At 40.7% G+C, this 72,089-nt stretch overlaps 2 protein-coding genes across 2 annotated transcripts; both read right to left on the bottom strand.

Moving 5' to 3' along the window:
* Positions 1-5,627: 5,627 nt before the first annotated feature.
* On the bottom strand, positions 5,628-11,394 carry skor1a (SKI family transcriptional corepressor 1a). Its single transcript, XM_030766594.1, has 8 exons — positions 9,652-11,394; positions 8,897-8,987; positions 8,632-8,724; positions 8,414-8,485; positions 6,950-7,024; positions 6,761-6,835; positions 6,246-6,311; positions 5,628-5,725 (listed from the first exon to the last, which is right to left on the bottom strand). The coding sequence occupies exons 1-8, from the start codon at positions 11,392-11,394 to the stop codon at positions 5,628-5,630; spliced, it is 2,313 nt and encodes a 770-aa protein (XP_030622454.1).
* Positions 11,395-21,205: 9,811 nt separating this feature from the next.
* map2k5 (mitogen-activated protein kinase kinase 5) lies at positions 21,206-69,753 on the bottom strand. Its single transcript, XM_030765714.1, has 22 exons — positions 69,333-69,753; positions 68,410-68,458; positions 66,170-66,237; positions 61,408-61,477; positions 60,282-60,322; positions 58,687-58,754; positions 58,354-58,402; positions 56,626-56,690; positions 51,352-51,391; positions 49,663-49,731; positions 48,533-48,614; positions 48,228-48,289; positions 46,632-46,680; positions 46,455-46,528; positions 45,284-45,334; positions 43,862-43,933; positions 40,932-40,961; positions 35,094-35,120; positions 34,689-34,721; positions 30,574-30,635; positions 28,715-28,760; positions 21,206-22,142 (listed from the first exon to the last, which is right to left on the bottom strand). Exons 1-22 carry the CDS (start codon positions 69,462-69,464, stop codon positions 22,032-22,034), a joined length of 1,350 nt encoding a protein of 449 aa, XP_030621574.1. The 5' UTR covers positions 69,465-69,753; the 3' UTR covers positions 21,206-22,031.
* Positions 69,754-72,089: the final 2,336 nt, after the last annotated feature.

The following is a 72,089-nucleotide window of genomic DNA, read 5'->3' as shown; positions in this document are numbered from 1 at the left end:
GTAATTTAAAATATCACACATCGTTTCTCCATACATCTCGGACAACATCTTTTCTACCTCGCCAGTCTAAATTCTCCTCCCATTCACCATCCGTTATCCTAATGGACCTTCCCGTGCAGTCTGCCTTATGCTGATACTCTGTACCAAACTCACCTTATCCGTGCTACTGCACCACACGCATTACTAACTTGTCTTTTTCCATTTTAGACATTTTATCTCCGATCTGCTTCACACAGGCCAATACCTAATACAAACCTAACAAGCACTATGCTAAATTCATATAAATATTACCAATTATCATCTCTCCATATTCCCGATATACACACCATTTAATGTCCCCTCTGCATGCACATACTCCTACACTAGCTACATCCTAGGTACCTCAGGCTGTTCATTTCAAAGTAATATGTCCCTGGCTTAGGTGTCACTGTGTCCACAACAGCTGCAGGGAATGAAAGAGCCATTGCAAGTCACTCAGGGGGAAACTCAAATGGTTTAGACCATACATCCACGCATATGCATGCATAAACTTATAAACTCTTACTCCAGGGCTTGTGTGTGTATTTCTTTCCCATTAACGTGGACTCAGATTGGTCTCTGACTGCTAAGTTTTTTTTCTGCAGACCCTAGAACAGGTTTCAACTTTGAAGGTTCCAGCCTGCTTATTTTCTGAGTGCTTTTAACTGTCTGTGGTCTCAGACTGGGACAAGCATGAGACAGCTTGCCTTAATCTGACCTGCTGAAATTAGAACCGTTACAAGTCCAAAAGTTGTCCGAGCAGAGGCCTTCCAAGTCGTAGCCCAGTCACAGAAGATGTATGTTGAACAAACCACCAACTGTTGTCAATCTCAGCACTGCCTGACTCAACTGGCATTTTCCTGTGTGTTCAGTGCATGGACCTACGGATAAGCTGAGTCAGCACTGCTGAAAACAAAAGGTTTGGCTTTTTAGAAGTTACCTCAAGTTCTGGACTGATGCCTTAGTAACTCATCTCTAGAGGAAACATACAAGACTAATCTACATCACTTTTCACTGTCTACATGCATTTAAACTAGCCAGATGATCCACAAAATCGTGTTAAGGATGAAGAACAAACTGTTCACAGGGTATAAAATTATAGGTAAACCCACAGTACACTAAGGTAACACCTCATGTTACACTTCAAGCCCTTTATTATCATTACAACTAGTGTCTGTGCCAGTCTTCAAAGAGCCTACTTACTATAGACACAGATCCAAATGAGAATCAAGGACAAACAGTAGGTCAGCATGAAGGACACTGAATAGCACAGAACATTGACAAAGCTTATTTTAACACAGGTTACCTTTTAGATATAGGCCTAGGTTATGCAAAGACCACACATACAAAGATTGTCAAATGATAACGGCCGCAGTTTCAGAAATCATTTCTGACAGCAATTAGCAGTTTGATGCAAAAAAGCAAAAGTAAACTCTGTCAAAAAAAAAAGCTTACAAGGACACCTGTTCAGGGACAGGCTAGTATGAGAATAAGGATTTAAAATGTGAACTTCAGAAAGAAAAGAGCTTGAGTTGGTTATATTTTAAGCAGAAAGTATAAATAATGTGCTATTTCAAATATGTCAAGGGAAGTGACCACAAAATAGTTGTGTATGCTTAGATATAAACGATTTCAGAAACCAGCCCTCTAAAAAGTTCAAGATGTTCATCCCCTGTAAATTTGCAGCCAGCTAACATCACTCTCTACATCAAAGGTATTCGGCATAATAGTCTTGTCTAAACAGTATAAGTCCCTGAAAGCTTTAGGTGTTAACGGATTCATGAAAAACACATTTGGTCATCAGTAGCTATCAACTAATGTTAATTCTCCATTAAATGAGCTGTTACAGTGAGCTTGACAGGGCATCAACACTACCAGATTCCCACTACCCGACGGAGCTTTCTGGATTGTATTGGCCATCATCTTGAAACCACGACGAGACAAGTCAAATAGTTTAGTGCAGAACACTCTACTCTACTTTTCTAAATACAAAGGGAGAGATGTGCTGTCTGACAAAGTACCGTCTGAAAGATAATCACACAAGACAAGTACTACAGTGCCGACAGGAAGACATCTCTCAGTATCAACAATAACATGTCTCAGCTCCACAGCTACACAGCTACTGCCACTGGCTCCAGCAATAGCTTCGCAGTAAAAATGCACTTCAAATGCAACTTTTGCCACAACATGACAGATAATTCCACACTTAATTAATGTCTTAGTGGTATAAGTGAGTACTGCATGTACTTCTAGATACGAAGTAACAGCTCTGAGCAGTCTATCTTTACACAGATTGAGCGCAGCATTTTACCTTCAGTTCCGCACTCTCCGCCATCTTGTAGTTCCTACTTAGCGCAAGCGTGACGTACCTTGGTCATGTGGGTTTCACGCAAAGCACACTTTCGTCAACGCGCACATGAAATTTTGTTTTCTTGAGAAGCGTGAGATCGCGTCACCCCTCTGTATGTAGTAAAGATCACACTGCCATATCACTATAGCCAAACCAAAAACCTCTCCGTGGTGGAATGAAAGGCGTGTGTTTGCCTCTACATGCAATGTGTACGTCTCTGGTAAGGATAGGAAAAACTATTGTTCATTATTTATGGCAAGCATATTTGAGTCTGCCCTGTTCTCATATCAGTCACCTTCTCTCATGAGACCTATGTGTCTTTTAAAATTATGTGTAACACATGAAAGCACAACATTATGTGACAAGTAAGTTAAACAGAGTTGAGACAAAACTGATTATATTATAAAGATAATTAAACTCTTTTTGGTTGTTTGCCTGTTTTCTATCCAGTTTAATCCCAGTTACATTGTACCCAAATGTTCGCACGGAGTAACAAACCAGAGCCAAAAAAAACGTTAAATTTTTCCAATACATACTAATGTCATGTTTCTGTAGCATGTTACAGAGGATAAACAATTCCACGTGCCTCCCCTGCAGCCAATTAATTGTCTTTACACAAAGGACACAACAGCATGTGATGCATTATGCAATTACTGTACATTAGTAGCTGAACCAGCTCAATTTTCATCCAGTTAAAACCTGCCAAGCTTGTTATCAAGCAGGTTGTCTCTTCACGCGCAGATTAAATTGAATTATACCTAGAGCTAAACTTCTGATGATGGAAGTCTCACATACTTCCTTTATTTTGAAACTTCACTCCTATTGCACTTTCACTGAATGGCTTGTCCCTGATTCACGTCTACATGTAGTTTCCTATAGTCAAACCTTGGCATGTCCTCTAGCCTTTCTCTCAAGCCCCATCTATCCTTCCGCCCCTTGAAGTAGGTTAAATCTTCTTTAACAGATCAATTCCAGTTTGATCTCTTCAAACTCGCCAAGTTTAAATGGTCCAATTACCACCACTTAAGGATGGAGGTTCGTTACATATGTTCAATTCCCAGCCATTTTTCCCTTATTTTAAGCCTCAGGTGGATGATGCCCACAGTAGTTGCCCCAGAGTTCCAAGCCTCAAACCAGTTCCTGGACTTGTAAGCCTGTTATGTGACAGTGTTCTTTGTGAAGGGTACCGATGTAACTCTAAAGATGGAGACAAACTGAGATTGTGTTAATGCTTATAGTGACACCTACTGTATAACAGATGAACTGCATATCAATTTCGTCATCCGACAAGTGGTCTGGAAGTTCTGATGACAAGACCACAAAGGCACATCTCCAGTCACAGAAAGTAAAACCTTCTTATAATTCTCACCTCGGCCTTAGCTGGGTGAATCAAACAAGTCACATTTATGATAAATATATGGATGTCTAAGCTCCACAGAAAAAAATACAGCCATGTGTTTTTTTTTAGTGTAATGTTGGTGTTAGTGATGCTGATTTTTTTCTGTGTCTTTCCTGTGAGTTTCTCCTGCATTCAAGATTAATTTTAGAAACAAGTATGAAATTATTTTCATTCAGCCTGACTAACAAAGTTAAAAGGTTTATATTACATGCTGTAGTAGGACACTTGTGTGGTAAATACGAACCAAATACGTTTCTGAGGTCAAGGGTAAAGAAATGTATTTCTCAAAACTATTTCTACTGTTTGTTGAAGAAAGGGCAGGTAACAGAATTTCACATAATATTTTCTCAGCTAAGGTCATCAAAGGCTTGTGTCACGCATTCCTTTTTTTCCTCACGTTGCACTTGTAATTCCTATGATAGCCAGTAGGTGGCAGGGTTGTATTTCACAAAAGGCAGAACTAAGCGCTTAGGGTTATAATATTTGATAAGGTATGTTTTTTTGGGGGGGGGGGGGGGGGGGGGGGGTAAACCTACCGATGAGTGGTTAATTACTTATTTTAGACACATACAGTTAAAGATCTTCCATAGTATTTGATGTTACCGACTTGATTTATGAATTTACTACGGACACGTCTGCAACCCTAAAAGAGAACTGGAAGCAGCCTTTTCAGCAACAAAACACTGGAGGAATGGAAGTTTCCCCGTCAGGTTATCTGTTATATATGCCGTATACATCAGTATATATGCCAAATGAAGATATTTATATTATATGATGTTGCGTACTCTTTATACCATGTGCTTCTTATTTATTTCAGAATGAACCTCTACAGGTCCTAATTCAAACCAGAGCATTACGCTAGAGTAACCTGCTGCCTGCTGATGCTCAGGGACGGATGTTGTGTGTGTGTGTGTGTGTGTGTGTGTGTGTGTGTGTGTGTGTATGTATATATATATATATATATATTATAAGGGGACAAAAAATCTCCAGAAATCTCCAGAGTTTGGACTCTATAATAAATGCATAGGACAGAATAACATAAAAGTGGAATAAAAAATAATTGTGTAGTTATGAAAACAATGTTTCACAGAGGTTTATTATAATAATGAGGCAATTAATAACTTTATTTCTGAAAATACACTCCCAAATTGAAGTACAGACCAGTCATATGGGTATGTCCTCACGTAGGATTGATGTACTTTGTCATGGACGGTTTTTATTAATATTTCTGATATTTGGTAGATGTGGACTAAGTGCTGATATAAAATTTCTGTTACATATTAATGTTCTTGATACGTTTCATTCCTCAACAAAAGCTGAGGTTCTTCAATTAAAATGAGATGCAATTTTATGTGGTCAATAGAATTACCAATTTAAAGTGCTTGAATTTGATTATTTACAATACATTTGGGATATCTGATCAGAGAATAAATCAAGGTCAAAACAAATCCATGTAAGAACACTTCAATAATGTTAAGAATTTTTAGTTTTAAGAAATTTCACATTATACAGTTCATTGCACATCGCCACATATTATGTAGTCATAGTTTCTTCGGGGAGGTGTAAAAGCTCAGAACAAGTTAATATTAACAATCTTTTATACATATAGAACAAACACACCATTTCATCTTTACTTATGATCCATGGCTTGTTATATTCGGTGAAGGATACTCTAAATTAACATCTTCATTGTCCATTCAAGAGCAGAGCTTAAAATGTCATAGTACTTTGGAGGGTCGTATTGCTGCAGTCCACGGACACTTCGATGTTCGTCAAATTAGAGCGACGCTCACACGAGTTAAAAATAGAGAATTCCTTTGAAAAGCTTTCTGGCGATAGTGTGCCATCATCATTTTGGCCTTAGGGTGGCAGTAAAGGCGGTTTGAATGTACAGGTTCCATTGCAGTGGCGCGGAGTAAGCATTTTACACGAGAAGTGGTGTAAGGCGTCGTGAGCTTCTAGGGGAGAAAGACATTTGTTACATGATGCAAAAGTGGAGAAAACAAATCAAATTTTGGCAGTTTCGATCTTCAAGTGCAATTTCAATCTTCAGTTTACTCCACGAAGTGCAAGTCATACTATTCCCATACAAGATACGCTGAAAACACATTACTGGTCTCAGCTCATCTCAGTAATGACATATTGGTTTAGGCGGATGTTACATGCAAGGCTTTCACTCAAACAGGCAGATTTCCAGGGACATTTCAAACCAAATTGCCAAACTGGTCGTTGTTGTAAAAGGACATGACATCACTCATCAAATATAAACAAGTTTTAGCCAAGAATTCAAATTTCATTTATTGACTTAAATGCGAGCTTTCCTGATAATATGGCAGGGAAATGTGAAGTGTCAGATCAATAGCCTGTATTGGAAAAAGTAGCACTTGCATATTTGTTTGAGCTGAAGTCAGATTAAATGCTCCCTTAGACTGCAATAGAAAGAAAAACGAATTTAAATATTATAATGATAAAAATTACCTTTAAGCTTCTGCTGAATGGCATAACGTGCCTTTCTTTCTTGATCCAACTCGTTGCACAAAGTATCTAAGTGAATGAAACAATATATATGTAGACCACTTGTGTGGGTGATTTACAAGTCTAAACTATGAATGATCTTTTTCTAACTAACTATAACTCCATTACTATAAACTAATTATATCCAGTTGTTGAGTTGCTTATTCTTTCAAACTACGGGAAATATTATACTTGCTTACTGACGACGTGGTCATCGTTCTAGTTTTTAGTCTAGCTAAATCGTTAAAAATGTATGGGGTTTTTTTTTGTTTTGTTTTGTTTTTTTTGCGCTAAAAATGTACTAAATTTGGAAAATATAAATTGTAGAACTTGAAATATGCAAGTGTCACTTCGTTTTCTAAGATTTTTTTTCAAGATATGGGATCATGGTATCTGTTTTCGTATGTTTTGAAATATCATCTATTTAAAAGTTAATCATTTACCTGTTTTAACCTTTTTGAGAAATGAAAAAAGCTCACCTCTGACTATCTGTAGCTGCTGAACCATCTCCTCACGGTAAGAGAGTTCCCTCTTCATTTGATCTTGAAAATTATCTGGCGTAGTCCACAAATACAGTTTTACAAGCCATATATTCCAATTTTGCACGTAAAATGCAAGTAACAATAGGCTATTGGAAATTAATATGAGTGAGATGGCATTTTAATCACCTTTTAAACTTTGAAACTCTCGCTCCAGTTTTTTCCTTAGTTCCACTTGTTCCAGAAGCTGTTTCTGGAGCTCCTCTAGCCAAAAAAAGATGAATCTTTTTACAATTAATATCATCATCTTCTTCTTTTCACTACAGCAGCAGCAACAACAACAACAACATCAGCAGCAGTAACAGCAGCAATAGCGAGAACAACCGTAACATTCAAAACCTCTTTTACTTTCACTAATTGCTAGAGAGGGCGTTCACTTTGTTTTTAATTTTTATTTGATTTTGTCTTCTTCCGCTGTGAGATGGGGCTTGCTGTCAGCATCTTATGTTCCTAGTCTAAACATGGGGTCCCCGTGTTCTCAAGCATGATATTGCTGAATAATTAGGAGCGTAGCCTCCGGGCTTTTGGAACGAGCTGGGTAATGCATGAGATGGTCTGAGAGTAACCAGTTCAAGGACATTTCTGTATAATGCATATAATTGCATTGTATGCGCTCTCATTTGATTTTTCACGAAGATGAAATACAGACGGTTAACAAAAATCGTCGTGAGGCAGTTGTTTATTACTATCGTTTCTCTCAACAGCCTCATTGTAAAATTTAAATCCATTACTGTTTACACGCTGAAGAATCGAAGACTGGGATTTTTCATACTGGCGAATGTCTGCGATCATTGCATTATTATTATTATTATTATTATTATTATTATTGTTGTTGTTGTTGTTGTTGTTGTTGTTGTTGTTGTTGTTCATTGCAGTTATAGATCATTACAGTTACTAAGCCTAAGCTCAGCCTTAGCTTATAAATTAAGAGAACCCATAACGAAATATAGGTCTTGGTAAATCATTCTAGATATTGGCAAATAATTCACAGCGCAGTGAAAAGTGAAGTGAAACAGTGAAATGTCAGCGGTGTTAAATCGATGTCGTTTATAAACAGGGAAAGATCCGAAATGCGCAATTCAATCAAAATATGTGTTTAATAGAATTAATACATCAAGCGAACTAATTACCACATAAAATAGAATAACATGGGGAAAGTTGCGAAATTAGCATTTAAATATGAGATATAATGTATTTGTGTAGAGTAAGTGGAATTACTGTAATAACACCACCACGTCCACCAGTAATTATTATTACTATTGTTGTTATTATTATTATTACTGTTGTTGTTGTTGTTGATATTATTATTATTATTATTATTATTATTATTATTATTATATTAAATAGGCAACTATGTGATTAAAATCTTTATTTTAGATTCCCCGGCGTCCTTAACGTTATTAGCACAGGCCTGCTTGAACTCGTCTTTAGATACAAAAAGTCGTGGCCTTGAAAATGTATACTGTATATTTGCCCATCCGGTAAGGGATGAACATATACTGTTTAACAACATATAGGACCGTTTAAACACAAAAGTGAACACTCAAGGCAGCAGCAAACACAAGGTTATTATTTTACTGTTGCCTATCTTACCTTTCGCCATGTTTTCGAAGTCTTTTTCAATTAGTGGAACTCTACTGACATCACTGCGCGCTGCTCCACCGCCTGCTCAACAAATTGGATGGCATATTTATGTTTTGCAGTCACTCTGATAACCGCATTTATGACACTGACTTCATCTAAATTTAATTTCACAATTAAATAATATATATAATAATTCCCTGATTTCCGTGAGTATTATGGTTACTTACTCTGCCTCTCCTTGGAAAAGTTGATTTGGTCCGGATGGGATTTTTGAGACTCACTTTCATTTTCTGTTAAGGTATTATGCGATTTGTGTAAATCTAGAAAAAAAATCGAAAATATTATGTTAGAATATGTAATCTAATAATTCTGATGAGACGCAAGGAAAAGAAAAAGTACTCTTGAGGACAAGGATCGCCTAAATGTACACAGGTTAGAGAGTAAACGGAAAAGCTCTGTCATGTGATAGTAATGGTGCAGTTTTAGGCCTACCATTTGATTCTTGGGGGTTGCGCGGAAATTTGGGTCCTGAAGTACACACGGTGTTCAAAGGCACGATTTCGTCCTTTTCATGGGTGTACACCTGCGGAAACGAACGAGCCAACTACAATTACTTGCAGACCCTAACTATGTGCAATCCCTTCATTTTGTCACACAATGTTACGTGTGTATATCTCGTACAGATACACACATAACATCCAATTGATCTCCATCTGTTTGGGAATTAAGTTACATTTAAGTAAATTACTCAAATTTAAAACGACACTGAGGCCAGTGGAGTTTACAAAGGCTGTAATTTGCACCAAAACGACGACAGCTTTCAACTCCCTGGCGAGTGTTTTTAACAAATACTTCTCGGGTTGATCAGGGAGAATTAGGTCTGGCCATTCATACTAAGAATTCAATTAAGTGCAATTAGACATTAGTGCGACTGCCCATTTATGTCTATGAATTAATTAACATGTAAATGCGAAGACCTTGAACAAAAGTGTTACCCTGCAACGGTTAGGTGAGCGTGGCATAGTAAATGTATACTCATTTCAACGTAGATATCATATAATCAACTTCCCATTTGCTTAATATCGAAATCATGACAGACTTTTAAGTTTAATTCCTAATATATTTATAGTGTTTTTGGGGTCTGTCAACAAACTTAAGATGAAAATTGTTCAGATATTAATTTATTTAATAGGGATTTTGGGTGAGAGAAAAAAACATTTGATTTATTATCTCTAGGAATTACGCACTTCGTACATCGTCGCCGTATTTTTGCTTTCAGTCGTCTGCTTGCTCTGTTTTCCGTCATCAGGCGACCCAGCCTCGTGATAAAATGGTCTTTGAATGTCTTCAGGTTGTTGCTTCGGTCTGGGCTCTGACTCTTGGTTCTCATCTTGATTGTCTTGAGAGGATACTACTACCCCAGGACTCGCGCGATCCTCCACGGAGAGTTGGATTGACTCTTCGTCCTCCTGCATTTTGTTTGATTCCACATCCACATCTGGCTCTTCTCCGCTGTCCACCTCTGGTGAAATGGATCTATAACTGGAACTCTCGCTGATGAAGTCTGGTGATAGATAACCAGAACGGGTCCCACTGTATGTGTCCCTGTTGCCATACAGTTTTGCTATGCTCTCTGCGTCTTTCACAACTGGTCTAAAAGCAGAGACATAGCTCATCTTTCGAGGTGTGGTGGGCTGACCTTCCACTGACCTGGCTTCGTCTCCAGATTTATCCTCCTCGTTCCTAATGGACTGTGAACTAGAACAGCGCTCACTGTCAAATAGACTGTCTCTGGGTGTGTTCCCGCCTCTTTCAGTCTCTTGATGTTCCGTGTCAGTCTGGCGGGCAGCTATGAGTTCTGTGTGTGGTTTGGATTGCTGATAGGGCGGCAGTGTAAGGCCTCCGGTTGTAGGCCAAAACATGGGGAAAGAGGGGTAAATACTGTCTTTAGCTCCGGGCCAGAATACACTAGACACATTGGCTTTGTTCTGTTCACCGACGTTGTCGTCCTTCTTTTGACACAATCCAAATGCAGGGAAGCCGTAAGGATGTGGAAACAGGGGTGGTGGAATCTTCTGAAGCATTCCAAAGCTCTTACTAGGCACAGGAATTACCGGATAGTTACGCACACTACTGGTCAAACTCATCGCATTTCGGTCCTCATCACAGCGGAGGGTTTTGTGTGGAATCTCGGGGGAGTTTGCCCGCGCAATGTTGCTGGAGCCCTGCGGTTTTAGGGGAGATGATATTTCTGATACACTCAGTGGCATCGTTCTTTTTCGGCTCCCCCCATTAAACATGGCCTTTACATCTTCCCATGCATGCAAGACGTCTTCAGAGGAGCTTTTGTCAGTTAGTTTGAGATGGCGCCTCCACGAATTGAAGTTGGCCGCATCTGGCTGCGTGTACTTTGATTCGGGTGTGCGATGGGAATGGAATATGAATTTGTTTGGAGAAAAATACATATTGCAATAAGTGCATTTGATGCATTTTGCCCTGGAGCTGTTGTATCGAGCTGGTATGAAGCTCCCTCTGCTCCCCCACGCGCATTCGTGTGACACGTCAAACGCGAAATTTTCTGGAAGCTTAGGAGGGTTATGGGCCCCAAGGAAAGACTTGCAAAGCCTTTCGGCCTCGCGCTTGGTGATCATGCCACAGCGCCGCGAGGAGATGGGCATAGCCCCCGCACGCCTCAGTATCTCCAACTGGACAGGTGTGCACTGCACACACGTTATTCCGAGAGCAACGCGCCGATTGTGGATCTCGTTGTAGCTGTAGTTCTTCAACAGAGTGTTGGAAATTTGGGCCAAGCACAATCTCTCCTGACCGTCTATTACCAAGGAGACGATAGGCACGCCGTACAATATGGTCTCACTGACTTGATTGGGCTTTAGCGAGCTAGTGCTGGAGTAAGGCTGCAGTTCTTGCTTTGAGGTCGGGGGAGAGCTGGAATCTCGGCCCGCTGGCAACTGACTGGATATCGACTCCATGCTTGGAAGCCTGGGGAAAGCAGTAGTTAGATTTGGTTAATGTTCTTCTCAAGCATGCCTTCATATTAACCTATAGCTGCTACAATGTTATTAGTGAAAACCCTCCAGAAAACGCAAAGAAGACCTTATTGTTATTATCATTATTGTTGTTATTATTATTATTATTATTATTATTATTATTATTATTATTATTATTATTATCAGTCATTTAACATTTCACAGTGAATTATTTTGACAGTTTTTTTTTCACAATCAACAGACTATGAGTTACCTTGAATATTTTCTGTTGTTGAATAGTTCAAACAGTTCAAACCTTTCAAAGATTCAGATGTTTGAATTTTTTCATAAATACCTGAACGGTCAGTAATCAAAAGTAAAATTGTTTCATGGTCACTGGCATGGAATTAAATCAACTCATTCAACTGGTTTCTTGTCCAGGTTGCGGCTTAATTCGTTTCCATCTTGTGTCTCTAAACTATCGTCAGCAACACTGTGACCTGGGAGCCTGAACCATTGCTTAATGTCCTCAAATCGGCTCAGAGACCGTGCGATTACTTAAGTGCTTCTTACGGCGCTAATACGCAAAATAGCAGAAGGAATGAGTCTTTTAGATACGCCAATGAGCTTACTACCAAGGAAAAGAACTCCTAAGCTGCTTTCTGTGTAATTACACAGGCTGTGTCGTGCGACTTTGATCTGTTAATAAAACTCTGATCATTTATAATTAAAACATTGTGAGAAGTGTCAGAACATGGCATTTGATTAAAATGCATAACTGCTGAATTTCCAGTGTTTAGACCCGTTTTAATGTCCAAATCCTAATTATCCTCTTTCTACTTAAATTGTGCCACAAAATGTTAGGCTATCTGTTCGCCGATGTATTTTACTTATGTTAAAATGTATTCATCAAGACGATAACTAAAATGTTAGCTACAGATATTTTTGGTAATATCTATAAAATGACCGAGGAAATACAAAAAAAACCTCAGCTTTTTATAGAATAGCGTAGAATGAAGCTTACCTCTTATTTCAAATATAAAGCTCACTGTTGAGGGACTTTGGTTGCATGGAATTACGCTGTGCCCAGCAAAATGACAAAAATGACTGCCAGAAGTCCAAGGCGCGTGGTGAGCTCTCAAATGCTGAGAAGGTGCGCACGCTCTCCTTTCCCTCTGTCAGCCTCTTCTTCCTCCCTTTAAGCACAGAGAAAGCACATCCATCCTGCTAGACTCTCGCACGTCGTGTGTGGAGGTTAAGCAGAGTGACCACATGGAAGTCTAGAGGCCTGTGCCACTTCTTAACAGACTGAATAGCCCAACACCAGAGGAAAGATCGCCAAAAATAATGACAAGACACGCCCACAGAGCAGGAGCACACTCTTATTAACCATTTGCTTCCAGGATTGAAAGACAAAATGCTATTTTCGGAATTTTAAACAAATAAGGTTTGTGTAAATTGCGAACTTATCTCTTGTTGTTGGAATATAAACATACGATCTGGGTGTTTTAAATGCAGAGCTCTTTACGCATTACAAATACAACATGGCATTTCTTGAAGTGTGTCTTGTGTGATGTGTGTACATTTTAGATCTGATATATCATACAGAAAATGCAATGCCCCACCGATGAACAAAAAGTTTGATGAAAACTGTCAAAATGTGTGAGATTCCATCTGTTCTCTTTTGGGAGCTTGCATTTATAGAACCTTTAATGTTATTGATCTGCTATGTATTTACACGTCGTAAATCAGACAATAGGGATTCATTTCAAATTTGCATTAATAATGTGCAGGAGACAAAACAGCCGCAGGGCAAAGACTGTCGTTATAGTCTCGTGACCATCATAGTGTTGTTCCCACATGTCAAACTGTCTGTAACTGATGCACATTTGTTTAACACATAAGCCGGTGAGAGCGAATAGTGTATACAAACACTGATATATTAGCGCAATAGACTGAGGTAAGTGGTGGAACCCTATATGACCAAATTAACTATTTAAACCATGATCAATGCCCTTCAGTTAACCCCACTAAGCCTTGACGGAGGGACATCAATACTGTTCCTTGACGTTTACGCGTTCTACAGTTTAAACATGACAGTGGAAAACTATTCTTCTTTTAGAACAGCACGAGCAACACACTGTCGCAACATGACACCAGTGGCACGACACAAGCCACACTGAAAATACGCTTGAATTAATGATTCTTCTTATATCTCAAGAGAACTGTTGAGATATTTTAACGGAACCTTAGCACGAATGACACAGTGTGGAGGGGAATACAGTATGCTAGGGAGACTTTATGTAATCTGTCGTTTGATATTTTTTTTTTTCAGCTAGGAACAATTATCGTTTTGAAGAGTTCGTAACAGATTATTTGAGTTTGTTAGTTTTCCTAAAGATCACGGTTTGGCAAATATTTTCAACAATTTATGAAAATGTATTTCAATGAATTGTCCAAAAACAGATCATGGTTATTAAACTGTAATTAATCATACTGCCCGGGTTTAAGTCGAACAATTACCCAAACCAAATAGCAGTTAATAAAGTCTACAAACGCCCTCAAGCGATGCTGTTGCTAAGCGGACCTCATTATGTGAGAGTTACAATTGTGCTAAACCAACGGAGTAAGTTATGTTTTAGAATATGCCTGAAAACTGACTTTAGGTAGTTAAACTCGACATGTTTGAGGAATATGCCTCAGTTTGGCAGAGAAGAGACCTGAAACGTTTTGATCGTCATCTGGGAAGATTACAGATTGTGTTTTTATAAGACATCATTGTCAATTTCAGTTCGAACAATAAAGTTCAACCGACAAAGAGAATTTATGAAATGAGTAGGCTACTAACCAATGCAGTTTCGAATCTACAATTCTCTGAAACACACTAGATCACCTCGAAGCATTTTTCTGTTTTATTAAACAGTTAGGCTACTTATCACGGTTCAGCTGAGATCACCAACAAATTGGGAAGTTGAAAACTCTTTGTCAAGCGACGCTGGTACACCCCCTGACCGAGGGAGCATAAACTGAACTTATTGCAATATTGATGAGGAAAGAAACGTTAACCCGATCTGGCCCAGTCGTATCCTCTTTCACAATCAAGAGGCTTCGCTGTGGCTCCAACAATAATTACAATTTTATACTGTAATTATTCCTTTCCTTTTAATTATTCAGAGCTCACGTTGAATAAGGCACTGTCAACGTTTATATCGGAGAGACAGAAGCTCACGTGTCCTACTACACTCTCATTATAAAGAGCGGTGCGCAGGTACAGCCAAACAAAACCGAACGCACGCTCCTTTAGGCCTAATTATACATTTCAGCGGTAATTTTAATCAGCCATTTTACTATCGCATGATGTACAGCGGCAGGCGTTATATGTTCTAAGAGTGAATTATATGGGTCTCATCTTTAGGCGAAAAGGGGTCGAGCAGTTGAATTGAAATCTGAATGTGTCGGTAATTTGAACAAAATTCCTGATTATGAAAAAAAAAACATATAGACCCTAAATCCACATATCCCATAACAGACATTTTTTATTCATCAGACCATACTGGTTTGTTTGAATCCGCCTGTTTTAACTTTACCAACACTGCTTCACAATATCCCTCATAGCTGGCAGCGCCACGAAACCTTGTGTGACATGGTATTAATAATTAATGGATGTTTTCACATAACATTTTAATCAATATACTCAATATTATATTTCAATATGGTATGCATTAATTCTTACGACAGGTATTACGTTACACATGGCATATAGCTAATAATTACAGAAACACTATACAGCTACCAGAATGAAACGAAAATACCAGAAAAGCACACGGTTTGAGAAAATACACTTTCTTTATTAACCCCTGGATAAAATTCAACTGATCTGATAATGAGCATATAGTGTATATGCAGGGGCACCGCTAGAAGTTTTAGGCCCTGTGAAAGAATATAATATTGGGCCCCCCAAACCTTAATAGTGCCATTAATAGTGTTCTATGAGGGCCCCCTGTGAGTGCTGGGCCCTTGAAATCGTCTCCACCCCCCCCCCCCCCCCGCCCTTACGGCGCCCCCGCATATACGCATGTGTATGCACGTGAGTACATGAGGAAGTTTTTAGAGAATTTAGAGAAGTAAAAGTAAATTCTTAAGGTGGCACACACACATCCTTCTCTCTCTCTCTCTCTCTCTCTGTAATATATGTGTAATATATGTATGTATGTGTGTGTGTATATACACTCGTATCAAGATATCTAACTATGACGGACGGATTTATTTGGTTTTACATTTGACATAGTTTACGATAAAAGGAAGAAAATATATATAATACATCACAGTTCAAATTAGGAGTCGGTATCAATTGGTTAATGAGTGAAATGTGCCTTTCGTATGACTTTGTATATGAAAACTATCATTAGGTTAATAGTTTTCTTGATGAAATTCAAAATAATCGACTTCATAACAAGGAGACATACAGACCTAGCATTAACTTGTTCCTAACAGAACCATAATTAACACTGGACTCTGTGCGTTAGTCAAGATGTACACACTGGAATCAGCTTGCATCTTGACTAGTTGACACCTGTCAACAGCTTCTTGAATCATGACGCGTCGTAAAAATCTCCTAAGAACACAGTTGTCCTAAATCCCCAGAAGGCTAAATTATCAGTTACCAATAATGCATTAGAATAAACATCTCCTGCATGAGCTGAGTACAAACCAGTAATCCGCTGGAGCCTCGTGTCGGATGTTCGGCTCTGAAGTCTCAACTCAATAGGGGGCTCGGACTGATGACATTTTGAGAGACCCAAAGGTCCTTCATACAAATAAATTAAAATATGCAATTACCTCTTCATCTATTTTACAATATATTTTACAGGTAAAGAAAATAGGCGAATGATTGTTTCACGTCACCAGTTCAAACATGCACCTGCCTGAGCAACCTAATATGACGGATAAATGAACTGCATTCAAATAGCTCTACCGGTAACCCGAGCGCATCGTGTTGACAGCAAGCTTCCACTGTTTTGACAGATGGGTGAAAAAAACTGCTTTTCATGGACTTTCTGACGCGGACAGCAGAGGAGGCATCGTGATCCAGTCTTCGTTGGTTTCTTGTCATACTGCGATAGGCTATTTTCATGCACTGAGGACACAAATTGTTGTACTGACGTTTCGTAGTTTTCGTTGAGATTTAATATTTTTTCCTTTTAAGTACAAATCCTAAACATAGGATTTGTGAATATGTAGGCTACTATAATTTAATTATCTGGGAAAGTGATAAGGAACAATGTATTCTGAATTAATGTAACAGATTATGTAAATCAATAAACCCGAAATCAATCTCAGAAGGGGGTGCAGCCAACAGAAGCGTCCTCAGTTAGAAATACCAGTTCCATATGCACAGAATTTTTTTTTTTCTAAATGCGTGAACTTCAGAGAACCAAATTATTTTGCGACAGAACAGCACAGAGAAAATGTTTAAAACCAGCGGGTGAGATAAAAACAAGGTCCTGTCCTGGAGGTCAGGGGAAAGATTGGAACATAAATCAAAGCCAGGCTAATTCAGCGGGAGAGGTTTAATAAACGGATCAGGTGAAAACCAGTGTTCTACAGTAACCGTTGTATCAGCACCATATAAAACCATGACCCCAATAAATTCCACTTTAGAGGTAGATCAATCAGTTTCTTTCATATTGATCTTTGTCGACTTGACACTCCTGAGTCGCCTTCCGCAACCTTTTTGTTTCGAGTGAAAATAGCGTTTCGATTACTCTTTTTATTAGGGAAAGATTGCTACAAGAGGTTCTCCGTGGCCTGAAAATTAAGTGGTGACATTTTAATTACTGGACATTGATAAAGGGATCTTAGTAATGGCTATGTTCAGGGTTGGCACCGCTCTTCTCTTCGTCGCGCTAATCAAATTGGACTGTCTCACAAAAGATCAGAACGCACTGCAGCGCCAGAAGAGGCCTTAGTCGCGGAGGTGAATTAGAAAAGACCCAAAATATTGAATCTTTTTGGCAAATACTGGGGGGAAATCCAAGTACTACCATGGAAGTCGCATAACCTAACAAGTTTGCTCTTTCAGAGTCACGCATCTTGAACTTTTTTACAACTTAACATTATGCTTTTCAGACTTTCAGGTTCGCACTTAAACGATTTTCTAATCCACTCAGAAAATCCTGGTTATTTGTGTTATTTATTCCATTCAATATATGTGTATTCCAAGCCATGTCTTAAATTACTCTGTAGCAGGCTATCTGTGTGTAAATATTCGTTGATGGTACACCAGTTCAAAGCACACTGATGCGTAGCGCTGGAGCACACTTGTGAGCAAGAGCTCCTGATCAAGTTTCTCCCTGACACTTCGGCATCATCCTCCATGAGCCTTCCCAGTGGAAAAACGAACAGGGGACTCACATACACATACGTACATCAGGCCATTGGAATATGGTCAGCGTCCAGGGGATAATCAGATACCGCTAGCGTAATGAGATAGCACCAGAACATGGGTTAGATCACGCTAGTATAATAGGCCTAGGCATCTGAGTGTTCCGAGGAGGAACAGTTACAGTTATGTATGTATAATTACTGACTTCTTATGTATGTAGGCCCACATATAATTACGGGTCTTCCTCTAAACAAGAATAAAAGATTTCGTTAAGTATTTTTGAAGTGACTCAGACAAAATGATCCCTCAGAGCATGAACATATGAAATCAAAACCAAACCGGTCGATCAATAGCAGGAGGTATATTGATTAAACAGAGCACTGCATGTGCTAAACAGCAAGAATAGAAAGGCTGCAAGAGCACCAGAGACAGCAGTTGTCTTCATAGAGTGAGAATACAGGACCTCATAAAAATAAAACAGCTCAAACTCTTAACAGCGCGCGGCAGCAACGCAGCGTCGACTATAGGGGACATTGCCTACTGAAGGACAGCTTAGAAAACGAATGATCACATATCCCAAATACACTGTTGCGATTGTTGTAGACTCTGACAGTTTGAATTTCACGAATTTATTTTAACAGTGAAATGATCTTCGATTCGTGCAGCCATCGAGTTCCAAAGAGGGAGCGTACCTCTCAAAAATTTAGCTGCTAAAGAGAAAATGTTCAAAATGCAAATAGCCATCTTAAACTCTGGAACTTACATAAAGTGTTGTGGGCTACTAGCCAGATAAGAGCTAGAGTAAAGGAAATACAGGCCCATAACTATACGCTTTTTGGCGATTTTCGTTAGGTGGTGACAAAAGAAGTAATACCGAATGGTTTTAGGCAGATGTCGTAGTTTTTCTACCTTTTCGAGATTTACAAAGTCTCCATTCATTTAAATAGTAGTGAAGTATGCATATTTCACCCACAGTTAATATTGTCCAAAAAAAAAAAAAACCACTTCAGGATTAACCCAATTAAACAGTTACTATAAACAATGAGGTTTCAACTTGACGAAAATAAATGTTTGGAGGCAATGACAAATTTGTTAGTGTCAAATTTTAAAGTCTCTCCTAAGGAAAGAAGTGCATTTTACAATTTAGTCTTGTTTTTCTTTTGGATGCAGCAGTTCACACAATGGCGTCGCACAAAATCTATTATTCTGGAAAGTACGTAAAAGACATTTCTGGTGTAGATTTCATCAAACGTAACTCCCTCTGACATCTGAGTAGGTCTGGAGTGAAACAAAAAATATTGATTATAGTATTTGATACAGTGGATTTCCAACTTGTCAGAGCTCTCTCAGTGCCTCTGTTTAACAGAGTATGTGGTGTATGTGTCCTCTTATTCATTAGTAAGAACCACAACTGAGTAGTCCATGTCCAGAGACTGAAAAACATACAACCCAGCCAAAATATGTATAAACCTCAACCCAAACACACACCCACCCACACACACACACACACACACACACACACACACACACACACACAGAGTTATATGCAAGATATACATGCAGGAAAATAACTGCTCTATAACCCTACATGGCAAGAAACAGTCACCTACGAAGATTGTTATTCCTTTTGTTACCAATTAGACAGAGAAGAATACCTGTAAAAAGAGTAAACAACAGGAGCTTAATTATAGATGTAGACAAGCGACCAAATTACTGTCTGTGTCTGTCTGGGCTTGAAATAGGGATCAGTGAACCAAAAGACAAAAAACAAAAAAAACAAAAAACAAAACAAAACAAACAAACCAAAGGGAGAGGTTGGAAGAGACTATACAACTCATCCCACAGAGGGAATCAAGTCAGGTTACAATGGATGAGCGAGAACTATGTTTTTAAGTCAATTTTATTTATTTGGCAAAACTTAATATTGTGCAAACTTTAATTCCACAGCATTGAATGCTCAAGGGCGAATGACAGCATCTGCTGGCTTATATAGTGACCAGCATAGTCTATGAATGAGTAAACTACAGTGTATCTGAGTTTGTGGTTCCAATCCCATCTCCTGGAAGACAAGCATTTTTTGACAAAACTAATGTCATTGAGACCACGGTTATTCAACTCACATTCCTCAAGAGTTGGGTACAGGCGATATTTCATATTTCCTTCATCTGGGATTCAGATGACAGTGTAAGAACAGGCTTGAATGATGACACTGTGTCCAGTCATCTTTCATTCAACTACCAATGATTAAAAAACAAAATCGGGACCAAATTTGAGGGTGTGAGTTCAATAACCCTGATCTAAACCAAATATTTTCAGTTTTGGTCTGTGGTAACCTCTTAGAGACACAAAAGCATGCAAAAACCATATTATGCAATTTGATTTGCAATTTGGTCTCCCACTCTTCCAAATCAATTAAAGAAATCAAACAGCAGCAGCCACTGTCCTACAGGAATCACCATTAATTGCTGGTGCAACTATATGGAATTATATTACCTGCCAGATGTTCCTGCTGAAAGGCGAACCAACCAGCAAACTAAAATCAGGATAGAAAATCATTGAAGTAACATAATAGCGATAACTCCACACAACAAAATGATAAAAAAAAAATGTTTCTGCATCAATACTTAACTTTCAAAAGTAATACTGTACAAATAAAATAAAATGAACAAAATATACGCTTTACTTAAGTAACTCATACAGTAACTATGTAAAAGGCAGATGTGACCTGTAGGGGTAGCTTTAATTGACGTTATTCATTTAACTGAAGCTGTCAGTTGTGAAAGCTGAAAAAAAAAAAAAAAAGTAAATGCTAGGCCCACTTGAGTAATACAATTATGTGGTGCATGTCAAGATGAAGTGGGTGGGTTCAGTTACATTTCTGATACAAGAGAAATCAAGCCATAGGAGCTCAGTCATTATAATGACCAAACAAATGCTTCACACTGAAGCATGTCTTTACCACAGCTAGGAGACCTGGGAAAAAATGTGCTCTGTTTGAATGACTTGTCCTCTTCCACTACTCCTCAGCGCTCTCTCTTTTCTCGGGTACTTCTTCTCTCTGTCACTGATTTTAACTGCCGTGACGAGTGAAATCATGATGCGCTGTCTTTATCACATTCATATTATGCCTGTTTGACATTACTTTAATACGTTTACTCTTGTTATTTCAGTAAGAGTAGTGAGAAAAGGACATGGGAAAAGGAGCCATTTAAGAGTACTGGGATAAAGCCAATGTCTGAAAGGTAGTTGGGTAAAAATGAGAAATATGACATTCTCCATTATTCAAATTCTAAATTTGAGGAAAGTCGTTTTGTGACAAACACACAGAGAAGAGTATACTTATAAAACAAAACAGAATGCATGATCAATTTTTTCTTTAACAGACAATGCAGGTCTCCAATGAGAAGAGAAATAGAAAGGCAAAGCAAAGACATATTTTATCGTGGCACTTTCCATCAAAATAATATGTGTTAAGGTTCATACTGCACAAACACTTTGAAAATAGACACCAATGTCCTTTGGGAAATTTCTGCATGATTCATGTGTCTGTAATGCAGGGACCTTTTTGTTCAACTAGCACTGTGCTTTCACTCTGTTTCCAGGAGTAAAGTATAGCACTGTGTGTATAGCTTGTCTCTATGTTATGTTTAAATCAGAACTACAGGAACAGAAACAGTTTTGTCCTCTGCTACCGCCAACGCAGAGAGCTGCCCATGGCCAAGTACATCAGGCATATTGGGTTAACCCTGAAAATAGCACTTACACTGTAATCAAAAGCCTTATTGTCTTACTTTATACAGCTTTAATGTGCTGTTCCCTGCCATTGAAAATAAAAACAGACAATACTTTCCTTTTTAAAGCACTCGAGACTATCAGTTCAAGTGTTGACTGATTTAGAACCACCTCAGTCTCCATTAAGGCCTTTGAAAACATTACTAATGCACTCTGAGTGAAAAATAACAGGAAAATTAATAAAATCAGAGCTATAGGTTTGGGTTGGAAGGAGGTAAACATTCAACACGCCATCATTCAAATGAAAAAAGGCCTCTGGCTTCAGCTAAGGGTCCATAGGTCCATATGAGAGCTTCAGCAGTCTTCATGTCAGCTTTGAGTAGCTCAGCATTGGAGTGAAAGTGGACTGAGCACTGGTGATCTTCACCAGCATAGCTCAGCTGCACTCTTGGGCTCAGGGCAGATTAAAGCAATAGGGAGAATGGACTTCAATTCCCATGAAACCTCTGTATCCTACAGTTCCTTAATTCATCCCTTGAGCCTGCTGGGATTTGCGGTCCTCCAGGCAGCGACACACCCACATGGACACCACCTCTGCATTACCATCGTTGTACTGCATGATGAAAGAATGGTCCTGAAGAGAAACAAAAGACCAAAAGAGAAAAAGATGACCCAACGTATTCTGCTCTTCACATCATCAAATAGGCAGTGGTTTGTGAAAACACAGAATAGCATTTCTGACATCATGGTCAGCCCAAAGGGGTCAAGATGATCTCATTGTCTCAACAGCTTCATTCAAGGTAAACAGAGTTAATACTATGAACTATGTCGAAACATAACATCCTTTATACTGTATGAACATTTATATTACGGTTGGAGGTGAAAACGGAGAAACGCAAGCCACTGGCAGAACACGACGCAGGTTTGTGCACATTTGTGTTTGTGGGTTTAGAGGTGACCCACAGCTCTTTTAATCTCACCATGTCAGGTCAGAGAGAAAGAGAAACAGTGACAGACCGTGCGGTTTAAATGAACTTGTCAGTCCTTATTTCTGTGATAAAGTGTGTGTGGAGCGGACACTAATGAACAGAACAGAAGCTGAATCTGATTGCAAAGAACAGCAATTAGACAAGAGAATAAAGACTTGAGAGATCACTCTAAAATACAAACAATAACAACAAAATGAGAGAAACGGGTATAACTGTGTAAAAGAGAAACCTTTACGTTCACACGCATTTAATAAAAAACCAAACGGTCACAAGTTTACTTCACAAAATCGAAACGAACGGGAAGTCCCAAACATACTGTCTTTGCAACTGCCTCCATCTGAACTCGTCCAAAAAAAATAAAGAAAGAAAGAAAGAAAGAAAGGAAGAAAACAAGAAAGAAAACAAGAAAGAAAATTGATTAGTCTCTTATTTATGCGTCCAACTTTCTTTCTTCCTTCCCAACAGAACTCTCCTCATGCACAAAGACGTTGCGAGCAGTGTCCACACTCATCTTGCTACGGAGGACAGAACAAGACCATCAATCCTGTTGTCCTCCTAATGGCTGGTGCTGTCTCACATCCACCCGGGTTAATTACTCTCAGATCTGAGGCTTGAACTGGACACTCCTGGGGGTTAGCTGTACTGGGCACCGATCTCATCAATCAGCGCACCAGCCTGCCTGTGTGTGTGTGTGTGTGTGAGTGTGTGTGTTCGTAAGAGAGAGAGAGAGAGGGAGAAAGAGAGAGAGAGAGAGAGAGAGAGAGAGAGAGAGGGAGAGAGAGAGAGAGAGAGCGCTGAAGGTCCAGATGAATAGCTTTAATATCCAGTTGTGGATACGACCTGACTCTCCAATCTAAGCCTGGCAGCCCAGTTAGGGCTCTGACCGTGGTTACAAAAGATGTTTGACCTGACATAGGGGAGAAGAGACGGGTGTTTAAGGAAATGACTGGGGGTACAGAAAACAGGTGGAGAGATATATGTGTACATGTATGTACAAATGTGCGCGCATTCAACCTTGTGCACCAACAAAAGATGCAAAACAATGCAAGGAACAGATGTACACATGCACATACATGTGCATACACAGAGACGGACAGAGACACACATATTTTTGAACAGCAGGTCAAGATGTACGCCAGCTCGCACACAAACGCACACGCTTGCAAGTTCACTCGCAAACTCGCACACTCATATGTTCCTATTTGAGCTAGCGTCGTGTATCCCATTGGACGGGTCACCTGTTTGTTTGGACAGACAGAGGCCGGTCAAACAGATCCTCTCGGCCACCTGTGTGTTCTTCTGTCCCAGTCAAGCTTGAACACATCCGATGGGAGTGCGCGCGCGCGCGTTACTGTGTGTGTCGGAGCATGCCAGGAACAGGACTGCCATTAATTAAACCACCTGCTGCTAAAACGTGGGGAATGTGGGGGATGTTATTAAGAAAGTAAATGTGGAGTAAATACTCCTTAGTTAGCTCATTACTGCCAGGCTTCTGCTTACCTCTCTCTGTCTCTCTCCCTCTTCAAGAGCGAACGAGAGGAAAAACTCATTTAAAAGTGTAGCTACATTAATCACAGAGCCATATCAGAGAGTGATAACCACCTGAACACTTCATTACAATAAAACCGCCAACCCAGGGGAAATTTCACCTTACTCTTTAATTGTTTTGAGTCTTTGATAGGCTTTTTAATCTAAGATTAATTTATGCAATTTTAAATAACTCTACATATGATTAATAAGCCTGAAAATTAAAAGGAAGCTAAAGCAATTATAACAAGTGGTTGGTCATCACCTCATTAGGTGGTGTTGGCGTAGACCAGCTGCAGAATGTAATATGTGTGTGTCACTTAGAATGTGTGTGTGTGTGTGTGTGTGTGTGTGTGTGCGTAGGAGTGAAATTAGAAAGGAAAAAGAGAACGAGTGAGACAGAAAGAGAAAAAGGTGGGAAGGTCAGTGTAATAACTAGGTCTTTTCAGATTTGCATGCTAATGACATGCTCCCACTGGATACTCTGTGTGTGTGTGTGTGTGTGGGTGTGTGTGTGTGTGTGTGTGTATGTACTCACGGGGGTGGGGGGGGGGGGTTGGTCCTTTTACAAGCTGATCTTTAAATTCAACATTTGCCTAAGAAAGACTATCCATCTACATGACAGAGAAACATTTCAGATTCGATTTTAGCGGTGGCTAAGTTAGCGTCATGTCCACCTATGAAGTCTTAGAGAGGCTGGCTCGCTGATTCCTCCACATAAATACCTTGAATATGTCATGTATGATTTAGTGTCTTGTTTCTGAAGGACTGTTTCAGGGCTTCAGCATAGCCCCACTTGTTAAAATCAAAACTATGGTTTCGATAGTTTGATAATAAATTTGAGACTCATTTAAAGCAAAATGCATTCATTACTGTCTCACTTCACGCATTTGAAACCTAACAAAACAGAAACTCCCGAGAGTGGAAAAGTTTGCCGTCAACATCTCTGATTGTCTTTGAGACTGGTGTGGCTTTTCTGTCAGAGTTCTTCATTCTTCCCAAAAGCAAGAGTAAGAAAGGAAAAAGAAAAAAAAAGTCCCCCCAAAAAATGTCATTTGAAGAAGCTAAAAGGCAAGATTAACCAAGAGGGAAAAACAAACAGAGGAAGAAGTCCTCTTGCGTGCTAATGTGTAAACAAGTCATCAGGGTGCTGTCACGGGGCTTTTAAAGCCCTGCTCTCGCCCGGGTCCCTGTGGTATAGCTCCACGCCTTAATTGGAGCTGTTTGTCTCTTAAAGGGCCCGTCCCTTGGGCCCTAACACACGCACACTTTAACTCAGCAGCTCTCTCACAGACAAAAAAAAAAAAAAGAAATAAGAGGGGGTGGGAGAGGGGTCGGAAAGGTCCTTGACAAATTTGGGATGGGTGCAGGGGCTCGGAAGCCTGGACTCTGACAGCCTTTTGTCCTGGGAAGGGGCTCATCTGCTTCAGCTGAGTCTGGGAGGCTCAGGGGAGCTGAAGGGGGAGGGAGGGACAAAGGTGCTAAAAGGCTGAGTGACAATGAGAGCTCTCAAGAGAGGAGGGAGGGAAGCCACAGCCAGGCACAAGAGCTGTCAGTCACCGCACAATCACGGCCAGAGACACTCGGAGGAAACACGGAAACACAGACATGCAAGCGGTCCAACGCCCAACGCCACGCTCAATTAAGCCTGACCCAGGCCAACACTCAGAACTATACTCACTTCTCACTTTAATGACTGTTAATGTGATCAGTTTGCCTTTGAGATTATGTCTTGAGATATGAATAGAGACGGTACAGAGAGATCACATACACACACACACACACACACACACACACACACGGAAGCACATTAACATTCATATTCAATATTAGGGATGATGGGAAAACAGCCCTTTGTTAAGTGAACCCAAGTGGTTCTATTCTGCGTCTGTACACCTTTTTAATCCACAAACAGATGATATACATGTCCTCTTGGTTGAGTTCACATACTTTTACTCACATAAACTCTCTCTTTCTCTTTCTCTCTCTCTTTTCTCTCTCTCTCTCTGAGGAGTAGAGCGATGACAGAGGAGCTGTATTTCCCCAAGCAGAGTCTCCTGTTCAATGTCATCAGTGGTACTTCTCTCCCTCTGGACCATCACACTGAGATGAAAGAGAGTAATGTACCACCAGCCTATGTTTAAGAAATAGTGAACCAGTGTGCTTTTATTTCTCCCTCTTTCCATCTCACACACATTTTTACATTCTCTCTCTCTCACACACACATTCACTTTTGGCCTTTCTCTCTCACTCATTTACAAATTCAATTCCAAAATACATTCACAGACAAATACACACACACACACACACACACACAAATAGCCCCTTTAATAACCTCTTATCTGAGCCTTTACACGCAGCTCTCCCCGGACAGCGCTGTCCAAGGTTCTGAAGCAGTCTCGGTAGCTTTGCTGACAGCTCTTAAAAGCTGTGAGTGCAAATTGCTGTGACCTTGTACGCTAACAGAAGATCAGAGATTTCCATCAAATCTACACAAAGGGTGAGAGCTGGTGTGACTTGCACTTCAGTCTGTCTCTATGGCAAAGGCAGAGGTAGAAAAAGGATGCAGAACTTTTTCCTCAGAGTTAATTTCCCAATAACAGGCACTCTTTGTATCTGACTAACAACCTTTGATCCCTTTCCAGTGAGAGTGGAGAACTTTTGGTTTTACAGTGAATAAAGTTAACTGTTATCTGTCAGAGGACCCTTTTGTAAGACATAAGATTCTTGTCTCTCAGCGTCAGGCTTGGACAGAAGGTTGACTACAATGCACAGGAACAAAGAGGAACAAAAACACAGAAAAAGCCTCAGCTTGGAACGAGGTGTATCAGATATCAGTGAGGTAGACCACAGTTCCCAGCAGACCTTGAAAATATGAACTGACTGTAAATTAGCCTTAATCTAACTGCTTGATGAGAGACATGCTGAGGGCAGCCAGCAACATCCAAGGGCAAAGGCACTTTTCTCTAAATAAAAATGAAAATGGAAACAAAATAAAAAATGATTTTTATTGAACAAAAACATAAAGTTGAATTCTAGGTTACTCCTTACCATTTTTTTTCCCACACTTTCACACACAAAGTTTCACAAATGTGGTTGTAGCCATCTTGTCCTCAAGCAAACTGTCCTCAAGCATCTTTGGCCACAAAAACCTCCACAATACACCAAGGCCCTTGCTACGTGGGCAAAGAGGATTCAGGAACAGAGAAAGGTAGAGGTTGTTGCAGTCTATACTGAGTTTTCAGTTGAGTTTAATGTTAGTACAGCAAAACTTCAATAACAGAGTACTATTTGCATGAGTAGACACTTTCAGCAATTGATGCACCAGGTCTTAGGTAGTGACTGTGTGCATAGCCTGTCGGGGTTATGCAGACATAGCCTTTCAGGACTATGAGGATTAAGCCAAGGGGTCCCGTCCTGTTATGTATGTTGTGGGCATGTACAGCCCTTTGAGACTTTAAATAGTGATATTTGGCTCTAAATAAACTTGAAACTTGGCCACTCCTGATATTTAATCTACACATAGGACCACATAGGACCACATAGGACCAAATAGGACCACAAAGACAGCAGGTTTTGACAGACTCTATAACAGAAAAAAAATATATGTACATGAAAAAAAAAAAAAATTCATTTGAACTGGTTTAGTAATATTATGCTTGAGGTGGAAGGACGGAATGCAAATATTAAAATACTGATTGTTCTTAGAATGAACAAATTTTGCTTTTGAGCCTTGAGCCCAACCTGCCAGACCCAAGTACCCAAAGCATTCCTGTCAATCTACATTGGCGCTGAGAGTTCTTGACCGAACATTGTTCAAAAAGAGTGACTGAGTGAAGATTCAGAAGTACATTAAACACAGGTGAATCTCTTTCTCATCCACAATCAAAAGAATCAAAAGAATCAAAAGAACGAAAGAGAGGAAAGCCAGACCATAGAGGAAATAACAGAACCCTGGAATCCAAAGTGAGTCCACAGAATTTGGGTTCTTTTTTTGAAATTAAAGGAAGCTTTTGCCTCCTTCATTTCCATTAGACTATCAGAATCTCTTATTTTTCAGTTGTTATGGTTCTAGAACCATGACTAAAAGTTCTCTACAAAACACGGAAACGTGTCATGGTCAGTTCCAAAATACTGCAATGCAAAAATACTGAGTCTTTCTGATTCTGGAAGGATTCAATGTGCAATCATGCTTAGATATTAAGCTCTGTCTCCAGTCCTGAGGAAACTTGTTTTCCAAGTTCTCCTTGATCTTAATTGTGTTGGACTTTCAGCAGGAGTCTGCAAACTGACCACTTAAAGCTGTGAGAAATGATAACAGCCTAGATTTAGGGTAGAAGAGTAAAATACATCTCTTCTGCTGTGTTCACGTGGCTTGAAAGCACATGAAAGTGGTGGATCAGAGATTTTTTTACGATTTGGACCGATGAAAACGCCAAAATTTTTATAACCGTCTTACAAGACCGTACGTCAACCCAATTAATGCCCATGTTTTTTAGACACCAGCGGATTTAGCATTGGGTCAAGGTTTTACCCAACTCAACAAAGACAGACCTAGCACAGAACTCATCAAACACTGTTATCCTCCAGCTCTGTCTTTGATTATTATCTGTGATAATTGCAGTCATTCTTACAAGGAAGCTTCGCTGTGAGAAAGAAAGAAACCTTATATGAAAGATGGGCTACTCACCATAAGGTTATTAGGAGCTGGGCGTTCTTTGGGCTGTCTCCTCATACTATAGAAATAAATCAAAGGTGTACAATAAAGTCAGCTAAAATAGGCCAAAGGTACAGCAACAAAGCACTTTAACAAAAAAAAAGAAAAAAAAAAAGATTTCTCATAATTAATCCTACGTTGTGTATTCAAAGAAATATAACTACAAAAAAAAAAAAATACAAGAGAACAAACTTCTGGATATTTGAAAACTGAAAAGAATACGCTGCACGCAAAGTCAGACCTTGACATACCAGCACAACTAATCTGAAACCACTGTATGAATTTTCAACATAAAAAGCCTATTTTTCCTCGATCTCAAAGGACCAAAAGAGAGTTTGTGCGAAATTCAGTCCAGAGAGGGGTGATAATAATAACTTAATTAAAACCTTTTCTGGAAAAAAGGGGAAGGAAAAAAAAAAAAAACCTTGAACGGGCAGTTCGCTCTATCTGTCTTAGGATCAAGTTTGGGTTCATTCTCGGCTAGTCTGTGATAAAGTTCCAATGCAGGAACCTCCAGTGAGCATTGATCTTTGGACCAGATCAGAGAAATACAAACGACTGCTGGACAATATGGTGACTGATGGACTGAGCTTGAAGAAGTCTAACAAACCTAAGACCCTCTATAGTCACTACAACCCATACATCTCTACCTCTTACCTCGCTATCGTTACCACCACTTCACCAGAGGTCAGATTATTGTAGTTTGAGTTGATTAGTGGTGAAGGTGTGAGCGAGTAAGTAAGAGTTCTCCTTGGCACAGATCTTACCTAAGCCTGGGCAAATTTGTCATGACGACCCAGATACAGGATCGGAGGGGATTAGTGTGGGGGGGGGAGTATGGGGGCATTTGAAGGGAGCCGGTTTGTGGCGTGATGAATGAGTTCTAAACCTGCTTGGCTAATAATAGCAGGGGACATGCGGTCTGCAGTGCCAGGTATAGGTACCAATAAGGTGCCAAGTGACCTGTTTGTGTAAATAAGGCCTGCTGCAAGTAAACAACAGCTGTTCTCTTCAGCCCGGACACATCTGGCTGGTACCGCAGTGTCCAGAGGTCCGGGAGGCAAGGGAGACTGCTCGACAGGAAGCCAGGGGAACACGGGTAATCGGGGCATGACTTGGGAGGGGACTGTGTGTTTCTGTGTGTGTGTGTTTATGTGTGTCTTTTATGGGGGGGGGGGGGGGGGGTCAACAGACCAGGGACTGAGTCAGTGTAAATATTTTCAGTTGCATCAAGCTCTGTTGCCTTTGTAATAGAAACACTAATTAGAGTCCCATTACTGTGGTGGAGCCCTGGTGTGGTAATGTTCTGTCCAGAGCTGGCCTTGTTAGAGCCTCCAGTAGTGCCACAGCTCCTGCTGGCCTTTAACACAGCACAGTCCACAGTCCTCCACATAACGCCCGCTGCCCAACACTGAACATGTGGGTCTCATGATTCAAACACGAGTGTGAGTGGTCAAAGGACTGCCTTGAACTTCAGGATTTACATATGTCACAAGAGGTCTTTACAGCGGTGTGATCGAGAGAAAAAAAAAAGATACTGTGTAGTTTCAACATGTGTGTGTTATATTTTTTAAATGACAGCCAAATTACTTCCTAATTTCATGAAATCGTTCATTCATTCATTAACATTAATTTCAACGTTTTTACGGTCATCTCATCTGACCCTGAGAATTGCAATGCTTCCCTGAATGACTGAACCCATCCCCATCTTATGGTAGCAGAGACATAAAGAATCTTCTAAATATTTTTAGTGTGTGTCCTCCGTATTAAGAAGACTGTATTACAAAGTCATTAAAATCCTTTAAAAGACCACAGAAAATAAAGATGCTCACCACTGTGTGATGAAGTGGACAAATTTTTCACTGAATTGACCAATAGGAAGCACTGGAGGATCCTGAAAAACAGATTCAACAAATTAAAAAAAAAAAAAAAAAGAGACAAACAGATAAGACTACTACTAACTATTACACTACTGAATTTGGCACAAATATTCATTTATCCTTGACAGGAATTCACCCATACAACCACAACTGAATCAATTAGCACTATCAAACATTTTCCAATCATTCATTCTCAAATTTGGCTACAGGTTCAACTACATATTGAAACGTCTTAAATGAAGGTATTTCTGTTATACTTAAATATTATTTTTTATTGTTTAACGGTTAAACATCTTTTTTTCTTTGAGTTTCTGACTATCAAACATGCAATAATAGAAAATACACTGAGCGGAGAGCCAATTCTCCCGGTAGCTCATTAGCAGGGTGCGCAAGACCTTGATTGGAGAGACTTCAGTAAATGATGGGGTTATTGTACCACGTCTTGGGTAAAAAAGGAGCGCGTATATTAATTTTTTGGCAGCACCTGAACCCCACTTTTGTTGAACGAGGACAATGAATGAGGACATAACAAAATCTGCAGTTAGCTCTGACAGAGGAACAGACACTCAGCCCCTCCCCCTCTCTGTTTGAATGATTGGACAAGGCGACCGAGGAGCAAGAGTGACAGACAGTTCCAACACGACCTGGCAAGTTATTTGGGACTTCTAGGAGGTGCAAACTCACAAACCGAGAGAAATGAGAAACACAGAAAAACCACACCGATACAATGCCGGCCTACTTCATACTAGTAGCGATACGCTTGTTACATCCGTTTAAGAATTTGGGTGACACTGCGTCGGTAACTATTAATTTCATTAGAGAAAATTCTAAAAACATTTGAAAACCAAAAAAAAAAAAGATTATTCAACAGCAGCACCAATGCAAATGATGCGGAAACAAATACAGGCGCAAAAAAAAAAAAAAAAAAGAACAGGTCACCTAAGATTCATTAAGAGCCGTGCCGGCTAGTGACCACGCTGTCACAGTTGGTGAATGCTGTAACATTTGTGGAGCAGAGAGAGAAAGCAATGAAAAAAAGCCTGAACTACTTTGCAGTTCATTATGCTTTACAGCGTACGCGCATATATAGGCAGACGGAAAATGGAACGCTCTACGCTCTAACAAAAAGGCAGCAAAACTCTTCACTTAATCTCATTTGCTCTTTGAAATACCTCTCGGCAGTTTTTCTGACCTCCTCCGCTCTGCATTCTGAGTAGGTGGTGCTGTATGATACATGCACCTATTTAAATGAACAAAGGTGTGAGTTATAGTAATCTGGATGGGTTTGAGAGAACTGCAGCCACTTCAGTGAGCAATATATCACTACAAACATGCCCTGAAGGATCTCTACTCTCATGTCTCACCATACACATGTCTAGAGAGCAGCAGCGCTATTACCTGCACCATGCATGGCACACACTCACACACACACACACACACACACACACACACACACACATGCACACACACATGCACGCAAGCGCACGCACACGCACATATTCATTAGAGCGGGTAGAGTAAGGTAAGTGGGGTGGGTGGGCAGCACTTTGATGTGGCAGGAAAAAGACAAAGATGATGATGAGGATGATGAAGATGATGATGAAAGCACTGTTTTATTATGCAGCGAGCCATCATTAGGCGACACTACAAACACACACAAACCCAGGGCCCGTCCTCTCAACAATGGGAGCGGTAAATATACATGTAATTGCCAGCAGGCAATTATCAGGCAAAATTAGATCCGTAATTACAGCGGTGAAACTGAAGCTGTAGTCTTATTAGAAACATCATCTCCCTCGCAGCAAACAGACACAGTGGAGAAAAAAGACTCACCAAAACACAAGGAAAACTAAATACACAGCTGTGCTCTAAAGGTTCTTCGTAAATGAGTGGAGTCATGTGTGCTTTCTTTAGCCTACAGACTTAAGAGCACAAGCAGAGGAAGAGTGAAAAAGAGAGAGAAATAGAGAAAAAGAGACAGAGAGAGGGGACAAAAAGAGTCTATAAGATGGATAAAATGGAAGAATGTAAGGGTCAGAAAGGGAGCAAGTAAGACACAGAAGACTGGAGTGAGAGATGGAGACACACACACACACACACACATACACACACACACACACGGAGTAACCTGTCTTACATCACCTCATTTGGCTGTTTATTAACCCATCACCTTAGCCTCACCAGGCACTGCAGTGGCTTATTTACACCGATGCTGCCATGGCAACCAGCTGTCCAACACACACACACACACACACACACACACACACACGGACACACGGCTACACTAATATTCATGATGTACTTCAAACAAATCTACCTCAGCACACACACACACACACACACATTATTATAGAGTACACCTGGGACTTAGTGCCGTGTCAGTCTCCTACACTGTTATATCAGTGACAAGTGTGGACCCCAAATTATATGGTATAATTACAGCTCAGTATTTCGTGCTATACTGGATGACGGGTGTCATATTTTGTATTCTTATCATGTGCGTAATTCCTTTGGTACGGTTATCTGGGTTGCGGCGGGGGGGCCATTCTGTATTCGTGCTCCCTCTCTCTGTCTTCTCTTTCTTTCCGTCTCTCCTCTTACCCTCCTAATACAAACAACTCTAAATCTCCATGCGCTGGATTACTCCTAAAAAGTGGGTCCCACAGAGATGCATCTTTTTTCTCTCTCTCTCTCTCTGTGCTGGCTGAAAGTTTGAAAGCCCAGGGTCGAGCTCTTAACAAGGCCTAGCTCTGCTGAAAGTAGGTGGCACTGCTCCCTTGCCACGGGCCGAGCCAGAGAAAGGGCAAAAGAAAAAATAGTTTGAGTGATGCCTCCGCCTGGTGAATAATGAACAAGTCAACCGGGTCAACCCATTACAAGTGCAGCCATTTAATTATTAATTAGGGCCAAATCTATAGCAGAAAGGACAAGTTCAGTATGTTTAATGTGTGTTTACTCCGCCCCCTTCTCTCCCGCCCTCTCAGGGCATTCTCTTACTAGCATATGTCAGCAAGCAGCCCGGGCAGAAAGAGAAAAGGTCCTACTAAAACATTCTGGAGACGTACGCAGTCCTCATTAACGAACATTACTTATTAATAGCGCACTCAGGAGTAAAGAGCATATTTAAATCAAACAGTTACTTGAGTATTTCTTTTCCTTAATTGAAGTTAAATAAAAACACATCTCTCCTTTGGGCTGTCTCTGATGTACTTTAACTCTGATTGTTTTCATGAGGAGAGTCAGACGTTGTGACAGAACCTGTTAAGTTTATGCTTGTCCCTTACACCAAACGTAAGAATAAGGTAAAATATATGGCTCTCAGGAGTGATGGACTACATGACTCGGGTTGTTGTACTGAGGTGATGGATACGACAGCATTAAATAGAAATCCAACACGGCTCTTTGGCAATAGAAGACATATTACTGTCTGTTCAATCTCAGATCTTTCTGGTGGATAGTGCAGTGAAGCTGGGGTCAGCGAGGGAACCATGTGTCAGATGCGCTGCCCCTGAACCTAGTGGGAACCGAAAGTGGGAGGTTAAGGTTAAAGTGTGTCAAGGTTTTGGGAGGTGTTTTAGTGCCTCTTGGAAGTCAAGGTTAATGGAACGCAGTGTGCTCCCAAGAATGGTCATGGTACATTACCCAAACTGTGTGTGTGTGTGTGTGTGTGTGTGTGTGAGTGAGACAGAGAGAGAGAGCGTCAAAGGAAAAGCGTAATATTTAAGAAAATGCTTAACCAGCTTTTAAGACAATTGAAAACACTGCCTATGTTCCAGTATTTCACATCTGTAGCTTAAGTAATGAGTTTTGAGTACCACAACAGTCGCCTACATTTGTGAATCTACCTCAGGTTTATGCACTCTTGTTCAGGCTTCTGTTCTACTCTAGCCCCCTGCTTTAGGCCTCGCCTACTCATCAGCCTGATGGCTTTCAGGGCTTCAGCATATGGGCAGCGCCGGCACTAGTAGAGCCGTTAAAGCTCCCTGCTTCATTAGGAAAGAAAATACAAGCTTTCCGCCCCATTAGGAACGACTTTAGCAGTAAAACCACATAAGACCACGACTCACCTCATCAACAATGCATTGCAATAACTGAAGAGGCTGGAACGACAGAGAGAGAGAGAGAGAGAGAGAGAGAGAGAGAAAGAGATGATGATCATATACCAAATGCAATCTCTTTACAGTGCAGTGGAAACAAGATCATTAATGCGATAAAACACAAATGTAGCAATTCAGATTAATCAAATGCACCAAAGTCTGGGAAGAGGGGGAAAATACACTGCATCTTGAATGTTCTATTATTTCTAATGGCACCTAATCTAATGCAGGCAGTTAAAGGCGTGTGTATTATTTTATGGCAAAATGCGATTTGGGGAAACTTCAGAGGGAGGCAGCCATGCGTGAGAAACTAGTGGAATCGCTAGGGATGAGAAAGACTGTCTCCAGCCTCCAAAGAGCTCGTAAAAAACTTACCATTAAGGAGCCTTGGTTTTTCTGAATCTGTAAAGAGAGAAAGAGAAAAAAGAAAGAAAGATAGACAGAGAGAGAGAGAGAGAGAGAGAGAGAAAGAGAGAAAGGCAATATGTAATTAGTGTGTCATAATCACTAGCTCGTACTTGGATGTGTTATGTTCACTGAGGGGAATATTCTGGAAAGCCTGGTGGCAATTTGTGGGCAATGTGTTAACACCATTTCCATAATGAAAACACACACGCATGCACGCGCGCACACACACACACACACACACACACACACACACGCACGCACGCACGCACGCACACACACACACACACACACACACACACACACACACACACACACACACACACACACACACACACACAAATGTTAATAGGCTGATCCTCATTTAGCCAAGCTAGGGTACACAGCACAATCATTCCACTGTCTCTGCTTTTCTTGCCTCCAGCCTCAGCGAATGAATGAAAATGAAGAGACATAAAAATGCACATATGATATGCATCACAAAAAGGAACTCATAATATATTCTCTGTTGGCTATTAATGCGGTATATGACTTCTTTTTTTTTTTTTTTAACAAAACTGCAAAGTATGGTAGTCAGAGGTCTTCCCATTGCATGTGTAGAGTGAGAAGACAGAGGCATAGCATGCCGTTTTTATGGCACGGTTGTATGGGTCGTGTGCGTTCTCCTGGGATTAATGTGGGTATGTATATTAGGGGGGGCCCCCAGGACTCCATTTATGTGGAACTGTGGAATTGACCTCTGAGTTCTTTGCAATAATTTACAACAAGTAAACATTGAAGGAGGAACCATACGTTTGATTGACAGTTAGTGCACTTCTCTTGAGTGGAGCCCTGTACACGTTATGTTGTGTAAAAGATCATTTATGACCTGAAAGGATATCGCTTCTACCAACATCTTTAAAAAGAGCGACAGCTGTGCATTTTCAATGTTGAAATTTAAAAAAAAAAAAAAAAGAAGGAAAAGGAAAAGTCCTAGGGGCCCTGATGCAGGGAGCAGAGAGAGAGAGAGAGAGAGGACAGCAAGGCCGAGAGTAGACGTTAAGAAGTGGAGAGTGAGAGCGAGGAGGGAGGAAAAAGAGTGAGAGAGAGAGAGAGAGAGAGAGAGAGAGAGCGAGAGAGACTAGGAAAAAGGCAGAGAGAAAAAAGGAAGAGAAATCCCAGACAGGGCTTTGGACTGACGAGAGAGAGAGAGAGAGAGAGAGATGCGGCGATACATATTTCCCTGACAGAAGCTGAAAGCGTGTTTTCCTACACGCTGCGGGCTGACAGGTCTTTGGTGGAATCAGCCCAGGGCTGCAAGTCCTGATTGTGCTACTAAATGACCTGCTCGTTGTTACCGGCTTTCTTTTTCTTTTTTTTTTTTGACAATTCATTACAGCACTTATCGATTCACTCTCTCAATTAAAACACTGCTCCTGTGCTGCTGGAGAATACCAGAGGAGTCAGACACCGGATCGGTGTGTGTTTCAATAAGATGCACCGTAGGCTGAATGAGAAAACGAATACACTCAAATACATTCAGCGTCCTAGAAACCTCTATTTTACCAAGCATCATCATTAAACTGTCTTCTGGCCAAATGATTTCATTAATATTGACTCATTAGTAGGTGTATGTGTTATTTGTGGGTAATATCAGTTGGATTATTTACTATCAGTGCCTCTGTATTGCATATACAATGACAGATGTGAAGCTGAAAAAATGTATCTGGCAGAAGTGAAAATAAGAAATACTGCTATATCAGTGCTACTACACATATTGTGATTGATAATATACAGATTAAGTATGGAGCGTCTGTACATGGAGTGTATTTGGTGACATATTTGATCTTACAGGATGAGCCATTTGTCATCAATCAGATACGATGAAATCCAAACAAATGAGTTGTGTTCATCTGTGGAAATTGTGTTCATCTGTGTTGAAAAAAAAAAAATCCTGTCTTTTGGAGCTTTTTAAAAGAGCTCTGTTTCAGTGACACAGAATGTATGACAACAGCCATGAGCAAACATCTCATGTTTGAGTAAAAGCCGTCAAATTCAGCCCCACTTAAGAATACCCAGAGTTGAATCTGGGGCTGCAGGAAAGCAATTTCATACCGCATATTCACAGGAAATATGGAGGGGGGGGGGGGGGGGGGGAAGAAAAAACCTTCAGCCAAAACAACAACAGCCAGGGGAATACAAAAGGGGACTACAAATCAATCAGAAGGCAATCCGCTGGCGGCTGTATACACATCCCATCAGCTCTGCAGTCTTCAAAGATTCTCCAAGCGAGCCAGAGAAAGACGCCATTAACTCCATACAAAGAATGCAAATGAGTCTCAACATGGGGCAAGACAGAATTAAAGAGCCTTTTATAATCAATGACAAGATGGGATGACCCCCCCCCTCCCAAACAAACACGCTCACACACACGCACGCAACCACACACACACACACACACACAACCAAAACTACACGCACATACACACACCTCAAAATGATAAAAACATGCCCGTACACACAAAATAAAAATGTGAAACCACAAGCGTGTATGTGCGTCCCCACACACACACATCCACGCACGCGCACACACACGGTCATCAGTTTGTGGCCCCTGCCTGGCCGCCTTAAGCAGGAGCAGGGTAAGGCAAACCCTGTAGTCCCCAAAATCGTCCAAAATGGAAGGGGTGAACACTGAGACGCCTCACAGGGACAGAAATGCATTATCCCAAAGAAACCCAAAATGTCACCCCCTCTACTTTTCTCCTCCCGCCCCCCCCCTTCTCTGTCCTTCAAACCCCAACGTGAGCAGAACGGCACACTGCTCATGCAAATCTCAGGTGCATCCAATTTGTGCTGGGCTTAGTGGCGTGGCGTTGCTGCGCCAGGCCGTGTGTGTGTGTGTGTGTGTGTGTGTGTGAGCAGACAGATGCCTTGCTCTGTATAAATGACAGCTCCGGCCTGAGGAAGTGTGCTAGCTGTGCTTCGCTTGCATACTGCCTGCAGGTGAAGTGTCTGCAGCACCATATGGAGCAGGGAAAATTAACAACAAGAGCAAAATCACAGTGGCAGCGGGGAGTCCTGCCTGCCTTTCTCTCTCTCTCTCTCTCTCTCTCTCTCTCTCTCTCTCTCTCTCTCTCTCTCTCTGTGTTTCTTATTCTTCAAATGAAATTTAGAAATGCAAAGAAAAAGAAGCAAAAAAAGGTGAAGGTAGGGGGGGGGGGGGAGTGAGAGAGGGGGGGGGGAGAGGGGAAGAGAGAGAGAGAGAGAGAGAGAGAGAGAGAGAGAAGGAGAGAGAGGGACAGAGACAGAGAGAAAGACAAGGAGAGATAAAGAAAAGAGAGAGAGAGAGAGAGAGAGAAAGACAAGGAGAGAGAGAGAGAGAGAGAGAGAGAAAGAAAGAAATTAATGGGGTGTAAAAACAGAATAATGCCTGTGGCTCTATTTGTTGAGAACAAAAAAAAAGTCTCTTTTCATAGCTCCACTTACAAACCTTATCATTTTCAATGGCAAAATGAATTTGTATACTGTAAGATAGATTTGATCACGGACTGGACGCTTGCCGGATTTCTAAAATAGCTGCATGAAAATATCCAAAAACTCAATCAAAATCCTGTTTATAAATGCACAACTTAACAGAGACTTAACAGCACATGGGGTTCCATTTTAATACCATAATTCATCTTGACTGGACCTATACATGTTCCATGAGTGACTGCAATTCCTGTCTGGGAATCTCTTGGGAAATCTGGAGCACTAGTCAACTGACTAGCAGGACATCAAGGCAAGTTTGCAAGTGTGCAAGTTCGTATGATATCTATACTGATTCAAACAACACAGTTTATAAAAAATTCAAAGACAATTTCCTTCAGAGCAGAGAAGAGTTTAGGAATAAAATAAAATGGATAACACATCCAAGAGGAGTTTCATAGAGAATGACAGCGACTACAGCAGTAGGAGATGGCACATATATGTGGCCTTTGAGAGAGTGAGATGCATGTGAGAGTGAGAGAAAATGAAGGACAGATTGCACTTCACTGATACATATTCAGAGTTTGTGTGTGTGTGTGTGTGTCAGTCCCTGTCACAACACTGTCTGGATTAACATGAGAATGGCTATATCAATTGTTACCGTGTGAGAGTGAGAACACACTCTGACAACGCTGACCACACATCGCAGCGTTTTACACGTGATCTCATACCCACACACACACACACACACACACACATAAGGGCGTACGTTTGAATGGAAAAGCACAAAGTACACATGCAAACACATTCACGTGGAATACCACACACGTAAAGCGAAATGAGAGATGGGTCTTAGGAAATTACATCATACCAAAAAAAAAAAAAAACCCACATAAGTATAATAGATAATGTAATACATTTAAACAGTAGGCTATTTAATCGTATTCATTCTGTTGAATAGAATTCATTTCAGAGTTATTTCACATGCATTAACATGGATTTGCGGTGCGCGCCGTGAAAACAGGCAAGCAAACTTCCCACATTCAGCTTTCATCGTGATGAACTACACTCCTACAGTGATGATATTTGCATTGCTGAATCTACACCACAAAAATGGTGCAGGTATTAACTCACAGATTTTTTGAGACTTTGAGGATGTAGCTTTGGAGGTCAGTGTAGCGACCTTTTCAAAATCATAAACCGGCTAAACTGAAAGAGACTGTTCTTTTTGTCGTCCTTAAGAAGCGTTAAACATGAAGTCCACCCTGTCTGTTTAAGGTCTGTGGCCATTTTTATGGGCCTGAGTGTCAGACAGTCAAAAGTCTTTACTGAGAGCCATAGAGACTTTAATGAGGAGATATGTTGAATAATGCTCAATAGATTGTTCTCAGCATGCCTGTTGAGCTAATTAGCATATTAAAACAAAACCGCTCTGATGGCAGCTCGCGCAAGAAATGGCAGCAAAAATAGTCAATATCAGCAGAAAAAGAGCTCAACAGTCGGCGGCCAAAACGGAAAAGCAGAATGCTGAGGGAATCTCCTAGTGTTTTGCTTTTCATTCACAGATGGTGAATATTCAAATGTAAAAAAACGGTCATGACTCTCTGTGTCATCACTGCGAGGGAACATAAAGCACAGGGACTGGGGGGGGGGGGGTGGACTTCTGGAGGGAAAGCGTTTGTTAGCTGTTGATTCGATCTTTTCAGCCATCCCTCAATCAGAGATTATCTGGAAAGTTGGGTGAGAGCTTTCTTAAACTAAACAATGAGATTTATAGGTACGTGGGCCAACTCACAAGTTCTCTCGGATAGGAACTGCCCTGCTTTACATTAACCTCCGCCTGTCTTAGACACATTTTAACATGTCTTACATATCATATTCAAGTTCATATCCATTCTTTCATCTACTGTGATCTCTTTTCTGTTGTGAACTTGCACTGTATTACCACTGAGCCTCATACAGACCCATTAGAGCAGCATGTCAGGCAGCACATATAGCACGTTACGATGCCGTGCCGCTATATCCTCCCCATAGGATGAAACTTCTGATTTGAATTGGATTATGAGGTTCTGAGTTCTAAAAATGGGATTAAGAGGAGAAATCCCTCATTAAATCTAATTACAGGGTTGATGGTATTAAGGAATCTACTGGGTCAACAGGATTTGTGTGTAATGTGAACAGAGTAAACAAAGCCTGGATGAGCACAGATATAACAAACATGTTCCTAAGAGGAAGGTAATTACTGCCGTACCGGTGTAGGTTGTAAAGGCAGAATCTTGCTTCGACCGAATGGAGATGACTGTAGTGTACAGTTTGTACTAAAACACAACAGAGACATAAATCTGGAAAGACACTCACCTGTGGATAGGGAAATGTACCCAGAGCCAACTGAAACAAAGATGAAGAGAGAATTACGATGGTTATCACAGAACAACAAAACCATCTCTATCTCTTTCTCTCACATACAGAGATACAAAGACCTACAAAGACACACACACACACACAAACACACACATACACCACACACACAGAATGGCAAAAAAAAAAAAAAGATATTTCTTCAATCTGTCGTGTTCTTTTTCTATACCCTTGATGTCCCCTCTTTGCTTGGGCCATGAACTGTACAAGATCAACCCTCCATAATCGCAGTATTAGCATGATTTCCCTCCCTCGTCATTAAAGCTGTCACTTTTTATAGATCTTCTTAAACAGAATGCAAATAAGCACCAAACACGTGGCTGAGAGATTTATGGAGCAGAAGAAGTAACCTAGGTTGGGGTCACAAGCTGCTGAATCAGAGGTCAGAGAGCAAGAGAGGTCAGCAAGGTCGAGAAGTTCAAAGAATCCGAGAAGTGACTAAAGCAGACTGAGATTACAGCTGTTAAATCTTTGCAGGGTTGATAGAGAAAAGTAGTTAGCATGTAAATGAGTTGTATAGAAGATAGTAGTTACAGCAGTGGGTGTAGAACGTAGTAGCTCTAGGACAGTAGTTATGCTGTTATGACACGTGAGTTACAAGGGCTGGAGTTTAGAGTCATGGGATTAGAGCTATTGGGGAATTAGAATTAGAGTTCGTCATTAGACTAATTGACATTTCTGAGACACAACCGAGAATAAATACTCACAATGGGTTTACAGAAATTTCCATTGTTTTTAAAGGATTGGCCCCGGCGAACTCACTGTCTTCGTATACAGGAGACATACTAATGCAGACCATTAACTTCAGATTAAAATACAGTTAGATCTGTGATCCTGATAGAGGAATATTATAAAGTTAGATTCATGCTCAGCCTTACTTAGCTGACTTTATATATATATATATATATATATATATCTGGAGTAACGTCCAAGAGTGATTTTTAATGATCCACACTCTGGCCTAACACACTCTGTGAGCAGGTGTTTCAAAGTTAGGGCGGTTAATCTGCAGATGACACACTGACTGAAGCATCTGCTGGATTAGGAAGGCAGATTTAAAGAGAGCCAGCATGTTCAACGCCGCAAACAGGGTTTCTCAAAGACCATCAGCCATTAGTTAATAACTTCCCATAACCCCCTGCAGCGAGACGAATGGCAGGAAAGAAAGAGAGATGAAAGTCTAGCAGGACCATTTCCCGTGATGCGCGGCAATCCATCAAAAGTCTACTTGGCAACTTTCATCTTGGTCAAACACCATTTTACAAGCAAAACCAGATTATTGTAGTGCTAATCCTCAGCACTGATCTTAGATGTGGTAATACTGACTGCTATTAGCAGATTAATCTGAATTAGGCTGTGAATTAAACTGAAGCTAATTTGTTTGAGTTAACCTCAGGACCAAGAACCAACTTGTATAACACAATGTAGAGTTAATCATTATAAACTGATGAAAGTGTCAATAATTTTGATAAATGATTTTTTTTTAACTGCGAAATCAATATCTATTATAATTGTGATGATATTCAACAGTATTGATAAATACGACAAGAATGGAAGGAAATCATTTGTCAAAGCTGTTGAAAGAGTTTGACACTGACAAATTGAGAATCAATAGTACCAGTGAGAACCGCCATCATGGCAAGTTTAACACTGGAATTAAAACTGCATTTTAAATTGCTACTGGTGCTTTGATTCATATCATCCATTCCTAGCATGCATAAGTGCATAGTGCATGTGCAGTGACGCATACACTCCTTCTCTCACACGTACATACTCTGGTTCACAACACACACATTTGTGCATTTGTCTCCCTGTCTGTCCCTCTAACACACACACACACACACACACAGAGTGTCAGGATGAGACAGACAGGGGAAGAGGGAGGGGGAAAGAGAAAAAGAGAGAGAGAGAGAGAGAGAGAGAGAGAGAGAGAAAGGGGTATAAAGGCAGAGAAAGAACATAGTGCACTAATTACAGGCAGTTCTGCTGGCTGGGTGATTGATAGCGTTTTGCCACACTGACTTCCAATCTCAGCCTCGCTTAAGCTTAGACACACTGAGTGACTGACACACACATACACTCTCTCTCTCTCTCTCTTTCTCTCTCTCTCTCTCTCTCTCCCTCCCTCTCTTTCTCTCTCTCTGACACTTATTCATGTACTCTTGAGCTCTGAGCTGCAAACTTTACACAGGCATATGAAAGAGAGGACAAGAAGAGGAAATCCACCCACGATCAAATAAAAAGGACAGACGTAAAGCAGGCCATAGAGCAAAAAGAAAAGGAACGAGAGAACAGTGTGTATGGCTGTGTGTGTGTGTGTGTGTGTGTGTGTGTGTGTGTGTGGGAAAGAGAGTGCTGAGGTCTTTACTGCAGTCAGTGGGAGTTCCTGAGAGTGATCCATGCATCGCTGCAGGCCAACATCTGTTTGGACAGGCTGCCTGCAGGGACTATCAATACTGCTCAGCAACACACACATACACACAAGCACTCTACAGTGGCAGGCCACAACAGCCTACACCTCACACCCCTCACACACCACACAACAGAGCTCAGACAGGCTCAACAGTTACAGGAGCCTACATCACAAACACACAGACACACACACTAGCTCCTGAGGCTTATTCACATCTTCTCTTTCCATAGAAACGGAAAGACAGACAGACAGACAGACAGACAGACAGACAGACAGACAGACAGACAGACAGACAGACAGATAGATAGATAGATAGATAGATAGATAGATAGATAGATAGATAGATAGATAGATAGATACACACACACACACATAGAGAGTCACAAACAGAGAGACAGAGAAGTAGATAGAGATGATGAGGCTATCTGTATTTGTACTGAATGAGGGGTAACTTTACCTCCATGAAAGAGATGCCAAGGCTCCAGACGTCTGAATGAATGCCATACTGCTGCCCTGATATCCGCTCAGGCTACAACACAACAGGACAAAAACTCAGCACCGTCTGCTTCCCACAATCTGCTATTAACATCCCCCACACATACATCACCAATGTTTGTCACAGGCACACTTAAATGTAGAGAGTGAAAGCTATGTAAGTTTGTGTGTGTGTGTATGTGCATGTGCATATGAGCGTGTGGAGAACAGAAATGTCTGACTATTCATCATATAGTCTTGAGGGCTACAGGCTTCACACACACACACACACACACACACACACACACACACACACACACACACACAGAGGAACTCAGTGGAGAGTGAAAGAGTAATTACGGAGAGCTCTGTTCCCTCTGTGATCTGTATCAAAGCTCTGTTCTGCTGCTGGAGCTCTACTGTTTAACACAGAGTTTAATCTTCAGACCTGCCCCAATTACAGCCAACCAGCTACCTGCACTGCCTTCACAAAGAGAGCCCGATCCATCTGATGCACGCAAACGCGCGTGTGTGTGTGTGTGTGTGTGACTTTGAGAGCAAACCTAACAGCTGCAATGGGGTCATAGCATAATTTAATTTTCAAAGCACACACATACACACCTGCTCAGTTACTGATGGAGAATGTGTGTGAGTTTCTAACACAGTAACTTCTAAGCTTTACACGATCCACTGAGATTAAAAGAAAATTAATCTATACAACCTTTCAACAAATTCACACAAAGGCCTTTCTGTGGACTACACATAGTCATCTTTTCTGAGTATAACTGCTTTTTACACACACTCAAATAAAGTAGTTACTTTCAACTATTTCAAGGACATCTAAAAAAAAAAAAAAAGATCCATAGGTTATGTGTAAGCTGTCACAACCTGCACCTCCAATTTGGACTTTTAGTTTGCCATGTCTTTGTGCGCCTGTTCTCTGTCTGTCTCCGCCCCCCACCTGTTCCCGTTTGTCTAATTATTAACCTTGTTAGTTTTACCCAATCCTGTTTTGCCCTGCTTAGTTTCCCTCTGTATTTAAGTCCTAGTGTTTGCCTTGTCCTTTGTCTATCGTTGTTTGTGTTTTTTGAGCACTCTGTTATGCTGCACCTTTTTGTTATTGGTTTTTTTGTTCCTGTTCTACACCTGTATTTTGATCTTCAGTTCAAGTAAAGTCCTCCGTTTTGTCACCTTCATCACTGTGTCCTACACTTGGGTTCTGCACCACACCACCAGCGTGACATAAGCATGATTTTGACATATACATATATGTATATATTAACTTATCTACCCCTTTTGTCCATTTCATCCATCTATCTATCCATCCATCCATCTATCTATCAATGGTAAGAGTCTAGAGCACAGTAAAAGCATATACAACAAAGCTTTTCAGAATGTTACTTACAGCCATATATGCATTGGTTCCAACATATGTTTTGGCAATAGAGTTTACCAACTGTGAAAAAAGAAAGTGCAAAACAGGTAAATAAATAAAACGACATATATTCAGAGAACATAGTCAGACAACGGCACAGAGAAGCATATGCATTAAAAATGTGAAAAGCTAGTAGTGTAAGAGCACTGTGTTAGAGGACAGAGGAGGACCAATGTTAGAATGAACAGAAACATTGACAAATTAAAAGAGCACATCTCTCTCTTTTGACATATTTAGACTAAGTGTTTATTTTGGTTTGCAAATGGGTGCCCTGAGCTTTCCTGTGAGGGAGGACGGTGCGTACAGGAGTCCAGTGACTGATAGAAGCCAGGTGAAAAAGCTGTGTGCTTTCAAAATGTCTGGCTGGTATAATTTTAGCCTGGTTCTGTCTCTCCGCTCCTCTCCACGTCAGGGAGAGCCTGTAGGACCGGGGCACAGAGGAGACTGAACAATACGCATGCCATCAATGACAGGACTACGATAATGAGTGTACTCCCCCATGGCCACGTGTGTGTGTGTGTGTGTGTGTGTGGGAGGTCCTACATAGGGAGTCATGGACACTGCCCTTCCTACAGGCACAAAGAGGAGAACACACACACACATACACATACACACACACACACACACACACACACACACACACACACACTTTTTCATGACCAACCCACTCACACAAGGGTCATAAACATCTGAGGTCTCTAAGGAGATAGGGATGAATATTAATTAAAAAATGAGAGTGTGGAGTGATGGCTGGCCATTGTTGGCATTCCTGTGTGTATTAGAGGTTTGAGGAACTGTCCGCGGTGCTGAAGCAGGCCTCCCTGCCTGTGCCATTGTCTGCCTGCCACGCGCTAACCACCGCCTCGCATGCATATCAATAGAGCCCCGGCATGGATGGTCAATGTCGTAATTACAACAACCTCACTTTGATTTGACAGATAGGAGAGGGCAGGCTGAGGTGGGGCTGCCCCAGGAGAGCAGGAGAGTGAACAGACAGTGGAGAACAGGATGAGGAGATGTCTGAGAGGACAATGGTTTTTCTGACTGGTTCCCTCAAGTGCTCCCCTTCCTGACGAGCACACGCGCATGCAAGCACAAACACACACAGACACACACACACACACACACATGAAATACATACTTGAGTGCTGACTCCAAAGTCACAGAGTTTGACTTGTCCTCGCGTATTCACCAGCATGTTGGAGGGCTTGACGTCTACAGAGCAGGAAGAACGATGTAAATAAAGTCACCAAAACAGAGGACGCGCTGTGTTTGCACGCAAAGGCAGAGAAGGTTGTCTCTGTTTCCTTTAACTCACCTCTGTGCAAAATCTTCAAGCTCCATAAATACGTTAAACCTTTCACCACCTACAATCAAAACACATTTCAGAGCATGTCAGACAAGCACACACATACGGATCAGCCTCAGTTAAAATCAAATGAATAAATGCACTTTATGGCTCATATGTGACAGAAAGTCACGATGTGCTTTCACGCACGACACAACTGTGTGGACAACGCATTATTATCAGAGGTGTGGGAGAAGATGAGGGATGGAGAGAATTGAAAGACCAGCAGTGGAAGCCGCTGAACTGATTAAGACATTTCTCTAGTGTGATGGTAAGAGCATGAGGGTAAGGCTCTCCTGAAAAACTACACTGAGAAGAGGGAGTGGGGGAGTAGACCAGATAAAGTCCATCACATTCTGGGTGTTTACTACCTCTAGTAAATGACAATAAAACTTGAAACTTGAAACTTGAAGCATGTGTGTGTTTGTCAGAGAGAGAGAGAGGATATGAGAGGGAGAGAGAGAATATAAGAGAGAGGAAGAGAGAGGATATGAGAGAGAGAAAGAGAGAGGATATGAGAGTGAGAGAGAGAACATATAAGAGAGAGAAAGAGAGAGGATATGAGAGAGAGAGAGAGAGAGAAAGAGAGAAGCTGTGAATTAGAATTAACAGTGACTAAATAGCTGTCCATGTTTGATTATGGTAAGATGGAGAGAAAGTCTGGGGGAGAGGTTAATGAGGGTTGAGGTAGCGGGCATCGCCCAATCAGCATGTTCACAACATCACATTGACCAATCACTGAGTCACACACAGAGAATAATTACCATTTTAACACCTTCTCTAATGAACACAGCGGTAGGCAGGCTCTGTTCACATTCAAGTTTTACTCATTTAAAACATTGTCACACCACACTGAAATGGGTTTACAGGCAGAGATGAAAACAACAGAGACTCTATGAGTGTGACAACATGACTTTACTCATGAGACAGACTCGGGATGTCTGTGATGAGGGTTAGGTTTTGAGAAGGGCAAATGACTATACTTTACAAACCACAGACTCTGATGTTAAACTAATACCCACAAACACTACATACAAAAGTGAGTGAACGGTAAGCACTTAAAACAGCGCAACAGTCTTAAGCTAATGAAGCTGGACCTGCTACGAAAATAATGTCACAATGAAGTGAAACAGAGTACTGCTTTCTTCTACAGCTATAACAAGTTTACACAAAACAAGTGGGTGCAAACCATTCCCAAACAACAAGCTTTTCTGCTAACAACATCTGGTCTGAGGGGAACAACACTTTTCAGTTACCATGTAGGACCACGCTCTCTACAGTCAGATCTATCTATCCACAATACTCCTAATCTTTTCTTCTTTTAAGGATTTGGATAGTTTGTTTTCTAGACCTGTAGAAGAGAACCCTTTCCTGGACCTAGCCAGAATACACTAAGGTTACCAAGAGTTCAAATACAATGCAGAGTTCTTCACCGTACTCTTACTCTGTACTCGTACTCTGTACTCTTACTCTGTACTACAGAGCGCCAACTCTTTGACTCCCACTGAAACACTATTTCAGCCTTTAAGGGTTCAGCTTGTTTGAGAGACAAACACACAGACTTACAGCCACGGCGATTCTGCCCAGCACATGTTCTGGAATCTTTCTGTATACATCGAGAGATCCCCCTGCACGGAGAGACAGCGGTGAAACGACGTGGTTAAACGACAACGACATGCTAAAGAAACGTCAAAGCCTCAAGAAATGTTGAAACCATAACGTAATTAACGTAAAATCAGTTTAAACACATGCGTGAATTTTTCCGAACGTTTTTAAAACGTCGTTCCCGCAACCTAATCTTATAAACTCGGCCAAAGATACGATTCAAATTCAGTCGGGCGACTGGCACAGGCTGCGTGACGGGAACTCACCATCCATAAACTCTGTGCATATGGATATTCTGTTCTCCACAAAGAAAGCACTGTAAAATGTTATGATGTAGGGAGAGTCACACTGCAAAACAACACAAATACAAACAAAGAAATCAGGTTCAGTATTCAGCATTGTTTCATTTCATTCAGCATTCAAATAATTAAGGGCATACTGAGTCACTGTTATTAAACTATCAAAAACTGGAAATGTGGTGGCGAGGACATAGACAACAGACTGGTAAAATAAAAACGTATTTACGGTGGTCTATGAGGCATGGCATGCGTAATAGCTTATAATGGACAAAGCTCCACTCTACACATTTTCAAATCCAACACAAATATGAAAGTCAGCGATGATCTTGTAACATTCAGAGAGACAGAGACTCTATGTCTGATTAGTGGATAATGATTAAGTCATAGTTTCCAGCGATAAGCCTCTTTATGAAGTATGTGAGTGTGTTTGGGTTGTGTGTGTGTGTGTGTGTGTGTTTGTGTGGGAGAAGGCTTGATTAGCCTTGGTGTCCTGCTGTTGGCCTTTCTGGCTACAGGCCCAGGGCTTTCAGACTGGGTTAAGGTAGGAGATCAGTGCTGTCTCTACATTATTCAACAGCCTCTCTAAAGAGTCCCATCAGCACACTCCTGTCTCTGGAGTCACCTGAGTCTGTGTGTCACTAAGATCTCACTCACCCAAACACACTCACAAACTCACACACCAGCATGGTCATTCTCCGTGACACACACACACACACACACACACACAGACACTCTCTCTCTAACATGCGCACATGCACACACACACGCACGCACACGCGCACACACACGCGCGCACACACGCGCACACACGCGCGCACACACGCGCGCACACACGCGCACACACACACACACACACACACACACACACACACACACACACACACACATTTCACTAAAACCATGTAACATTTATTGTTTAGAATTAGCTTGCAATGCAAGCGGAGGCAAGCTGTGGGCATGTAAAGCCCTCTGAGACTGTAAACAGTGATATTGGGCTCGAAATAAACTTAAACTTGAACTTGAAGCTGCCCTGTTGAAATAACCTCTTCATTTTCACATGATGAGTTTATTTTCTGTGTGAAGAACAGAAGACAAACCTTGTAGAGGATCTCCAGTTCGGACATGATTTGTTTCTGCAGTTCGACCGTGATGTCCAGAGGAATAACCTAAGGCACACAAACACAACATTCTCCAAAACAAGCAATTCATATCTACGCAGCATTATAACACAGCCGTCCATCCAAACTACTGAGTGTCAGCAAACATGTCAGAACTATAAGAAAAAGAAAGAAAAACTTTTGTGATCTAAACTGAGATTGGCTAAAATGGTGCTTTAGTTAAGGTTAGATTAGCAGACACACATTGAAATAATTGATTACAGGTAACGCAGGGCCGCACACTTAAAGCTCAGCAGGGAGGAGATCATTTACAACATAGGCCAAGTGTGATAACCCAGCTTACACTGCAGGGAACGGGAGCGGTGGAATTAAAACAGAGAGCAGACTAAGATCAGGGTAGATCAGGCTACCGTAAGGAGAGAGAGAGAGAGAGAGAGAGAGAGAGAAAGAGGAGTCAGACCAAAAATTGGAGGAGGGAGAAAGATTAGTAGAGGGAAAGAGTGAATGACGGAATGGAGCAAGAGAGAGAGAGCGAGAGAGAGAGAGAGAGAGAGAGACATACAGGCAGACAGAGAGAGACACAGGCAGACAGAGAGAGACAAACAGACAGAGAGAAAGAATACTGCAGTTTCAGGACAAAAAAGGCAACAATCAGCTCTAACGGTGCCAGTTTTTTGATGGTGATACATTTGCTCTCCACCCTCTAATTAGCACCTCGTTACAACTCTGTACCGCACAGACAAATACAGCTATTCATCACTCCCCACCATGGACAGCACAGGCTCAAAGACTGAGGGAGCTGAACACATCAGTCAGGGCTGAAATTAAGGCCATGCCCACAGAACACCCTAACTCCAAACAGTCAGAGAGAGGCCAGGCCACCATCATATCCTCCAGTATCACTTTCCCTCACTTACACCAACAAAGACCTTATTCTTTCTAAAAACATCTCTCTGTCATCTCCCACAGCCCATGCTCATCTGACCATTCACAGAATCAGGGATGTTTTTCAGAAAATAACACTGCATTGTATCTATCCAAATTAGTCTGTTATTTCACTTGGTTGGCTTGACCTGGAAGCGAAAATTGCAAATGCAAGTACCAATGCAGACTTAACGGTATGTGTTCTAAATAAGCAGAATTTCAAGGAAACCAAACACATAAAGGATTATCAAAGCACCAAAAAACAGAAAAGACAGTTTGGGGTGATTCTATATATTACACGGGCACTGAATGCATATGCTGGTTTTGGGAAGCAAGAATAACATCTTGGAAGACATTTCAAAATACATATTGAATTACAACACTAACTAACAGACAAACAGCCTTGAGCAGTGATTGTAAGAGCATATTACACAAATCTGCGATTTAAAGGCTAAAAAAGAAAGTGGAAGAAAGAGAGAGGCAGAGAGGCAGAGAGATAGAGAGAAGTGAGCTCTATTATAGCAGAACACATTCAAACCAATTGTTATTTACATGGTGTGGAAGGAAACCATTATATGCATTGTACAAAGCAGTTGATTTGGATAACTTTACAGAGTTTCAAACTATTTATTCTGCTTGCTGCTCAAAGAAAAATCGAGGGACAAGCAAGTGAAGACAGACAGGTAATTCATAGTATTCTGGCAAGGTTAGCAGAGGTGAGGGACAGATAGCATCTACTCTTACCTTCACTGCTAAATGTCTCTTTCCCACAAGATGAAATGCTCTGTAAAGAGAGAAAGATATCAACTCAGTCACACAATTAATGCACTGTGATACAGCATACACAGATTCATTAACTCAATCACATAATTAAAGCACTATAATACAGCATACAGAGATTCATTAACTGCTCAATTATCATACTATCACTGTGAGTGTGAATGAACAAACTGAGAGTCTTTCTCAGCTCTCGGTGCTCAGTCTGACACAGTAAACCTTTCAATACAAGTACAACAGCTCTCTATGTCTCACTTATATAAAAAGTCAGATTATTTTAACCAGGAATTTTCTCCAAATCCCTGTTAGCTCTACATTCTGTTTATATCCATACAAAATTCAAATGTAATGACACCTGTAGAGCTTACAGTGAAGTAACTGACATGAAATGACAGGAAGTATGGGAGAGATGTGTGGATGCAGGCTTTGTTTTACAGTACTGCGGTTGTTTTATTGTTTGAGTTTGTTAATAATAACAGTGAAAGAGACGGCAACTTCATTTGAGAGAAACCAAATTTAAATAGGATGTTAAATATGTTAGTGCTAAGAAAGTCTGACCTGAGTCTGAACCGGCCCCAACATCAGATATCAGGCATTTCCTCACATTCGGCAGCTGATCGGCCCAGCCTGGGTTCAGTGTGAGCTTTCCCAGACAGGGTTTGGGTTACAGGTGAATTAACGGCAAAGCCACAATGATTTAATTATGATACCCGTTCATTCCGACGGGGGGTTTGGGTTACTGTGGCAGAGGTGGGGAAGGATTGGTTTACATAACCAACACCAGAGCCAAAGCCCATTCCATGAGGTAATCTACCGTCAGACAGAGGCTGGATGGAGGTCGGAAGAGAACGGACAGAACCAGACTGTCTGAACGTGAGACGGGTTTACTGCAGAACCAGACATTGACACACAGGCCTGGGCTCCAAGAGCCTGTCATGACCACGCATCCTCGTGTCAAAAACCCCGGGCCATTAATGAAGTGAAGTAGGCGATATTCTGAGCATGCTTTTTAAAGGTGAGTTTAGCTCAGTGTCAGAATCCAGCCAGAGGCACTAATGTGGTATACAGTAAGAGTGCTGTCCATTTTTAAGCTACACTGCCCCTACTGGGGTGGGGGGGGGAGGTATTTTGTACTTGATCAGAGAAGCTTTAATATGGCTGTCATCAAATTCAGAGCAATGAAACATTGTCAAATACTGAATTGGTGGTAAGGCAAACAAAGACAGTAAAATGGTTTGTAGTGTATCTGCTGAGACGCGGTCTAGTCCAGTTCACCTGCGTGGCAGACACTGCGTCTGTCTCCGACGTGTGAGAGTGATTAATGCAAAAGAGATGAGAGATCTGGTTACCTGCCCAGACACCTTGTAACCGACCCAGCGTTTTAATTAATGACGCCTTTAAGTGACTAGACGACTAACTTCCCCCATTTAGGCCAAAGACACTCTATCCTTTCTGCCCAATCCAGCATTTTGGGAGAGATCTCCAAAATGCTGCTACATGCACTAGTTTATCAGTTTATCAGTTTAATCCACTGAACTGGTAGTCCACTGAAACAGGTTGGCTTCTTTTCTATTCATTAAACTGTATTTAAACATCGGCATTTTTTTTTAGAAACATGAAGAATCCATGTCTGACACTGCAATTTGATATCTTATTCCCTCTTGAAACAAGAACTGACCATTGCTAAATAGGGCTGGGACGAAGACTAGAGAGCTCTTTAGTAAAAACATGAAGAACTTAATTGGAGATCTTAACATGAAGAACTTAACTGATGTCTAATTAATGATAAGTCAGACTTTAGAGTGAAGCCTGGAAACGGGGCATTCGAATCGGAGCCACTTGTTAAAATACCTCTCTTACATTCACAACATTGTTGTTATTTCACAGAAACAGTTCCACTTAAACATCAAGATATCCAAAAAAAAAAAAAAGACAGCAAAAAAAGTTCTAAAAGTTGTATAATTACTATTTTTGATAGCTGCACTGTCTGTTAAAAACTGGCAGCAACAGTATGACTAAAGAAAGACATTAGTTGGAGGACTATATGATCAAAAGATCAAAGATTAAAGAGGAACTAACAGCAATTTCATAAAGTAACACCAATCCACCTGAACGCTACAGTCCCAGTGAGCACGGTTTGACGGCCCACACTGCTGTCAGGCTTACGGTCTGTGGCCCACATGCACATATGTCAGGTTAAGCCATGGACCCTACCTGAACACTGCTGACCAGCCAAACACAAAAACTCAGAGCCACTGGCCCCTGTTGTCAGGGCCAGGTTACCGTGGTGACTTCCTCGTCCCCAGCGACGCTGTCCTGACCCCAGTAAATGTGTCCCATCCCTTGTATCTTATTTACACTCCAGGCCGTGTGGTAATGAAAGCTTGGTCATGCACTATTCATGGCCCTCTCTAACGCAGCCATCAGACCAGAATCATGACTGCACTCACAGCAAGGTGAGCTTTGGGTTACAGGCCACACAGACACTCCGCATCCCTCTCTCTCCCTCTCTGTCGCTCTTTCTCTCTTTCTCTCTTTCTTTTGCTCTCTGTCTCTCAGACAACTCATCTTATTTTGGAGAAGAGAAAGAGAGGGAAAAAAGCAAATGACTTAGGGAGAGAAAAGAGAGAAAAGAAAGTGAGAAAGACAGAGAGAGAGGGGGGGCGGTGTTTTAAACTGAAAACAGTAAGTCAGTAACTACTGTACATGACAAAGACTAAAATTCACCTTAACTGAACCGCCTATCTGAAGAACCGATCACATGGTCTGTATAAGAATGGCCGTTCGTCATGACACATCAAACTGGCTCACTAGGCCAACAATACAGGACAATAACTACAGAGTTACTGCAATCCAATTGAGCTGAGACGGTTAGGCCTCATAAACAAGGTCACAGGTCAAACAGAGGGTGCAGCTCAGGTCCAGTCACTCAAAACAGCTCAGCATAAAATCAGAGGGTTGCCAGATGCAGCGGCCAAAACTCCCCCCGAGGCAATCTAGAAAGAAGCATTCTCATAACGCACACTGCTGAGATGCGTTTTCTTTTCTGTATCGGGCTATTAATACCCCTGTGACCAGTCCGAGTGTGTTTATGCTTTATTTTTTTTCCCCCATGTGCATATATGTACAGTACGTTTGTGTAAGCAAGAGAGAGAGGTATGAACACTTCAGCCTTTGACGTATAATAACACTACAAGGGGACCTGTACATTAGATGAAGGCCTATGGAAAAAAAAAAAGATTTTTTTTTTTTTTAAAAGGAAAGCAATTTAAGGTAATACCCCAGGCACCTTGCTGTGTCTGTGTCGGTCACGGTGCTGAGTGTTTTACATAAAGCCTGGGTGTTTAGAGTTAGAGGTGAGAGAGGACAGCAGGAGGTACAGACAGATGGAGGAGTGGCCTGGATTCCGCTGAAAGCGTATATATTACACAGTGGACTTCATTACTCTAAATTATATTACTTTTCACCCAGTGGCTCCATAACAACCTTGCTAATCCAAGCACTTCTGCAGACTGTACACTTGTATATGTACACACATATGCATGTACTTATACAACTTTTATATGTACACCAATATACATGCACTTATACAACTTATATACCCACACACATACCCATACACTTTTAAAACCGATATATCTACACACATACCCATACACTTCTAAAACCGATACATGTACACACATATGCATGTATACACACAATTTATATGTGTACACATATGCATGCATTCCTGCAGCTTTAACACGTACACTAACATGCATGTATGCATACTAACATGCATGTATGCATACCACAATACAGCCAATCTACAAAATTCAACACTCTTTAGTGCTTAGAGAGAGAAATTACCAGAATGGACTGAAGACAAAAAAAAAGAAATATCACTTATTTTACTGGAACATTTTAATTTAAATTTTGAAATTCGCTCTCTTAATGGAAGAAAAAAAAGCGACACGCGCTCTGAAACAAAATCCGAGCCCCTTTCTCCTTTGCTCTTTGAACAAAACCTTTTCGATTGCATCAGGTTCCAAAAGCTATCCATCCTACACTATGTGGCACCAGCAGGCTCCATCTGAGCTCTTAATCATTTCTTTGCACTAATTAGATGCCTGATTGGATAAGCTGCTGTGTCTTTTGTCCTTGTCCTGGAAAAGCACGAGAGGACTAATTCAAGAACAACGTAACAGTCACACCCCTAAACTAAGATACTATTTAACGGCAGCGAACAATCAGAATTACAATGGCTTGGCAATTTCCAATTTCATGATCCAGTATTTCAGGGGGTCTCACTAGCGCATGTGGAATGAACTCATTCTCCTAAAGCAAACTTGGAAAAGTGCCTTGTGTGCATGTTGGCGAAAAACAAAAACTGTGTAAGAAAAAAAAAAAAAATCAGTTAACAAAGGAACAAAGAAAAAAAAAAAATCAGCAGTTTTTTTTTTTTTCCCCTCAAAGCCCCATAAAACCCAGCAAGTGGGAATGTATGGATTTTGTGCTGGGCTCCATTGACTGTAAAGTTGTTTGGGTTGCAATATTGGCTCTCTCAGCATAGCAGAAACAACTCGGAACTCTCCAGAACCACCAAAAGCCAAGAGTTCCTTCTCAAATCCAATTCTATCTTTTTTTTTTCTTCAAAAGATACCCCCTTCATTATTTAACATAATAATAGAACACTACACCTATGCAATGACTCTCATTCATGGTGACAATCAGAATGCATCTAGGTTTTCAAAAGTGTCAGCAAAAAGAGTCAAGGTTAACTTGAAAGGTGATCAATACTTCAATCTCAATAAAGCTTTTCAATAACAGTAGAAGGAAGTGAAGTGAGGTGACAAGAGTTGTGATATGAAGATGAGAGTGGGGTGGGAGCGTGGTGAGGTGTAAGATTTGAGCGTGGCGACCTCGTGCCACCCTGTCATGTCACCCGTGCGCTGATAATACATCACGGCCATAATAGAATCCGGCTGCTCAGGAGTCACGGGGAATAGCTCTCATTCCTCAACTTCAAAATCAATATCACATACGTTCAGCAACCTTCATATCCCAAAATAAACAATGAAATCCAGCACAGGTCCTGGCTTCTCTTGCAATTCAGCTTTTGTTTTTGTTTTTTTTTTAACAAGAAACTAATGTTCGGAGTACCATACTCAATAGCCATGACTTTAGATGGCCAGTGAGAGAATTAACATGATCAGTATAGTTAAGATTTTTGGTGATGATGAACCCAAACACACTCACTTATACACAGTTCCTCCGTTCCCGTGGCCAAGCTGTTCCTGGTACTGGATGTCTTGTTCATTTATCTAAGAGAGAGAGGGAAGGAGTGTTAGACAGTTAGGGAGCACGGACAGAAAGAGAGAGAAAACCGCTAAGGGACAGAAAATATCATAGGGGAAAAAATGCTACTGGAAGCCATAAACAACTAGACAGGCAAGCAGGTCATTTCAAGTTCAGCGGCAGAGAGCAGGAAGATCAATACGACATTTGCTGTCCAATTTATAAAAGGACAATAGCCGGGACGGGAGTGATGGAAAGTTTAATGACGATTTGTTTGCCTGTGTCGTCTCGTTCGACTTTGATAAAAGGTGTCAAAACAGGAGAATACAATATGGCCCCTGCCGACCGCGGTTCACTGGGGAGATGTCTGTATTTCCTTGTGTTGGTATAACACACAAAACCATTCTCCGTCTTTCTCTTTCGCGTACACACACAAACACGCATGCACACATACACACACGCACGCACACGGACGCATACACAACGAGGGTCCACGTTAGCAATAATCAAATAACTTGGATAAGTTGGCCGTACAATACTGATTCGTACCACTCATTTACTTCATGAGGAGTATGACTATGGTCTCCTACTATGCCATAAATAATCTGCATAAAAAAGGGGTTTTTAAACCACACATACATAAGTCACCCCCTAGCAATTGAACATGGATATCTCTCCAGCTGTCAGAATAGGTATACATGAGTGATTTAGTTATTTTAACACAGTTTATTCCTATTTTTTTATTTATTTATTTTTTAAATCAGTTTGAAATATTGCTACCGGGCTGCCCTAACTTACTCCTAACGGCACAGAAATTCACATCATATCATAATCAGTGACAATCAATCTGATTAGGGTTAGGTGGGCGGGCAGGCACCTTGTCAATAACTGCCTCCATCGGCAGACAAGTATTTCCCCCCCCCCAAGCCCATGCTGATATGAAGCCGACGCACAGCTGTCAAGCTTCATTTTGTCAAACTTGGCAAGAGGGACAAGCGAGGAGGTGGTAACGTAGCATTTTTCTCCATTCTAGGCCCATTGATTAGGTCAAAGTGTGTTAGCGAGGCATGTATGTGTGTGCGAGTGTCAGGGGAGGGGCCAACAGCTCTATTACTCCATAGCCTTACAGGTGTCCCTGGAGAACCAGCTCACTTAATTGTCTTTCTGACACACTCCTGTCCCCGTTGGCCTCAAATGGGGCTTGGAGAGGAGGGTATGTGAATGTGCGTTTGCGGGGGGGTGGGGGGGGGGGTAATGACTATAATACAGATCCAGGCACTCAGCTGCGGAGGTGATGAATATAGATAAGTCTCTAATTGGTCGAGATAAAGATCTCAGACAGACCACGGTGTGAAAGGAAGAGCAAAAGCGTGAGGAAAATCAATACGAGTGTACTGATTCATTGGGGACAGGCGTGTCCCGGTCAATAGACTCTAACAGGACAGGGCTCGTGGCTGTCAAGCCGCCTGCAGGAGACAGCCAATCAGCACGAGTTCCTCATGGACTGACTGCTCTCATATAGCATGATGGACTGCAGTAATACTGTGAAGTAACTCTGTAATCAATAGTTTCATATTATAAAAGTATAATAAGGGGAGGTCTCATGACTGAAAGAATGTCCCCAGCTCTGTAAAGAGGAAAGGGGAAAAAAGAAAGAGAGACAGAGACGGATGTTGTATCCCACCATACCTGTCCGTTGGTCAAGATCTTCTTTAACTCAGCTGAGGACTTCTTTAAACTGCTCAAAGGAAACAAACCAACAAACAAACAAACAAAAAAAGACTTCAGAATTCTATCTGATGTAGAAGAGCTAATGATCTGACAAACTGTGAAATTCTGGTTCAATTATTTCAGCATAAACAATGACATTCACAAAAACTTTAACAAGCATCTGAGAAACAAAACGCAAAACATTCGTCCCGCTACCTCATTTTACCCCGTGTTTGACTCAGTGACACTGTATCATCAGCACAACTAATGCTCTGATGCCGGATGTCCAGTTAATACTCTCCCCATGCTCACCTGTTGTTGGACAGACTATCTGACGCAGAGTGACTTCGGCTATTGGTGGATCCAGGCCGAGTGTTTACCTACAGGGACAAACACAAGACACAGGGCTTAGGACTACCAGGGAACTAATAAAGCCTGCTAAGATTCTCCAGCAAACCCCTCAGTTCAGTTGCAAGGTTAATTGGCTTTTAAAACACAGAGACATATACAGAGGGAGAAGGAGAGGAAGAGGGAGATAAAGAGAGAGAGAGAGAGAGAGAAAGAACACCAGGAGAATGAGACGCTCAGATAACAGAGGGGGAAATTAAAGTGACGATTTAAAACATCCTTGGATTTTGAAAACTGAATGTACAAAAAAATTGAATGTTAAGTCGCCATCCGGAGTCCTTTTTCCCATTAGTTAAAGAGACGTTTTCACAAGGGTGCTCACTGAAAGATCCACTTTTTACCACTACAAAGGAAGAAGAAAAGGGAAAAAATCCCTTGCGGAAAATAACTAAAAATAACTTGCTTAATTGAGGTCAATAGGTCATCATGTGTAGTCCGGTAAAGCACAGATTCTCTTCTTAATTAGTGCCTGTGAGGACCTCGTTTAAATACATGCACTTTTTAAAAACGTGTTTCTAAGCCAATTAATCTTACACTGAACGAGAGACGAAAGTTAAGAGAGTTCAACGTTGCCTGTGAAAACAAACACTAAGTTCTGAAGCTTACAGAACAAATTAGAAAAAAGAAAGAGATATTATCTACAGAATCAGGGTACTGTTTACAAACAGTACAAACATGTTTCAAAAGAGCAAATGTGTGAACTACCTCCATGATTTGCAAGTATATAATCTGGGTATATAATCTGGGTCCCTGCAGTTGACACACTTTGTGTTTTGAGCTGTGGACACTGAGGTGAAGCACTGTCTAGCTTCTGCTTAAGGCTGTCATATTATACAGTGCCAGTAAATGAAAGTTATCAATGTGTAAATAACCACAACAAACACTAATCAAAGTTTAAATTATAATAACACACAATGAACTTAGGGAAGTGGTAATGTTTGAGACACATAGAGAGAATTCAAATGTTTTGTTGTTTTTTTTAAAGACTTAAGTATGTGACACATGTTTTGAGCACGCTCTTTTCAAAGGGATCCAGCGTAATGAAGGAGGCATGGCTCCATTCTTCAACTGTGCTGATTTAAAGATGAACGCCTTAATCTGTTTTAACCAACTGTCTCAAATTCCAGATGCATGAAATTCAAATTAAAAACTTTTTACAACACAATATTCAAGTCCTAACAGCACCCAACAGAAGAGATGAAGAGAAAAAAGGAGAGAAAGAAAATGGTAGATAGATAGATAGATAGATAGATAGATAGATAGATAGATAGATAGATAGATAGATAGATAGATAGATAGATAGAGAAAGAGAGGGAGGGAGAGAGAGAGAGAGAGAGAGAGAGAGAAGGAGAGAGAGATCTCTTTTCATCTACATATTTATATATAAAGCGGAGGAGAAACAGAAGGGGTTTCGTGACTTCAATTGACATTTCAATAAGTGGAACACAGCATAACCAATCCATAGCCAACTTTCCTGAAACAATTATTGAAATGGTTACCTTCAGGCCATGTATGTTGCGGATCCCAGGGGTCTTGCCGGCTGAAAAAGTAATTGACTAAATTGTAGAACACATCAGGACCATTTACAAATGTGCTGAGGAGGAATCGTTTAAAAAGAAATGAGGATGAGTGGGACATGAGCGGAGAGAGTGACTGAGCCTCCACTCAGGAGACCGGCAGAAGGGAACCAGACGCTCTCACGCAGAGGTGACTGTCTGAGACAGAACTGGGCTGACACTGCACCCACGGCACTGTCGCCACACTATCATTTATGCTCGTGCAATAGGTTATGCGTTATATGGTCACAGAGATACAGAAACGCAAATAAAACACAAACACACACACACACACACACACACCCCAAACTAATGATGGTCAATTACACTTTACACTTTCACATTAGGAATTTACGCACATACAAACTGTGGCCGTGGTTCTCAATCATATTTCTATATGACATGGAACAATGAATACTGGTTACAAACTGGGGGTATCAATTCATTCTTACACTGCTAAAACATGTGGGAAAAAAAAAAAATAGATAGATATACCAATACATATATACACATTGTGTCATTGTGTACGTATGCACAGACAGATGAGGACACACAAACAGGGCTGTCCTTCTGAGTCAAACATTCCCATCTGCTTTACAAAGACGCTCCATTCAAGCTGGCTCTGGCCTTCAATATTCAGCACGTTAAAATGTTCAAAGGCACTGACTGTTTGAGCACACTGGAACAGGCATGACAGTCTCTACACAAAAGAGAAACATCGGGGCATTGTGCTCTTTAGACATCAAGATGTAACACAGTCCCTAACTACAATACCAATAAAATCTATGCCAATGGGTGTTAATATAGATTCATTGATCTCTGTGAATGACAGTGTAAGTGTTTAGCCTACAATGAAACCCAGTTTGCCCAGTAAGGCTGGCCGGTATAGATTTATACACTACATTCCAGCCAGGTCTGTCTGGGTAGCTAAGACACAGTGCTGGGTATGACATTTTATACAGGATGTGCCTCAGGCATGTTTACAGTTACAGTGCTTAACTGTAATTTTGTTTTGTTGGAATCAGCACAAAGAAACACACACACACACACACACATTCTCTTTCGATACCTCGAGGAAAAATTTGGAGTGGCTCTGGTAGTAGTCCATTCATTCGTTGCTCCATCACTGTGCTGCAGTACTATACAAAGAGAGAGAGAGAGAGAGAGAGAGAGAGAGAAGAAAGACCACTGCTTATTCATTTCAAAACAGGTAAAAAAAAAAATCACTGAAATTTAGCTGCTCTGTTAAAAAATGCATAATATTTATTCACCATTCGCCATAAAATGATATTGCAGTTTTATACTATATAAATGCTGCCTGACAAATCAAATAAGGACACATTCAAAACTTTATTTACAAACAGAAACATCAATATCTCTGTAGTAGTACAATTTCATATTTCAACTCCAACTGTCTATGTGTACTTGATACAGAGAGAGAGAGAGAGAGAGAGAGAGAGAGAGGGCATTGCTGAATGAGTCTTGCTGGCTGTCTTGGTAATCTTTCTTTAATGGGAAATTTACTCTTTATTGATTCATGTCTTGTAGTGCCTGCCAGGTACACTGCAATCACTGAGCTGTCAAAAGCAGTGAAAGGCTATTTGTTTCAATGTGATGCCATGGCATTCTGCCGGCAACGCCTCCCTTTTAATTACCTTATACATTACGATAGCCACAAATAAACTGTGGCTTCCCACAAGCACATTAGCATGGACAGAGAAAACTTCACAATGTAATCGCAAAGTACAAACAAAAGGTAAATCTAAAACGACTTCAAATCAGACAATATCATGCTTTAATGGGATACTGTTCATAGAATGTTTGACGACAAATGAACAGGTCTGGAAAAAGAAGAAAAACAAAAATTTCTTTGTCCTCTAACTCAAAAATGAGCCTAACCTACAGGTCTGATTAAAAACATAACGAGCTACTCATACAAACAATGACCCAGAGTCCCATCATTACCCCATCAGTGAGTTAGACTGAATCTCTTCGAGTTAGACCGAATCTCTTGAGTTAGACCGAATCTCCTTAGACTGAATCTAGTTCCAGAACTGTTGAAGATTAAGCAGATTTGGTGTCCTAAAGCTGGAAAACAACGAGGTTGAGGGAGTTATTGTAAACCTTACATAGAAGTCAAAAGACCAAACTTCACTGAGGTCGACAAAAGGTCTGCAACCACGATGCTCCTGGAGTTCATCGAGGTGGCACAATGTTCGAGATGGAGACATCCTAGTCTTTTCTTGGATCACTCTACTCTACTTGGCCAGAGGTGGGATATTGTTTTGTTGAGAGGTTAAATTTGACACGGCTTTGTTGTCCTTGTGGGGGGGGGGGGGGGGGGGGGGTGTCAAAGAGTGAAAGGCTGATCCCAGCATCCAAAGGGGCTGTCGAGGCTAGTGCTAACATTAACCCGACATATTCCCGGTCACCGTCAGCCAACCAACAGCCCTCTCTCTTTGACACATCCCCAGCCTCCTGCCAAAAGCACACCTCAATTGATGTTTCAGTTAACAAAACCATCTGGCAGAAAGCTTAGCCACCCCTCCCTCCCTCCTGCTTTTTGTAAGCATGAGACCTTTGTGCCCAAACACAGCCGGCCCATCACAGACAATCAGGCCATTTTAAACCACAGGCACAGATGGATGCAAGCAGAGGGAGGAGGTGTGTGTGTGTGTGTGTGTGTGTGTGTGTATGTGTGTGTACTCGTGTAAGAGAGAGAGAATAATGGGGGTCAGGAGCAAGCCTAAACGAGCTTCAGTCACTTAGAACAGGTTTATGTACATTCACCATGACCAGCAGTGCAGTGTAACAGCACCCAGGGTGGCACAAAGACATTAGTGTACATATGAACATGTTCAGAAGAGAAAGCTGGGCATGGTGTGCGTGCGTGTGCATGTGTGTGTGTGTATGCATGCAATGGTTGCCCTGTGCTGCTGCAGCTGTTATTAAAAGCCCTATTTATCACTGTCACCTCTCCACTGTGTTCCGCTCTCACTCTCTTTCTCTCCATCTTTCTCCTTTCAGACCCACGGGCACTGTCACATCGAACAACGCCTCCTTCCTCAAACACACGTGTGTGTGTGTGTGTGTGTTCCTCCCCCTCTCTCACACATACACACACAGTACCACTACACACCTTTAATTTTCCACTTGGCTACTTTATTGATTAGGGACTGCAATTACCCACTAATCTGTAACAGTGTATTAAAAGAAATTCCCCTTTGTTGGACAATAACTAAACCCAGTTTGATCACATCCAGCGTGCTCCCAGCCTGAGGGGAGAGTAGAGGCAGGGTTCAGCTCCTGTAGGAGCCCAATCATCATTAACAGGTCCTGGAACAGGAGTGCTCCTCAATTAGAGAGCTGAGACTGAGGGAACGGAGAGGTGGCAGGTCACATGACACACTCTGACACGGGTCTGTCTTTAACTTTCAACTCAAGCTCTTTCCTCCAGGTCCAGATCTGGTATAATGAATGCCCTGTCTCCCACGACTGGCCAAGGTTCCCAGCAAAGTCACATTCAAATGTCTTTTTCAAACATCTACCTGTGTGTTAAGGAATATCAAATCAAAACATCTTGATGAATTCACATTTGCCAGGTGAATAAGCATGATTGTGGATTGAAACTTAAAAACTATTTACATACTCTTTTTACTTGGTTTGTAATACGAGCAACGACTACATATTTTAATCTTACCTAAAAGATGAAAAGAAGCGTTATTGTGATTGAACTGTCATAAATGTGTTGTGTGTGTGTGTGTGTGTGTGTGTGTGAGAGACGAGTGACTTGCTGGGCAAACAACAGAGGTCACGTCGGGTCCTGTCCCGGCTTCGCCCAGTTCAGCGCTCAATCTCTCTATGTGTCAATTTCAAGGGTAGTAGCCACAGGAGAGTAAAATGAATTGCTTGCTTAACCACCTTCAAAAGCAGGCGTTTTTTTTTAATTCCTATTAATTCAATATAATAGCAGTGCTCTCATCTGGAATTAATGACATGAAAGCAAATTCACACAGGTCTCAGTGGAGTCTCCGCAGCCACCGTGGCAAAAAGTCCCTCGCTTTGAATAAGAATACAATGATAGCTAAAATGCATTAGCATTGCATAAGACCCCCATAAAGTCTACCTTATACCTGTATAACAAATTCTCCTTCAATCAGCAGCTTTCTCACACACTCTTATCCCAAGAGGAAGAACAAACCATTATAGAATGCTGCAACTCATTTGAAGAAAAATTGGACACGCTTAAGCGGCAGACAAAATACGTGAGCAAAGCAATGTGTGTGCGAGCGAGCGAGCGGTACATGTGTGTGTGTGTGTGTGTGTGTTTTGAGCCAGGTGGGTTTTGCAATGGAATTATCTAGAAGCAAGCAGACAGTCACAGTTCCTTCCAACCACATGTACCACAGCCAGCTGCCACCTCTTTTTTTCAAATTTTGAAAGCGTTTCCGTCAATACACCCAATTTTACAAAGGTAAAATTCATTCACTGGGTGTGCTCTTCTCTTTTGCTGTGTCAGTATTTGCCAAACAGTAACTAATTTAACTGGTTTGTGTTGCTGAAGAATTTTTAGAAAAATATTCTAAAACACCTCTATTGCTGTCCCTATCTCAAAATCAGTAAAACACAGAAAAATAGAAGGCAGTGTAATAATTAACACTGAAATGAGATACACATGTTCTATTGTAGCACTCATAGCAGTCAAACATATCAGCGTCTATGGCTAACCTTCAAGTATTAATTCATTGAACAAAGCGCCACAGCTTTGAAAAATAACAGAGCATTTGAAATTGATAATTAACATGAGCGATGTTTTCTTGTGGAATAAAAAACAGGGGTGACGGAGCCTGTGGCAAGTTAGGAATCATGGTGAACTGATGGCAGGGTGAAAGACAGCCCCAGAAGAAAGTAGATGTTGAAAAATCTCCCTGCCCATGGGGGCTGTTTTTTTAATGAGGCGAAACTTTAAGTACTGGGTAATAAATAATAAAAGTTGATAGTTCATTTAGCTCTCACTGTACCTCATGGAGAAACCATTACAAGTCATTAGTCTTAATGCCCACAATGTGAGCAGTAACTACTGAAGAACGCATTGTATAGAAGTTTAATACTAAGTGGAAAACTGAAACCATGGATGCAGATTAACAAACCAAGTACAACAATACTCAAAAAGGGTTTTTTTTGAAAGTTACAGTGACTTTATAATTCATCACAGAGTAATGCAATATAATGAAAGCTTCATATATGCATAATAGAACAGTTCATTTATATACTGAGGAGAGACAATCACCACTGAATAGCACTTTCTTTCAATTTATTTGAAAATATCTGCATACAACGTTCACTAAGAAATTACTCCTCCAACCGTTTTTGTCGCCCAAGTTAATAAAATACATAAGAAGAATACTGTATACATAATGTGTCTTTTTTGTTGCTCCTGGTTAATGCCACGTCTCATTTAAAAAAGAGGGCTAGAGTCAGATCGAGGTCATAAGTTGCCGTGGAGACAGCCAAACAGGGAAAAGATGAAGAGATTGGAAATGAAAAGAAATATGTAGCTACTTGTCATCCCCGTCAATCTGCTAAGTAATGAGAACATTTTGCCACAGGGGTGAATAATTCTGTAGTAATAGATTTTTAATAGCTTTTGCTTTTTTGACACAAACTATTGCTTCACTTTATGTAGATAGAATATTGTAGAAACGTAGATAGAATATTCACTTCAAATGTGAGCTTTTCATTTGTTGGAGGTCACTACGTACGTCTAAAATTGAAAATTGAAAAAAGGAAACAAAAGTCTTATGGGAAGCCTTTAATAAGAGAATACTTACATATGATAACATGGCTTTGAGTTCTTCATCACTTCGAACTGTGATTCTATCACCCACCTCATCCTCATCTGTGAAAGATAAATACATTTCTGATATTATTTCCCCTAAATCATTTTACAACTCTGAATAGATAGACATTTCATCTGGAATAGGCATGTGTAATTTAAAAACACTGCCTATCAGTATTGGTTCCTCTCATATAGAAGAGAGGTCTCAGATTTAATTTGTGATATAATGATTCATATATTTGCTCTTTTCTACCACTACATCTCAGTATATACATGTGACTGTAATGATAACTGACAAGTATATAAAAAAATACTACCCACTTTGGAATTTCATACGTATATCATATCCACATCTTTTTTAATAAGAGAAAACTTGCCCCAAAAGACTTGAGTCAATGCTACCTGATCAGTAGCATTGACTTAAGGACAGATGATAATGCAGATTAAAACAAACAAACATACAAAAAATTTCTATGAAGCTTGCGGAATCATTTCATAAGGTCTGGCGGCAATGTCTATTTCCTCAGGTCTTTGGTGAAGAAAACTAGAATTAGAATTAATCGAATAAACACATAATATGAACATCAACAGGAAACACTTATTTAAATATATCTGCAAGCAGCAATGAGGGGGCCAAGCAGTCCAGCAGTTTTAGGTCAACTGAGCTGACACAAGAATCACTTTTGTTAAGAGAAACACATCAAGACTTATGAGGCGTAACACTGTTCTTGCTTATTGTAGCGTTCCCCAGTGGTCAAATGACACAAAATCCTTTGCACATCCTCAGGAAGGCGTCCTGAGTCCATATACCAAATTTGGTGTCAATACGTCAAAGTGTTGTTGAGACATGCCTTCACCTCCTGTTTGGGGGGCTTTGCCGCTGATTTCAATTGGATGTAATCGATGAATGCTTTTGTAAATCAAAAAGCCAACCAATAACTTTTGTGAGGCCTGGTCTGAAGATCATCTGTGCCAATTTTTGGGAAGACTGGACAAAATTTGCGGGCTGTGAAATTTTTTACATTTTTCATAAAATCATGCAATATGGTGGAAACTGGCGGCATAGTGTTGAACTCGGCTTGAACAAAAGAATTCAATGGTACCTCATTTTTGAAAATCAGACATACGGTTCAAAAGTTATGTGCGTAAATGCACTTCCAACTTTGACCCCTTGTTGGCGCTAGAGCACTCGAAGCACAGACATTAAACTTGGTGAAAGGAATCGGGTGACCGGGGGAAAAAGAAAAGGAAGAAGAAGATGATGGAGAAAAGGTAGAAACACAGTGGGTACCTACGCAGCTTCGCTGCTTGGCCCACAATAAGAACATGATGGAAAATTTACAGATGCTTAAGCGGGCAAGGTTTCCCATCACCAGACATTTTATCTTTTAAGTATTCATAGTAGAAATGAGACAACAATGTAATCCATGGCATACACACATAAGTCTATTCCATTTGCCGCTACACAGATAATGCCTACATGAAATATGCATAAATTTAGCCTAATACTCAACCACTTGCAGCAAACCACTTCAGGATTCAACAGCCCAAGCAACTACATAGCCTTGACTCTCCATATTTAAATCCACTCAAGGGCATGAAACACACTCCATGTCTCAAGCTCTGTGCACAAAATATCCGATAAGCTCAACCCAACAAATGTCTTGAACAAGAATGACACTGAGGCTACATGATCAAATACCCTGTAGTTTCTATTCTGTTTACTGAATGCATCCTAGAACTTGTTGAACCTGTCCTTGTAGGAGAGGAATTTCAAGCTATACAGAACCACGAAGAAAAAAAACAAATCAGCAAACTATGTTCATAGGGGAAAATGTGACGATTACAACTCAACCTTATGATACAGAACGCAATGTCACAGTTACACTGAGTTATTTTGACTTTAAAAATCAAAATCCATACCCAATCCATCATGGGAATAACATAATGTATTTATCTACCAAAATATTCATTATGGAGGCCTAGTTGATTCGTTCATTTTATCAAATATAGACAGACACGTAATAACATTTGACTGGACATTTGAACACACAAGCTATTTAATTAACTTTGTGATTTTTTGATACAACAAACAGCCTGACTGTGCTGGAAAAAAACAGTGAGTGTAATTAACAGCAATCTATCAGTCTAGGCTATGATTACACAAAAGTGAATAATCGGTTCTTTATTAGATTATCGCCTCTGTAAGGGTTCTATTAACCAGGTACTTACATTCAAATGCTGTTATTGTGGCTTCAGGCATGACGTCCTTTATAGCACCCTTCAGAGAAAACAAAACAGTTTTTAATAGCACACCTGTACTTTGACTTTAATGGTTCAAAAAGGCACTTTATCTCCGATAACTCCAGTACATGAAAAGCAGACTGCAAACAGTACAACTGCAGTGTTAATTTCTGATGTTTGGACAGTAGTGAAGCATGACATTTATATGACATCAGTCAAAATATGATCATTCTCAGAAAACTGTATAAGTGGGAGGAGAAGAGAATGTGAAGCAATAAGCTGTAAAGATGACAACTATTTCCAATACTGGCTGTAAAAATAAGTAAATAAACATCGTTTTTAAAAAGCCTAGTCCTCAAATCAAAAATGCGTCATTTTACCAGTGTGCAGGTTTTGCTTTAGTTTTTTGTTTTAGACTTAAAACTGGCAACGACTGAGACATCATACTGGCTGAAGGGCCCGACAGAGGAGGTCCACATCTTTACAGTAAACAACGACCAAGAATGAATACCTGTCATATGAAGAGTTGAACCGTTAAGTGGTTATGACATATCGACTGTTCACCTTCAGGGACTCGCACTAACTATGACATGCCAGAATTCAAAAGTCAATAGCTTCAGGGTTCACAAATATGTTGACATACGTCTGAAATATCAAAACTTCTCCGAGGCATTTCATAGTATGACGCATGATACATGTTCATATCAAGTCAGAGACTAAATTGATGACTTTGACTGATGACTTGAACAGCAAGGACACATGAACATGGAAGAAGTATTCGCAGAATACATCATTTCCATAACTATAACAGCCCAGGAAAACATGACCGCATTATTGCACCACTTTCCCAGGATTTTCGTTTCGTGGGAATCCTGTGTCCTCCATAACAAGGTCCTTTATAGTCTGCTTACCAGTAAATCGTTAAAGCTGAGAAGTGATGGGCAGTCCACTGTAGAGTCCATATCTCCCATGGGTGTCTTTATTCGAATCACAATCCCTTGCGTGTCCATGGTGTAGAAGTTATTCAAAACGAGTAAAAGCATAACAAACGCATAGGTAAAAGCATACTCTGAATTAATGCCGTTGGTCTCTCAGCTCTGCATCCCAGTTTTGGTACAATTAGCTTGTTAGCTTGCTATTTAGCTAGTGCAACTTAGCTTCCTTTCTAAACGTTTGGCAGTCATTTCATTTATTACGCAAGCAACACATCATCACAGACATGAATTGAGCCTAAAACGCCTCGTTACGGATAGAAAATACTAGCAATTTCAACTTGCCGGAGTATCGGTTTAATTTTATTTCCTTTGACTAGCTAGTTGACTATCTGTCACAACTCTTGGTAAAGGGAAGTATACCGGAAGTATTACGGTTGACCCGGAAAAGACTAAAACACCATAGAATTTTGTTTCATTTGTCTTTAGACCATGCAGACTGCTCCAAAATGGGCGTAACATACAGTGTCAACAGAGTAGAGCCCTCTCATCATTCGTTATGTGACGATTTATTCAGTATTATCATTTGTTTAAATGAGCCTGAGCTCATTACATTATTTGATTGATTAAGTTTACTGTGTCATACAGTATGATATGCATGTTTTGTTGATCTTTCTGTTAGAAAACCTAGTACCTTCCACTCCAAGTAACAATTACCTCTCATATCATTATTATTATTGTTGTTGTTGTTGTTGAGTGTGTTGCTGAATTGAGCACCCAGTTTCTTGTTGAATATAGGAGTCATTCAGCCATTCAGTCATGGACACTGATGTCTGAGTTTCATTTCCCATTAATGTGCAACAAAGCATTAGAAGCTCATGCAATCTACCTCGCACAGTTGGCCTAGGATGAGCATGATAATGCTCAATAGTTTAGGCACGGTCCACATCCCTCAAACATTTCCCACTGAAATAGAAAAGTAAAGTGATCAGCACATGGCAGTAGAAGATTGAATTACACATCAAACCTTAAAACAATGTCATCTGCCCATGATTGCCCTCTGCATTATCAGAACCAGACTCTGCACCTGCAGTACAACAACATTCAGAGGCTTAATGGGGGATGAAAGAATGCCATTCTTAACATTCCCTGTGTCCACTTTGTAGACCAACAAAAGATAAAAGCTCAGCTCAAGTACACTGAATGAAGTTCCACTCAATACACTGAAATCCTTTTCTTCCTCTCCCCAAAATACAAGTCAAATAAAGAGCTTTTGATTTAGTTGCGCTTGCAAAGCCTCATTAAAGACCATTAGTTGGATTATTAGACAATATCACCGATTATACAAAAGAAAATATACAAAATACACAGCTTTTTACTGTGAATAACCAGTCTATCATAATGAAGAGTGGTTTCACAATCCCATTACTGCGTGTAGAAACACACAAAAATATGAAAGTAGTATTATTTAACCAGATGACGGCCATTTGGAGTAGTATCCACAACAAGTGTGCCACTATTTACTGCCTTGTAGAACAAGTAATTATGACTTTATCTAATTGGTAGGAGGAAAAAAAAAAAGAGACTAAAGGCATAAGCAAGAGAGCTGGGTTAATGCTTTCAGCAGCAAAGTACAGATAGGGCAGGGAATCTCAATGGCAGTTTGTCAAAGAGACCTGCTGAGGGCATGGTGTAAGGGAAAGGCACGCCAAGTCAGCAATCGCAATTATCAGAAATCAAAGTCTTCCATTTGCTGAGAGGGAGACGGGAGGAGGAGAGCACACAGTGAAGGGAAAACATCCCGTGTCTGGTAATTAAAAGCCATTTTATCAGCCCAAACTCACACCAGTCACTCTTCTTCTGTATTGACAAGCTGTTTAGCCAAGAGGGAGCTCAATTTCACTTCTGACATATGAGTTGTAGTTATTTAACTTTCTGCAGTCGGGAAAGAAAGAAAACAAAGTTTACAGAGTGCACTGCCAGTAGGAACAGAATGATCTCCTTTCTGTTCTCTTGGAATGTTTTACAACTTTCATCAATCATTTAAGCTTTTTTTTCAGTCCTTATCCTGTTACAACAAGGAAGCAATGCTGCTTACTTTCAAACAGCTGAGTTAGACTAAACACAAAAATATTAGAGAATTATAAAGGTCTGTGAAATCTCTCTCTCTCTCTCGCTCTCTCTCCATTCCACCAACCCTCCTAAAATAGCCCCATTCTGAACCCCTTAAATAGCTGTTTTGTCATAAAATAATTTATAAATTCTATATTTGAGCAAGGGTCACAACTGAACCTTGACTTCACCTTATTTAATGTTGAACCATCCAATAAATAAAGAACTGCTCACATTTCACCAGGCTGCAATGACCAGACTGAATTTATTGCACACAGCATAGGTACCTGATTCCATACAAGTATTTATTGTAGTCAAAGCACAGATGGCATGGCATGCAATTTTCTATGCTATGGATAAATCAGCACACACAGTTTATATACATTTAGTTCAATATCTTAGGGCATTATACTATTTCAAATATTCTGGTGCAAAATAACCATCAAACCTTTTGAGAATGTATTGGCAAGATAATGCTTAAAGTTGTTTGAGTCAAAGTGGATATAAACAGGAGGACAAATAACTGGAGTGCTTGTTAGGAAAGTTGCCTTGAATGGAAAAGACACCAGAGTATTTGGGTTAAAGTCAGGGTTAAGGTTATAAACACCTGAGAAATTGGGTTGA

This window comes from Chanos chanos, chromosome 2 (assembly GCF_902362185.1).
Source record: "Chanos chanos chromosome 2, fChaCha1.1, whole genome shotgun sequence".
Taxonomy (NCBI): Eukaryota; Metazoa; Chordata; class Actinopteri; order Gonorynchiformes; family Chanidae; genus Chanos; species Chanos chanos.
The sequence above is the reverse complement of the archived record's forward strand: the minus strand, read 5'-3'. Positions and strand labels throughout refer to the sequence as shown.

Excerpts from the sequence above, each read along its gene's own strand:
- map2k5 (XM_030765714.1), bottom strand. The coding sequence starts at position 69,464 with ATGCTTTTACTCGTTTTGAATAACTTCTACACCATGGACACGCAAGGG. Across the intron at positions 45,335-46,454 it reads ACTTTGGAGTCAGCACTCAA|TTGGTAAACTCTATTGCCAA; the intron begins GTATGTATTTCA and ends CTTTTTTCACAG. Across the intron at positions 34,722-35,093 it reads AAAACCAAGGCTCCTTAATG|CCTCTTCAGTTATTGCAATG; the intron begins GTAAGTTTTTTA and ends CTGTCGTTCCAG.
- skor1a (XM_030766594.1), bottom strand. The coding sequence starts at position 11,394 with ATGGAGTCGATATCCAGTCAGTTGCCAGCGGGCCGAGATTCCAGCTCT. Across the intron at positions 8,988-9,651 it reads ATACGGCGACGATGTACGAA|GTGTACACCCATGAAAAGGA; the intron begins GTGCGTAATTCC and ends TCGTTTCCGCAG. Across the intron at positions 8,486-8,631 it reads CTTTTCCAAGGAGAGGCAGA|GCGGTGGAGCAGCGCGCAGT; the intron begins GTAAGTAACCAT and ends TTTGTTGAGCAG.